Genomic DNA, 72,089 nt, shown 5'->3' with positions numbered 1-72,089 from the left:
ACCTCTCTACTGATCTTCACATCTACTCCACCTACCTCACCACTACATCTATGAGCTCTCCCATGATCACTATCACTAGAGGGATCACACTCCTCAAGCCGAGGACACCATTTGAGGTCTTCATACTCAGATGTTCACTCTGGAGAAGTGCCTGCGCAGGAAGCGGAATCAGAGCTCACTCACCTCCACACCTCATCTTCCCATAGCACAGAGGAGGTGATATGACCAGGTGGCACAATAGACCAAGGAGCTTGTACCAAGTAGCGAATCTGGATACCCTTCGACTGTCCCTCCATCCTCTCCAATCACTTCTCACCGGCTCCCAGACTGCTTCATCCGTTGGGGTACCCAATACTACATCGGCCAGCACTCAAAGCACTTTCCCCTATATTGAGGAGAATTTTTAGTTTTTATTATATCATTGTATGTACCATCTTTTCATGATGTCAGTATTATAATTTTTGTACCACTTCCATGATGTATTAACAACATCATCTTTTCATTATGTAACAATCTCACTTCACATTGATTTTTTATCATCCCATGGATGGGAGCACTCTAGTTGTAGGTGACCTCAAGCCACCAAGGGTGCCCACATTGTATTGTTTTGACTAGACTTTCTTAGGGTGTCACACCACCACAATGGATCAACCCTAGAGAAACCATTCCACAGCATTTAGTGGACTATCCAGAAATGGAGGCACACCACCAATGGATACATGAGAGGTGCACGCACCGACATTAAAGGCACCACACTAACACTCGAATGGGCTTCTACCAGAGATAGGAGATTCCATCGAAGGCACGTCGCTCCGATGTCATTTACCAGATATAGGAGATGCCACCGAGTCCACTGACTCTACCATGTCTTGTAAGAATCGTTCAAATGGTCCCTCAACTCATCCTCAAGGACATCCTTGATACTACATCCTATCCTTAACCTCATATGTTGTAATCACTTGTCACTTTGATGGCATTTACCAGAGATAAGAGATGCCACGGACTCCAGCAAGACTCTTACCATGTCTTGCAGGAATTTAAACTCATCCTTGAGGACATCCTTCATGCTTCATCCTTCATACTACATTCTATCCTTAACCTCAAGTATTGTAACCACTTATCTATTTTAGCCAGTGCACTATCCTACTCACTACACATGGTATGGTGAAGGGCATGTAACAATGTCTTGGAGTAATACAAGTGTTGTTCCAATATTCTTGTCACTCTTGCCAATCTTGTCATTTGTGTTATGCTCCATTGAGGACTTCAAACATTTTGTCCAGATGAGAACTACCACTTTAGTGTGCCAAGCAACCAACCTTGCTACACGCATGCTTTTTTGGTATGTATACATTGAGCCACAAAGTATACAAGTGGAGGGTAGATGGCTACATGATAAGAATGCACATACAATCAGCTTGTTTCTGAAGTTGAGAAGTGTTTGGAAACTTTTGAGGACGAAAGATAAGGACCTATAAAGAACTAGCACTATCGACCAAATGGTCTTTGATCCCTCGAAATGAGGGGGGAACACTAGGTCTTGGCATGACCAATAGTACAAGTGGCTTTAGATAAGGGTGAAGGGTGGCCTTGGGATCATGCCAAGAACCTTTTATTTTCTTCACATGAAAAACACATGAATCCTTTAAATGTCGATGTTGATTGCCAAGTCACAACAACTAGTTTTTAGAAAATGTTATCAAGGGTTCCCAAGGCCTTTCTTTCTTGCTTTGACAAAAGTTTCACACTTAACATGTGCGTGAATTGCATAAAATGGTGTTTGCTTTAGCCTAATGTATTGGAGAGGTTGGCTTGGCCAACATCCTCATTTGAAGCCATATTAAATTTCAAGTACAAAGTTAATCATCATATGGCATGGGCTTCGTTAGATTACATGTCGCTTGTAGTCTGAGAGAGAGAGAGAGAGAGAGAGAGAGAGAGAGAGAGAGAGATGCTTGGTCCTAGGGGTTGTGGAGTAGTTCATATATCCTAGAAAATGTAAGAGAGGGAGGGAAGGAGAGAAAGAGCCTCTTTTGGAAGTTGAAGCATCCACAACAATTCTACAAACTTACAACAATCATATACAAAAAGCTTTCAACCACTTTGTATATCCCATCTAGTCCCAATTCCTATTAAGGAGATCACATATTAGCTCCCACTTCTCATCTTCCCACACAAAAGAGGACATTTCCCAAGAAATATGAAACCCCAACTGCATACATGCAATCAACAAAACCTTAGAAGTGAACCCCTTAGGAGTCTGCTCTTCAAAAAAATCCCCTTTTCTCTAGATCTTCACCACATGTCTTTTACCTAGAAGATTTTCAATCAAGGCCATAAAGATGTCCACTGGTTGCTTTTCCTTTAGGTACCACCTTTTAGATTTGGGCCCAAATTTGGGATATTTAGTTTTGACATCTTTCCAAGTGTATGCCTGCCCCATCAACCAATCAACATTAGGGTACCTGCAATGCCTGAACTACCTCAACCCCAATCAACATTAGGGTACCTGCAATGCCTGAACTACCTCAACCAATCAGTATTAGGGTACCTGTAATGCCTGAACTACCTCAACAAATAGATTATTAATCATCTTATTAACATAGTATATAGACCAACAAAAGTGCACACATTTGAACATCATCTCTGTCACATCTACTCCTTGAGTTGTAATAAAGTAGGAACTTTATTCAATAGGGTTAATAATGGGACAAGTCCATGTATAAAAGAGGGGACTTGGACCATGGTTGTAACTTTTGATGATCATTTTTAGAAATAGAAATTTATGTTTCTTGGAGCTCATGGCTTCTCTCTTGGCTTGTGGAAGGCTATTTCCATTCTCTTGGTGAGAGACTAAACACACTTAGGCATCATGTTTACATGGTGATTACTCATATTTTTCATGCATTACATCCCTTCATTCCAATTGGTATCAGAGCTCTTGATTTTGATCATGGGCATGCATGGGTTGTTGGGAAAATTTGCTTGAAAATTTGAGTTTCTTTCATTTTTTTTCTCATTTTCTTGTAATCCTTGAGTGATTCTTGACAAATCTTCTCTAATCTTGCTTAATCTCATGGAGATGGTGAGCATTTCATAGAAATTGCTTGAATTTTGAGTGATTTTGGCCAATTTTGCCATTTTTGGACCAAATTTTGGGCCTCTGGACCAAAAATTTGGGGCAGTCGGGCCAAAACTTAGGGCAAGTGACTAATTGCAATTAACTTTTTTGCTAATCACGTTTAGTAATCATCTTCTTCTTCCTCAAGCTTTCCATAGCCATGGGATGCTCTTCCTTTACCCGTTTTGATGCCAAACCTTAGGGTTTTTGTAGAGCTCCTTGAGATCTTTCATTTGAGCCTCTTTCTTGCAAATTTTTCTCAAGATTGGAGAGCTTTTGTTCATTCTTCCATGGCTGTGAGAAATCTTGCATTGCTAAGCTCTTAGACACTTGATAAGCATCATATTATGGTGATTTCTTCTCTCAATGAGCATGGAGACTAGCAATGGGACTGATTTTCACTTCCACGCTGAATTTTGGGCTAATTTTCGCTGATTTTCGTCGCCTCTTCCATGCCTCCTCCAAGCTATGAAGCTTAGCCACAAGCTTCATGAAGGATTGCTAAGTGTTTTAGCCCTTTTTGGTGAGATTTTGGGGAGCATTTCATGGCCAATGGAGAGGGAGAAATGGTGTTCTTTGGCTGCAAATTTGAGAGCAAAGAGAGGCCACGTTTTTCTCCTACAAGAGGCTTCTTCAACAATTTTTTTCCATTGAAGCTTTCCGGATGACATTGGTGAGTGATTTGATCAATTTCTTGCAAATTTGAACCATTTGGTGGAGCTTGGGAATGGATTAGGGTTGGACACATTCAAACTCCCCTAATTTTCAGAAATTAACCATTAAAGCTTGACCATTCACATGCCAATATTGCTTCTCCATGCATTATTGATGGCAATGGTGAAAGGAATTGATTCCACATGAGCTTGGCCAATTCATAGATCACATTTTGGGGGATTTTCTTCATTATGTCTCATTTGGCATGCCATTGATGGAATAGCAAGCTTATGCAATGTTTTTGGAGTCCCTCATGCTCATCTTGATGCCATATGGACACTATGGATGCTATACATAGCCATGCCAATGCTATGTTTTACACATGGGCATAAGAGAGCATAAGTTTTGGAAGCATGCATTTGTCAATATGATGTGAAAGGGATTGTTGGAATGCAATTGCAAATGCCCTGATTGTGGTTAACAAATGCTTATGCAAATGCCATGGTGAGGGCATTGTGAATTGTTGGTTTGTGTTGGAGCTTTTGGATGATGGATTGAGGCATGAGTCCATGCTTTATTGATGAGTTCTAAATTGTAAAAGGGCATGAGTCATGCTCAATACTTGTAAGCCAACAAACTTGTTCTATCATTTGATATTATCCACATCATTTTGTACCTACACTCACCATTGCTACCACTTCAAGTTTCTATAGAATCTAGCAATGTGTGAGGGTACCTTGGCATTGGTTGGAGAGGCCAAGGGGAGAATGGCTTGAACTCTTTGTGCCGTGATTGCTTGGTAAAGCGGTACAAAGGGGGATTAGGTACACCGGTGTGAAGAAATGGCCTCAACCTTCACCTTGGAGGAAAACTCGGTGAAGGGGTGAGAAGAGCTTGGCCGGGAGATCGGCAAGCTTCAACGTGCGTCCTCAACAATCCTCACCATCGACTTTGTGGATGCATTTGGGCAATGGGGCCCCTTTTTCCGTCATATTGTGTGGATATTGCAAATGCTTTGATGGACAAAGAGTGCATATGATCTTTCATGACATTGTGGGATACAAAGAGTATTGCATTGTGATTTGAGAAGTTGCATTTTCATTTGAGATTTGGTTCTAATTACAAAGGAGACTCTGGCGGAATTTTTCCAACAAGGGAGCCAAACAAGCTTATTGATTGGAGATTTACCCCATGGATACACTTGAAGAGTTATTCACAACTACCAAGGGGAGAAACACCAATCATTTGTAGCCGGATTGAGCTTTGGGACCGAATTTTGGGAATTTTTGGGATTTTACAAAACCCTAATTCAGTCCTAGGGTTTTTGGGATTAGGTCCGAGTGATTACACGACTCTATTCTACTCCTTGAGAGTTTTCAAATGAGCCATAGAACCCCTTAATCGGATATCACAATCTCGGTCAAAGTAGTCATGTTGACTTTCTAGTCAAAGTCAAACAGAATATACTTCCACTTTGACTGAATCAAAATGCTTTTAGGGGTAGGTTCTATCTTCCGTTAGCTTTCTATAGAGCTGTCAAAATCCTAATTCCGACATATATTTTGCGTTTTAGAGCCAAATTACTCCTTTCAGCTGTCCCGCACAAACCCTAAAACAGAGAGTACTTGCCCACACCTAATTCTTACTGTGTTCATTTGGGAGGATAGTAGACACCATTACCTACCCATAGAACCTTCTTTTGTCCAATTCCGACATCATTTGGGCATTCTACCAACATCTTGTATTTCTTCACTATGCCGAAGGGAAGACCACGCAAGGGTGGGGATGTTGTGCAAGAAATGATCATTGGTGATGAGGACATGGAAGGTAATATGGATGAAAGGGATGCATTCATCAATGAAGACAATGGGGGCAATGTACATAATCAAATTTCTCAAGGGACACAAGCGGCGGTTAACCATGACACCCTCATGCAAATGCTTGTACAACGGTTGGAGACCTTAGACTCCAAGCTTGATTCTCATTTTGAAACATTATCCTCACGGATTGGTGTGATGGAGGACAAGTTTGGGAAGTCTCAAGCACAAGAAAAGCATGGGAATTATGGTGACTATGAGCAAAGAAAAGGCAAGGGCATCTTGAATGAGGATTCCATGAAGGCCGTACAAGAGGATCCATTGGGAGCATCCACTCGGGGATTCATGGCGGATGCACGGAGACCTCTTGTCAAGGACATGTTTCCTCCTTCTTTTCATTCGGGTTTGTCTCACCTCAATGCATCAAAGGGTCCTACCTTTTCTAGGGCAATGCATTCAAGGGAAGAGGATGAGGTGTTTGTGAATGATGAGGAGATTGCACTCGATTGGAATCAAATGTCCTTTGCCCAAAGACAAAGGGATGCTCATGAGAAGTGAATGGAATTGTCGAATATCATCAAGAGGGATTACAAAGACTTTGCACAATTTATGGAGTCATACTCGAAGATGCAAAGATTCAAGCCCTCTACCCAACATGATAACCCATCCCACATATCTTCCAAGGATGTCAAAGACAAAATCTCACTATCAAAGTTCAAAGGTGACGGGTCATCTCCGCAAGAGTTGGAGGAGTGGGCTACCAAGCTTGACACCTATTTCCAACTTTACCCAAAAAGTGAGCGTGATATGGTACAATTTTCCTCCTTACATCTTGAAGATTATGCTCATCAATGGTGGAGGCACTTGGTCAAACAAGGGAACACGCCATCAACTTGGGAAGGATTGAAGCGGGAGATGAACTTGGCCTTCATTAGTGCTCGATCGATACCATGAAGAATGGTATGAGCTTTCTCAAAAGGGGATGATGGTGAGAGGTTACATCAAGAGATTTTTGAAGCTTTCAATGTACGTGGAAGGCTTGAGTGAAGACATGAAGATGAAAAAGTTTGTGCATGGGCTTGAACACTTCATCAAGGCGGATGTGTCGGCTCAAAGGCCTAGCTCTCTCAAAGAAGCTATGAGGTTAGCCGAACTCTATGAGCCAAAGTACAAGAGGTCTCAGCCCATGACCTTCACCAAAGACACACTCAAACCAACCACTACTTCTTACAATTTTGGGAAAGGTCCTACCTCTACATTACCATCCTCTAATCCAAGAACTCCTACATCATTTGGGGGTGGACAGCCAAAGAATGGGATACATCAATTTGATGCCAAAAAGAGTAGTGACTTCATGAAGAAGAAGCCCTTTCAACCCTTCAAGAAGACTCAAAGAATGGATGATCCAAAGATTGAGGAGTTGAGAAGCAAAGGGCTATGTTTCAAGTGCAAAGAGAGGTGGTCACCCGGGCATGTGTGCAAATCAAAGAAGATTGTGGCCACTATGATCCTCATGGATGAGGATCATAGTGGACGAGGAAGAGAACAAGGATGACTCTCATGACATTGAGGAATGGGAGGATTACAATGAAGAAGCACATGAGGAGTCACTTGAAGACCATTCTTTCATCACGGAGGATGGTGAGTTTCCGTTTGATCCGGGAGGTGGAGTTAAGCAAAGCCTTGTGGACGGAGACATGCCTACAAATGCAGAAATTTCAGCTTGCATATGCTCTATCTCACAAGAGTTGTTGGCGGGTTGCAAGAACCCAAGCACACTAAGGTTGGTGGGGACCATCAATGGGAGGGTTGCACATATTCTTGTGGATTCCGGGAGCACTCATAGCTTCATCAACTCTAAATCCATCAACTCTCTCAAACTCAACACAAAGAAGACACCTACAACGTTCCAAGTGCAAGTGGCAAATGGGGAAAGTGAGAAGACTAGCTTGGTTTGCCCTTCTACAAAAGTGGTTTTATCCTCTTCATACACTTGGGAAGGTGATTTGGTGGTTTTGGATATGGGTCCCATCGACATTATCATGGGGTGTGATTGGTTGACTTCACTTGGTGACATTCACATGAACCTTCAACAAGGTTTCATGAGCTTTCTACATCATGGGCAACAAGTGGTACTTGCTGCAAATGCACCTAAGAAGCTCTCTTTGATCACTCCAAGGCGACTCAAGAAAGAGATTAAGGCTTTTGGCACTATCTATGTGCTACATGTTACCCAAGAGGGGATGGAAGGCAGTGGACAGCACATAGATGAGGAAATGGCAACTCTTCTTAAGGAGTATGAAGATATTTTGCAAGTGCCAAAGAGTCTACCACCTAAGAGGGAGATTGACCATGCCATAGTACTTGAACCGAATGCAAAGGTTGTCAACAAGCCTCCTTACCGTTTGTCTAAGGTAGAAAGAGAGGAAGTGGCTAAGCAAGTGCAAGATTTGCTTGCTATGGGTCTTATTCAACCTTCACAATCTCCATTTGCATCTCCCGTTCTCTTGGTGAAGAAGAAGGATGGATCCTTTCGCATGTGCATTGATTATCGTGACTTGAACAAGGTCACAATCAAGAATAGGTATCTCATACCTCGCATTGATGATCTTCTTGATGAGCTCAAAGGGGCAAAGTTCTTCACCAAGATTGATTTGAGATCGGGATATCATCAAATAAGGATGAAGGAAGGTGATGAAGAGAAGACAGCATTTAGGACGGAAAGGGGATTGTTTCACTTCATGGTGATGCCCTTTGGTCTTACAAATGCTCCGGCCACTTTTCAAGCATTGATGAATCGGATATTGGCTCCCCTTCTTTTCAAGTTTGTGCTAGTGTTCTTCGATGACATCTTGATCTATAGCAAGAGCAAAGGGGAACATCTATGTCATGTGAAGCAAGCATTTGAGTATTGGCATGTCACCATTTGAGGCTCTCTATGGATATCAAGTACATGTGCCATCGATAGCCTTCCATGAAGACAAAGTGGTCAATCCATTGGCAAAAGAAGAGTTGGAAAGAATGAGACAACTTCTTCAACTTTGCAAGGACAATATGAAGAAGGCTCAAGATGTCATGAAGGCTAATGCGGATGTTCATAGAAGGAATGTGGAGTTTCAAGAGGATGATTATGTGCTATTGAAGCTTCCCAAGAGTCGGCATAACACTCTCAAAGGTGTAACCAACTCAAAATTGGCTCATAGGTATTATGGACCATACTTGATTATCAAGAGGGTTGGTGATTTGGCCTACAAGTTGGATTTGCCTTCTTCGATAAGGATCCATAATGTGTTTCATGTATCTAACCTTAAGAGGTTTATGGGATCTTTGCCTCAAGAGATGGAAGAGCTTCCACCCATGAATGAAGAAGGTGAGATCATTTATGAGCCGGAGAGGGTTATTGGCAAGAGGACAAGAGAGTTGAGGAATCGGAATATTGATGAATACCTTGTCAAATGGAAGCAATTACCCATGGATGAGGCTACTTGGCAATCATTGGAGTATGTCCAACAACATGGCTTACTTGTGGATGACTTTCCGTGACCAAGTGGTATGGTTTACTTGAGCAAATTGGGTAATATGAGGAGAAGTATACATGCTGTAATTTCTGGACAGCTTTGGGAAGGTCTACTATTGGGCCTATTTTTCTACTCCAACAAGCTTCATGGCGTATCCTAATGAAAGATTATGATGTGGGCTACATATGGCTGAGTGTACATATCATTTTCAGCCCAATATATGGAGTCTAAATGAAGGATTTTCAAGGGGGGTCTTCATCGACTAGAAGGGCTGTCATAACAGTCCCACTCATACACTTTGGGCTTGAAGCTTTGTGGACTTGTATACATCCGGATTTTCATTGTATATGTGCTTTGGATGTACTTGAGAACTCTTAACCACTTCCCATTGATTACATTAGAGTCTCATACTTTGAGATTGTACATGTTATTGATTTTGAGGACAAAATCTTTGGGAAGGGATGGTTTGTAATAAAGTAGGAACTTTATTCAATAGGGTTAATAATGGGACAAGTCCATGTATAAAAGAGGGGACTTGGACCATGGTTGTAACTTTTGATGATCATTTTTAGAAATGGAAATTTATGTTTCTTGGAGCTCATGGCTTCTCTCTTGGCTTCTGGAAGGCTATTTCCATTCTCTTGGTGAGAGACTAAACACACTTAGGCATCATGTTTACATGGTGATTACTCATATTTTTCATGCATTACATCCCTTCATTCCATGAGTAGATCCTTTATTAAATACTAACAAATTCTTAGAAGCCCAAATCTCCCACAGGTAGCAATATCTTATAATACAAAATATTAAATCTATCTCATCTGCCTCCTTTATTATTCTCCCCAGAAGCGAGTCCCCCAAATACCCCTTCAACCCCGAGTTTTCTTCCACCCATTTACCTATTCTCCCCCCTAGTCCCCTTGTTACAGGACAGTCCCAAAAAGCATGTTTTGCCTCTTGAAATGCTGAATTGCATCTAGGGCATGTCCCAACAATGAAGTTCCTTTGAAGAGGTCCCGAAGAGGTCCCACCTCTTCTTCTAAATTCTCAAGTACCAACTGACTTTCCAAATTTTGCTACAGTATTTCACATTAGCTTCACTTTTACTTATCTCTTCATATAGTGCCTTGGTAGTGATTCTATCCAGTTTGACCCCGTTGAACTAGGTCCAATCCTGTAACCAAGAGGCTTCATTGAAAGCTATGGAAGTCTAACTTTTCTCTGCCTCTTGTAACACAAAGCTCAACATTTGTATGTCAATCTGTTGCATTCTAAACTCTCTATCAACCTGCCGCCCGTAGCTCTTTCTAGCTAGTCTGAGTGTAGTCCCAAAGGCCACCTAATTTCCTTAAACCTATGTTATTCAATCTTCTAAAAAGCCTTGTATTAAGGTGAGCCAAAGAGGGTTTAAACTTATGGGTCCACCAAATGTTATGGCTGAAATAGGAGTTCTTAGAAGCTCTAGTACACCCATTCCAACTAATCAATCCCATCACCTCTTTCTAATTCAAGCATAGAAATTTACAAAAGAGAGAATTCACTATTTTCAAAGGGGAGAATGATAACAGCTTCTCCTTCCAATCTAGCCCAGTCCACTTGCCTTTAAGTTGCACTTCTGATTCTTCCACCGCCTCTTTGAGCATCTTGGTCCAGATTCCTTCCAATCTAGCCCAGTCCACTTGCCTTTAAGTTGCACTTCTGATTCTTCCACCGCCTCTTTGAGCATCTTGGTCCAGATTCCTTCTCGATGAAGAAATTCGGGGTGGCTAACTACCACTCTAGCCTTGGCATGAGTAGGCAAATGTAATATCCCCAATCCTCCTAGATTTTTGGGTAGGGCAACTTTGTCTCAGGCCAGCCAAGCAAAAGCCTTTTTGCCATTATTGCCATTCCTCCATAGAAAGTCTTTGATTGGAGCTATAATTCTTTTCCAATGACGTTTCTTAAATTCCATCTCACAGGATAGAGGAACATGATATAAGCATTATGAACTGTATTTACAATAGCTATCCTATCATGAAATGACACTTCAATCCCTTCCCATTTTCTAAGTTTGCCACAAAATCTTTCAATAGCCCAATTGATCAGGTCCTTTACTCACTCCCATCCCAAAAGGCACCCCCATATATCTAATGATCCTTCCCTTTTTAATGACTTCATAACCCCATCTTTCCATATCAAAATTGTCCTCCTCAGTCAAGCTTATAATTTTAGATTTTTGGATGTTGCACTTAGATCAAGAGGCTTTAGCAAACACCTACAATATTTGGATGTTGCACTTGGATCGAGAGGCTTTAGCAAACAGCTACAATATTTGGAGAGGCTTCCTCACATTCTCATTGTCAGCTTTTCAAAAATAACAAAGAGTCATCGACAAAGCATTGGATAACCAGTTGTTCCCAATTTTTGAGTTTCAGCCCAAAAATTAACCCTCTTCCACCAGCATCTTCTAGGGCCACTAACAAAGGATGAGAAGCCACAACAAACAGCAAAGGGGCCATAGGATAGCCTTGTTGCATAGACCTTCGGATCTCAAATCCCCTAAGTAGTCTCCCATTTAATATCAGCTTAGAATGTGCTCCAACTGTAAGAGTGTAGATGCAAGTCGCAGCCTTGATACCAAAGCCCAGTTTCTCCAACACTCTTGCCATAAAGGACCAATGTATTCTATCACATAGGCTTTCTTTAGATCTAGTTGGAAAATAACACATTCTTGGCATGTCCTTTGGGCTATATCTTTACCTATCATTGTTGCAAAGATGTTGTCATAGATAGATCTTCCCTTGATGAACCCATGGTGTTTATTAGAGATCACCTCTTGTAGAGATGGGATGATTCTCAATGCTATCACCTTGGCTAATATCTTGTAAATTACTGTGAGTAAAGTAATAGGCTTCCAATGGTTAAAGTGACTACAAGCAGGTTGTTTAGGGGTTAACTTTATCATCCCTTTCCTCAAATCATTATCCATATTCCCAGTGGAAATGGCCTTCTTGCATGTAACCAATTTCTTGCATGTAACCAATACCTTGTCCTTCAAAGAGTCTCTGAAGGCTATAAAAATTCTACTAAAAGCCCATCCCATCCCGAGGATTTCTCTTTACCCAGCTTTTTAAGAGCCCCCCTAGCATTCCTCAATCTCAATATCCCTATCCAGCCATCTAGCTCTATTAGCTTGAATTCTTTTATTAACCAAATCTAGTAATTTGGTTTCTATCTGAAACCTTTCCTAAGAGGCATCTTCCTTAAGACTTAAGGTAGTAACCAAAAACTCTACCCACTTCAGAGCAATCTGTTGAATATCCCCCAATTCCTGTCCATTCTCATCTTTGATTTGTCCTTGCAATTCCCTATTCCCTCTCTCTTTGGCTAGCCCAAACGAATATTTGGCTGGTTTTCTCTTGCTATCGTAGAATATCCATTTATCCCCTTTTTCTCTCTCCCTCTCTAGCAATTTGATCATCTTCATCCTTTAAATGAACCTGACATTCCAAATATTGATCAATCTCCATCTTGGACAACCCTCTCAATTGCATGTTCTTTTGTAGTGTATCCAACAAGTTTTCCCATTATTGTTTTCCTATCTTTTTTGTAGAGCTCTTAATTTACCCACCCTTCTAATGATGCCTTGCATCTCATTGACAAACTTCCTCGAAGATCCCTCTCTCTCTCTCTCTCTCTCTCTCTCTCTCTCTCTCTCTCTCTCTCTCTCTCTCTCTCTGTCTCTCTCTCTGTCTCTCTGCCTTGCTCTTCAACTTACTAACAGCCTCTTCTGTAGTAGGAAGTATGAAGAAATCATCCTTGAGCAAACTCTTATTCACCCTCGACTTTCTCACTAGATAATTTTTGAGCTTATCCTCCCCCCCAATCAGCTACCTGCCCCAGCCAGCTACCTGTCGCCCCCACATCAAAGGCATATGGTCAGAGAGCATATAAGAGGTTTCCACTTTAGCAGATAATGTGTGGCACTTGAGAAGATTGGTGGCTAAAAAAGACTTTATTAAGTCTAGAAGATGATCCAAGATATTGAAGGCTGAATAGGTATCTCCCAAGTCAGAGTCCCAAGGTCCTGATTCATAGCCATCAGTCAACCCTAGCTTTCCTCTAAGATTCTCCCATTTCTTTTTTCTCCTGTCCCATCATGACTACACTTCCTCCACATCTATCTAGTTGCTTTAAAGTCCCCCATCAAAATACAAGGACATTGAATATCAAATTTATAGAGCCACTCCCACATTTCCCCTCTAACTTTGTGATTATGAGCCCCATATAGGTTGATTAGCCATAACTTCTCTTCATCTAACTGAAACTCAATAACTAATATCCTACCATTAGGATGGTTAGCAATAATGATAGGCTTTAAAGTTTATTTTTATGATACTAAAACCCCTACTAAAACCTGATTTTACCCCCCATATAGTGCTACCCCGATCTCTGAAGCTTTCTCTCCTCCCCCCTTTTGTATTAAAAAGATTATGTCCTTGAATGATAAAAGTTTTGAGAGAGAACCTTCTCATGAAACACTTCGTCTTGCAACCATCTACCCATCTATGCCTTGTTAGGCGATTTCTCTGGACAAAACAGGATTGCGCTACACATGGAAAATAGACCAACTTGCCTTCTGACCAGCTCTGATAAGATGTTAATACATACCTTGTCGGCTGTGTAGGTTTTCTTGGCATTGCTGGGCCAGCAATGCCAAGATATCCAATCTTGTTTTGTCGCCTCTTCGCGACCCCATCATCTCCTTGCTCTTCCCAAAACCTCTTCATCTTGTCTTGACTCCCATTCGCCCCATCCACCCTCTCCAGCTGGGCCCAAATCACTCGCCATCCTCTCGGTACATGCATGTGCTATGCACGCTTGTAGTTGTCCATAGTAAGGTGCATGCACCACCACTTGTGAGCAATAACTCCTTGCCTTCCTACTAAGGTCGTGCACCCCCGTTAGTTTTTAAATTCACATTTTTAACTCCGACTGCCTATCTATTATGTGAGTAAACGTTGCATGGTTGATGAACAAACATGGGTATCAAATGTGCCATCTTCCCCAAAAGCTTTTGTATAATAATACTCCTCCTCTTGGAAAGATGGCGTGGCTGACGTGTGGAACTCTGTCCGCCAATGTGAGGCCTTCTGCCGATTTGCATCCTCTTAGAGTTCGTTTTCCCCTCGCTGCTGCTGCCGCTTCTTCTTCTTCCTCTTCACTTGGTGTATGGCGCCGCCCTTCTCCAGTTGGTATATTCTGTTCGTCTAGCTCTTGTACTGATAACAATGGCCCGTTGTCGCCCTTGGCCTTGCCCGCGGCCGCTCTGGGCTTTCTCACTTGGGTGGCCGCCAACCCCGCTTCTGCAGCAGAGATGGACGCCAGCACAACCATGGTGGAGGGGCTACTCTCTCAAGAGCCCGCCAATGCCCTCTCGCTTCCAACTTGGATCATCCATGTGGCCAGCGTCATTGAATGGTTAGCATGCTTTTCTTTAATCTTATCTGGAGATTTAATCAATCTTAGCGTTAATTAAGGTGAAACTGTAGGGTAAGAATGGGACAGAAGGAATGAACCCTTCTTCCCTCGGGGACTTTTCGCCACTGGCAAGGGCTTTCTTGGGTCTCCCATGGGTGGTCGAAGGCTGCCTTAACTGGCTGTCTTGCCTTTCCTTGCTGTCCATGCTGATTTGTCCTGAAAATTGTTGTTCCATGCTTTCTCTTTCCTCCTGCTCTGCCACTCTTATAGTCTGGGTTTTGGAATACGCTCATGGCTGTTTTCCCTTTATAAAGAAGGCTCTCAAAGGTCAGCACTGTGTGCTAAACGCTAACCCCTCATGTGCACTGGCAGTCATGGGGCATGCATCCTCTTAGAGGCATGTGACATCAGTTGTATGCTAGCGACATATCATTGACACTTAGATATTAGAGTTCTATGGTACTTCATCCTTGGCATCAACAATGCAATGTCTATGTGCTTGTTTATTAAGATACGAGGAGGTTCTAATTTGTAAGCTTTATTGGGCTTCCGTAGAGTATTGCACCAAAAGTTGATAAAAGAAACACCTATATTAGGTACATCATTAGTTGAGAATGGTTCGCATACTTTTCTTTAATTTAATTTTTTTGCCCCTGGCAAGGGCTGTTTGTGCCTCCCATGGGTGGCCAGAAAACTGCCTAAACTGGCTGGCTTGCCCTTCCTTTGCTGTCCATGCTGATTTGTCCTATTGTTGATCCATGCTTTCTCGTCTCTCCTAGTCTGCCACTCTTATAGCCCAATGTTTTGAATCACTCTGCCTACACCATCCATTACATTCCTAACCTCACCAGCTGTTTTTTCTTTATAAATAGGGCTCTCAAAGGTCAGCACTGTGTGCCAAACGCTACCCTTCATGTGCCTTGTGGCTCATGCAATAAGAACCTCATATCTCAATAAACAATTGCATAGCAAAAGCACATAGACATTGCCTTTATTGTTGATGAAGCCCACCATAGAACTCTAATATCTAAGTGTCAATGATATGTGGCTAATGTCACATGCCTCATCCCTAGACAAGGATGCACCAACCCCCTCTCCCGCCCACAAGCCTCCTCTGGCGCTGGAAGCACCTGGGGGAAACTCAATGTATACTAGAGATACACCATCTTAGTCCTCCCGAGCCGGAAGCACCTTGGAAGCCCTAGATGTGTTATTGGAAGTATCCAAGTCACTCTCGTGTGTTGTGTCTTTGCCCTTCTTTTGAGATGAAGACTTGTCCTTGGTCTTGCGCTTTTTCTTGGAAAAACAATCCTTGGACAGATGTCCTCTCTTCCCACATGAGAAGCAATGCCTCCGACCTTTCTTCTAAACTAAAGTAAGTGCCTAATCAGACCTGTTAAGAGACACCTTGATCTTACCCTAAGAAACAAGGACGACGGACTCTTCTTCCAAGAGAAGGGAGCTAAGGTGATCAAAATCCAACTGAGTGGTCGTGACCTGGCACCTCAAAGCTCGATAAACCACATCATACTCCGGGGGAAGGATAAGTGTAGCCAACTGAGCAGAGGACAAAGCAGCACCCATTGCTAGTAACTGGTCATGGATAACTTTGGCTTTCATGAGAAATGATTGCATAGAATTGCCAGTAGGAAATAACAGACCGTAGAGTTGCCCTTGCAAAGTAACTGTCCTCATCGACAAATCTCGAGCAAAGAGATCCTCTAATTTGGACCATACCTGATGAGTACTGGTAAGAGTTTGCGTGGCCGGTGAGACCTCCTTTGTAATGGTCTGCACAAGCACTGAATGTGCCTTCGAATCACGATTCTCCCAGTCTTGTAATTTTGCAAGGAATTCATCCTCTTGATCCTAGGTCCACCTCCTCGAGTTCTAAGGATGCTCGGGCTTCTTCTCACTACCCTGAACAATCTCCCATAAACCCTTATGGATGAACCAGATCCGCATGTTCAGCTTCCAATGGGCATAGTCGGTTCCATCCAACTTGTCATCCTTGTTCGTACTGGGGGGGAGCCATATCCACAGCAACAAAGCACACAAATCTCAGCACTCCAAGGTTCGTCTCGAGCCTTCTCCAACGAACGGAGGCACCAGGACCAATCAGCCGCCTCTCAAATCTGAGAGAGAAAGAGGATGGACAACAGCAAAACAGTCCACCAAAACTCACCAGAAATTCCCAACCGGGGGAGGGGAAGCCTGGGAAGATGTAGAGATGTCAAGGCAGCTTGTCGGGATGCACCACATGCGAAGAGAACACCTTCCACTACAGTCCACGCTGTAAAAACAGAGAAAACAGCTCTTTCACCGCGATCAAATGCTGAAAAACAGCACCAAGAAGCTTGCTGATGATGCTTGGTATGAAGCAGCAGCATCAGGGCAGCCCGGGGAGTGAAACGCTGATGAGGAAGAGCACCGGGAGCAGAAAACGCAGCTATCTGGAGAAAAATGCAGCCACTGTTTGGATCTCTAGGAAACGCAGCAGATGGAAGGAGAAGATACAGTCGCCTTCAGGAGCCAGAAACACAGCTAGCAGATGAAGAAGACATAGTCGCAATGTAGAATGCAGCTAGGTACCTAAGCGATTGATACCATGTTGGAGTATGCACAGGTGGAAGCATATGCAAGAAAAGAGAGGGAGCAAAGGAGATAGAGAGCTTGTGGACAAGATCACCTTTTATAATAGCATGAAGCTTTACAATGGCAATAGCCAGCAAGAGGTGTTGCACTTGTGCTTGAATTGGTTGCATGAAGTGAATATGTGAGGATCCATTTATAGTGATGCAAGGAGGCTGGGCGATTGTAGGAAGAGCTGGTGACAACCTCTCACGACCAACTTAAAGGGATAAAAAGTATAAATACCCAACACATGGGCAAATCCCAAATACACAGAGATGCACAATTTCTAACAAGTCTGCATCTGCACCTTGGTTTCTTGTAAAAAAGCTTCTATATGAATAAAGAAGTTCCTATAGGGGGCCGGCCGTTCTGGCTCAGTGGAGTGTCTTTATATTATTTGTGCCATAGTCACAAGGGACGGGGGATGGCCATAAGTAGGGAACGGGGACGGGGAGGGAACGACACTTAAAAAATACTTAATTTTTTTTTTTCTGCTCTACACTTATTCTACTTTGAAAGTACATCAAAATGAGCACAAATTTACACTAAAATGGTAAGCTTTTGAGTCATATTTACAAAATATGCCGATCAAAGAGTGAAGCTTGAGCAATGAGCAATGAGACTTGAACTTCCTTGACTCTAGAGGCTTGAAGGCTTGAAGGTGTGTGTGTGAGGAAGTGTTGAAAGAGTGCACAGAGCAAAAGCAAAAGGGCACTAGAGTGTGCTGAATAGAGAGTGCAAGAGAGAGAGAGAGATATGGAGCAACTATGCTGAATATACTGAAGCAATATAGTCCCAAGCAAGAGACACAAGTAGTCTCATAAGTGAGGGAGCAAAAGATATACAAGGCAAGATGAAAAGGTGAGAGGCCAGCCCACCTATTTATAGGTGGGTAGTGCTGGCCGACTGGAGCTAATGAACCTGGTCGATTGGAGGACAGAATTGGCTGACAGGGAAAAATCCATACGGGCTAGGAAAAATCCCAGAAAAATATGTAAAATAGGGGTGGCCAGTCCACAATCAAGGGCCATGCAAAAGGGACCAAAAGGACTCCAGAAATGGGCAGAAACTGGGGATGAATGTGCTAACACCCCCTCTCAGCACCAGATGCTGAACAAACTCCGAGAATCCGAGGATGAGGAGCCAATGAAGCCTGAGAAACCGGCTTGGTGAACAAATCTGTAGCATTCTCCGCTGAAGGACAATACTCCAAATGCAAATCTCCAGCAAGAACCCGTTCATGAACATAGTGATACTGTATCTCAATGTGTTTCGTACGAGCATGAAACATAGGGTTCTTAGCGATGGCGATGTAACTCTGATTGTCACACCAAAGAAGAGTAGATCTGGTAGGAGGACAGCCAAGCTCCTCCAATCTCCGCGACCAAATCGCCTCACATGCAGCATAACAAACTGCACGATACTCCGCCTTTGTAGAGGAAAGCGCCACAGTAGGCTGCTTTTTACTGCACCATGAAATGGCTCCAGACCGGAGTGTAAAAACACAACTAGTGGCGAGTATTTGGATCTCCAGCCCAATCTGAATCAGACCATCCAACAAGAGTGCATCCTTGGCCATAGAAGATGCCAAAGTCCAGAGTGCCACGCAAGTATCGAAGAACTCTGAGAGCACACTGCCAATGCTGCTGACGGGGTTTGGATGAGAAAGAGCTCAATAAACTAACCGCGAAACATATGTCCAATGGGGAGTAGGTTAACCAAACCAAACAGCCGACGAGAACCCGATACTGTCCCTGATCAATCACTGGAGAAGCTTCAAGTAGAGAAAGCTTCTCACTAGTATCCATAGGAGAAGATATTGGTCTGCATCCAGTCATCTGAAATCTGTCAAGAATCTCCCGTGTGTACTTCTACTGAGAGATGCCCTTCGAGGTCTGCCAAATCTCAAAGCCGAGAAAATAATGCAGAAGGCCAAGATTCGTCATCTCAAAATGTGTCTCCAAAGCATCCATGACTGAATGGATCCTCACAGAATAAGAACGTGTAAAGCTGAGGTCATCAACATAGACCACAATGATAACAATCAACTCCCTCTCAAGGAGGATATAAAGGTTCGAATCTACATGAGAACGGTGCAGGTCGAGCTTTTGAAAGAACTCATCAATCCGTTGGTACCAAGCCCGCGGAGCCTGCCTCATACCATATAAAGCCTTCTTCAGCCGGTACACTTGATCCTGTTTGCCTGGAACAACAAATCCCGACGGCTGATCAACATAAACCTCCTGTGTAAGCTCTCCATTCAGGAAAGCATACTTGACGTCCATCTGGAAAACGGGCCATCTATGATGACCTGCAAGAGCAAGAACGGTGCGAATTGTAGTCATCCGGCCCATCCGAGCGAAGGTCTCATCGAAGTCGACTCCCGGGCGCTGAGTATAACCCTTGGCAACCAACCTCGCCTTGTGCTTGTCCAAGCTGCCATCAGCTCGGAACTTTGATTTGAAGATCCAACACACACCAATAACCTTATGCTGCAGAGGCCTAGGCACCAAAATCCAAGTGCCATTCCGTTTGATAGCATCTAGCTCTGCCTGCATCCATGCAAAAGGGACCAAAAGGACACCAGAAATGGGCAAAAACTGGGGATGAATGTGCTAACAAGTGTGCGCGCGCTTGTTCTTATATAGATAGGCAAGTGTCTTGAAGAGGCAAGGCAAGAGGGAGAGGCTAGAGGCAAGAGGGAGGTGGCATTGGGGACACATGTGGCATGGGCATTGGAGTTTGAGGCAAGAGGGAGGTGAGGATAGGTCCTAGGATAAGGGCCCCCAAGACTCAAGAGGGAGGTGAGGAGATAGGTTGAGGCCCGAGGGGCAAGAGACTAGAGTGGCAAGAGGGGCAAGCTGCAAAAGGCCCAAAAGGATTGCCAAGAGGGCCACTATGGCCCTTGTGACTATGGGCCAAAGGCCTTGAACTATGGCCCAAAAAGCCCCCCAAGAGGACGTCCCCCAACGGTCACTTTTGGGGTGCCCAACGGTCACTTGACCGTCCCCCCAGGATCCGTCCCCCACACCGTCCTTGCCCAGATCCGCCCCCGTCACCCCGTCCCTTGTGAGGGATGCCTCTAGGGGGGATGTCCCTGACTGTCCTTGCCACGACCCTATGAATTTGTACAGCGATTTGAACATTGGGCATGGTGGTCAGTTTGCAGAACACAAGTGTGCATGACATTTATTAAATGTGCACACTTGTGGTCTAGAGGACTCTAGGTATTATTATTATGTTTCCATTTTATAATCCCATGTGGGGGGGGGGGGGTGACAAATGTTTGAAGGGGACAAAGGTTTTAAAAACCTGAAAAAGAAAACAAAGGACCTTTTTGGATAGAATTGTGGCCCTTTTAGGGGAGTTTATGCTATTACTGGCAGGGACTCTCTTTTTGGAGGGGAGTCGACTGCAACTTGAGGGATGTGTGCTTTTTGATGGGCTGGGAAGCCTGGCGACTGGTGGGCTCAGAAAAGCGCAGGGCTGGACTGCACGTGGGTCTCTCTCTCTCTCTCAAGGCTGCGCAGGCCTATAGGGGCAAGTCGGTGGCTGCAGGACAGGAGATGGGCTAGACTGCAGCAACACGTGCTTCTCTCTCTCTCTGTGTCTGGCGACTATTGGGCTGCAGGACAGGAGGCGGGCTGGATAGCATGAGGGCTGGACTGTTTCTCTCTCTTTTGGAAGGGGGCAGGCAGGCGGGCAGATTGCAGGTGCACAGCTGAACAGGTTCTTCTCTCTCTCTCTCTCTCTCTCTCTCTCTCTCTCTCCTGTGGAAGGTGGTGTGAGACTGAAGCTGGTTGCTGGAGGTACAGAACTGCAGAAGTATACAGGACTGAACAGGGCATGAGAGTCTCTTTTCGCTGGCTCAGAGGTGCTCCTCTGGCCCTTTGTGAGAGGAAGGGTTTGGCAGTTCTGAGGGTGGAAACAGGGCAATTCTAGCATGTTTTTGGAAGGGTTCTTGGGATCTTTTATGGCAATGTGCATGGGTCAATTTGCTGGGTTATACACCATTTGTGGTGGGGGACCTACAGAGGGTATTTGGGACCCAATATTGTGTCCTCTTCTGCCTCTCTCTTTTCCTCTCTCTATTTTCTGCACGTCTACTTCAGTTTTGTGCGTTCTATTCGTCATGAAAGGTTGCTGAATTCTGAGCATTGAAGTTACCGATTCAATCACGAAGCTTCCGCATGTTACAACCGGGTACAATTCAACCCGACTCTTGGTCTTTCAAGGGCTTGTGTTTGGCTTATCCACAGTCCCAAGTCAGTCATACATTCATTCTCTTCAAAGTAATAAAATACTCCTAGCAATAGGAGGGGGCCCTTCAGTGGGTGGTTAATTTGGGACCCAATAAGGTGTACATATCTCTCTCTCTCTCTCTCTCTCTCTCTCTCTCAAACACCAACAACACAGACACACACACCTTCTGCGGCACAGGTGCTTACCAAGTTTGAGCTGCAGGCAAATAGGACTGCAGGAGGCGCCTGGGTTTGCAGGTAGTTGCAGAAAGCGCAGAAGGGACGGCTGGAGGCCGATTGGCAGGCTGCGCAGGTGCAAACGGTAAGGTGCAGGAGGTACAGTCTGGTGCATCTGCCTCCCTTTTACCACCCACCCCTGCTCAGGCCCCCAAGGCAGCAACTAGTAGGGGAAAACATGTCTCAACCCCTAGAGGGGGAACAGGATGGTGAGACAACCTTTCACCCCCCCACGAAGGCACCAAATGCCTACCGCGCAGAAGACTGAGGGAAGGAATCATGTCCCCTGGCTCACGAAGGATTACGAAGATGGCCCGACGAGATGAGGCCCTTTATGAGGAGCTACAGCTTCACATAAGGACAGAGATGAACACCATGCGACAGGAGCTTGAAAAGGAATGGACTGAGCAGATGCATGCCCAAAGGAAAGTGATACGAAACGCTGAAGGAAGAGATATATGTCCAATTGACGGGAGAAATGCAAGCCCAAGTACGGGTTGAAATGAAATTAGCCCAAGCCTTGATGCACACCGAAATGAAAAAAGAGATGCAGAAATGGAAGGATGACATGCTCCGAGAGATTGGCACAACAATTGCATCGTACGAAGGCACTTTGAAGACATGTATGGCTGACCGCGAAAAAGACATCACAGAAATGCAAAACACTTTGGAATCATGTAAGGCAAAAGTGGCTGCAGGTGAGAAGGAAATGCATTCATGGGCTGAAATTGCTAGTGCCACAAAGAAACAAATTGAGGAAGTGAACCCATGGATGAAGTAGTAAAAAAACAGAAGGATACACCAGTCAATAAAGTAGAGGTGATGAATGCTACATTGGAAGAGGAAGCCAAGAGACGGGCACGTGCCTTACATGTACGTGTAGTTGGGTGGGAAGATAGGGAAATCCCCAAGAGGATGCAAAAGCTCTTGCAACAAAAATTGGAGCCATTGATGTACCCATTACCGGAGCATGGCGAGTAGGCAAAGATGAAACCAGGGTGAAGATATTGATCATCAGGTTTGGTGACTTGGAGAAGAAGAAGGCCTTCCTCTCCAAAAGGATGGCCCTTAAGGGGGAAAAGATTTATTTGGATGAGGACCTTACACTGGCACAGATAGCACACCGGAAGGAACACATGCCGCGTGTGCTTGAGGCAAGGAAAGAGGAAAAATGGGCGGTATACAGAGATGGTCGAGTCATCATTACGGAGAGGAGGCCCGCTTGACGGTGCGCGGCCTATGAGACCTTGCGATTCACGGTGTGGAATTGCAACGGAGCCCTTAGAACAGATGCAGGATACTTTGAGGATACTTTCAGACACAGTGATATTGCTATGTATACGGAGACCCATCAGTGCACAAACAAGAGGCTTCCTGACGTACGGGGCTATAGATGGGAATCAGTTTTCCGCCCTCAGCCACGCACAGTGGGAGGTACTAGAGGATCTGGAGGAGTGGCAATACTTTACAGGGAGGAGCTTCGTGACAAAATACATGTGGTACATAGAGATGCAGATGCAAGGTACATGTGGGTCCGAATATGCAGAGGGGGGCTCCGCGAGCTATATGTGGCGGTATGCTACTTTCCCCCAGCCCACTCCAGGTTTGCACCATCAGGAGAGTCGCCCTATATCCCACTATATGATGATATCATGAGGTTTGCCAGCATGGGAGACATATTACTATTGGGAGACTTTAATGCACGTACAGGCACAGAGCAGACAGTTTTTTTTTTTTCCTGAGAAAAGATCCTTTCATTAGTTATATAAACAACGCCCGTAGGGCTACAAAAGATCGCTCTTGCTCATAAGAGAGATAGAGCAGTGAGTACAGCATGGCAGCCTGGGAGACTCTCCCTAGGTGCTGCAGAATACAAGCATCAGTACAAAGGACTGAGAGGCTAAATCATACAATAGGGGGGGGGGAAAAGCCAAACCGGTGGCCTGTAGTGCCAACGGGGGGATCCCGTGTGTAAGGTGTAGAAGGGGCCACAACGCCAAGTGGTGTGAAAGGCCTGGCGCCGTAAGATCGCCTCGTCCGAGTCACCCCGGATGCGGTCGTACTGTCCTCGCAGGGTGTGGATCAACTCTTGCCAAATCCCCTGTACTGTCTCTGCTGGTGGCTCCAATCTCCCCTCAAAGGCCGTAAAGCAACGGGCCCTCCAGGTGAACCAGATGGTGAGGCTACTGAGGAGCTCCCATCGTAAATCCCTCTCCTGTGTCCAGCTGGCGGACGAGAAATCCGGTGCCGGAACCAGGCGAGGCTGGCCCCTAATAAATCTGATGGCCTGACTGCCCTGCTCCAGTCCCGCCCAGACCACAAAAAGTTCCTGATCAGCCTCTGTACCTGGCTGATGCAAGAGCTCGAGAAGATCCAGCAAGACGTAATGTACCACATGGTCGCTAACAGCACCTGATTTGCCACCACCACCCTCCCGGCCAAGGATAGTCGAGCTGTACTCCAATACAAAAGCTTCTTCCGAATGCTCAGAAGAAGCGGGGCAATCTGCTGCTCAGGTGACAAATCCAGGCCAATCTGGCATCCCAAATACCGCACTGCTGTGCTTGGAGGGATCCATCTAAAACCGGGGTCCGGGCTCCATGCCGGAGTAGGAGCACTACTGATCCAAAAGGCCACTGTCTTGCGCCAATTGATCAATGCTCCTGAGGCTGCACTAAAAACCTGGAGCGACTGCTCTGCCCGAAGAAGATTGGCCTCTTGGCCATGCAAAAATAAGCCCGTGTCGTCTGCAAACTCAGCATCAAGCAGGTCCTCCCCCCGGACTGGGAGCTGGAGTCCTCTCAAACCAACCTCCTCTGTTGTCAAATACATGCTCATAGCCTCCGCAAAGAAGAGAAAAAGAAAAGGAGCAAGGGGACACCCCTGACGGACTGATCTGGTCAACTCAAAACTCGGCCCCCGTCCTCCTGCAATCAACACCTGGCTGCGAGCTGTGGAATACAGAGCCGCCACCCCTCTGATCCATCCTGGCTCAAAGCCCAAGCGAAGCATAGTGCCCTCTAAGAAACCCCAATCAACTCTATCGTATGCCTTCTCAAAATCGAGAAGCATCACGACCAAGTCCTCGCCAAGAAATCTAGCTCGGGCCGTCGCCTCCCAGAAAGTGAAGATGTTGTCAAGGATACTGCGCTCCTTGACAAATCCTGTCTGAGTAGCATGAATCAACTCCCCCAGGAAGGGCTGGATCCTCAAACTCAAGGCCTTTGCTAAGACCTTGTAGACAGTATTGAGGATCGCAATAGGCCTCCAATGCCGAATATCATCTGATACTCCCTCCCCCTTGGGGATAAGATAAATCAAGCCCTCTGAAAAGCTCTGCGGCATCACCCTAGTATCCAAAACATGCTGAAAGCCCTTGCGGAGGCCTGGCCCCAATAGGTCCCAATAGCGCATAAAAAAGGCCGGCGTCAGTCCGTCCTCCCCTGGGCAACTATGTCGCAGCAGGACCCTGAAGGCCTCGGCAAGCTCAATCTCTGAAAGAGGCGCACCAAGAACTGAACGCATACGATCTGTGACCCTCCTCTGCACATGGGCCCACACAGTCTGTCTGCAAGCATCTCTGTCCTCAGTGGCTGACTCCGCTGAAAGCAGGTCTCTATAAAATGCAGTGGCAATGGCTCTGATCTCCCCAGGCTCAGTAGCTACCGAACCATCCGGTCTACCAAGCTGACGGACTCCTGCCCGAGCATGGCGGGGTCCAGTGATCTCAAAGAACTCCCCAGTCACTCTATCACCAAGCTGCGTCCACTGAGAGGCCTGACGACGATAGTAAAACTCATGTCTCTGCTCCTCTGCCTCTCTAACCTCCTGGCGTGCCTGGCTCAGCTGTGACGCCAACCACTCACATGCAGGCTGCTGCTCCTGAAGGCGCTCAAGCGAGGCAAGGCTGCGTCTCAGCCGATGCTCCCGCTTGCGAATCTCTCCCAGCCGTGTCAAAGCTGCAGCGTGCAGAAAAGAGCTAAGCTCGATGAGCGAGACTGGGATCTGTAAGTACCCTCTCTGGGATCCTCAACTGCAAGCTGGGCTCCCGTGTCCTCTCCTCCAATGTCAGGATAACTGGCGCATGATCTGAAAATGAGGTGCCAGCGAGAATGCCGACGGAGCCCCCTCGCTCCCCTAACCAGTCGCCCACATAAAAGCGATCAATCCGAGATAAATTAGTCCCTCCCTGTCGACGATCCGACCGAGAGAAACTAAGACTGTCCTGAGAGCGAGAAAAGGCCCCATGTTGCCATGCATCAGTGATCCTCAGTGTCATGCAAAACCGGTCCCAAGCTGCAAGCTCCGTGCCGTGCACTGTAACATGACTGCCTCCCACCCTATCGGCCGGGTCCTCAAGCATGTTGAAGTCTCCCCCGACACACCAATGTGCGGCCTCTGGCAATGCATCCATATCCTGGGTCCAGAACTCTGCTCTGGCACTAGCATGATTAGGCGCATAGACGTTGAGCACGCCCACTAGCTCATCATGCATCCTCAGAATGACATACTGTGCTCTGCCAGGCACAATGATCCCTCGATCCACAATGGCCTGCCGCCATACATCTGCAATGACCATGCAAACTCCTCCCTGTCCACCCAAAGGACCAAACCCTGCAGACCAAAAGGTATCCCATCTACCAGGCATCACCGAACCATATCTCCGGATCCTGCTCTTACCCAAGTGGTGCTCCTGCATCATCAAAATATCAATGCTGCCACCAACCAGGCATCTCTGAAGCTCCTGCCTCAAGCAACCTCGATAGCGTATAAAATGTCCTCCGCCTAGGCCTTGTACATTCCATGAGATGATCCTCATGGGTGACCTGCTGAGGTGGATGCTGTCTCAGCCGTACGGCGGCCTTCGCAAGCGGCTTGGATGGAGAGTAGTCCCCATCCGAGCGGCTTCAAATCTGCCCACCCGGTGTACCACAAGAATCACGGAGCAGGCGCCAGTGGCTGTGGCCCATGGCGACTGCCTCCTGCTCTGACAGAGCAACCTCGTGTATACATACATATCCAGGGTCGCGTGCTAAGTCTGCCACTATACGCACGACCAAATGACGAATCCCCGAGGCATCCACACTCCCGGGATCCAAGAAAAAATGAGCCAGCTCCCAGAGCCGGCCTATCACATTTGTCACCTCCACGTCGCTCACATGGTGAGAAAACTCAACTGCCTGAGTCTTCAAAGTGCTAAGAGCGAGCTCTAGAGTCCACTCCCGGTCACAAGGGCCACAAAGAGGGAACGAGAAGGCCACCGCTGAATCAAGTGCCTCCTCCCCGCGGGCTGGAGGTATCACTACATGAACTCGGATGGGTGCTGGCTCATGGGGGCCCTCTGCTCCAAAAAGCCGAGTGAAGGTGTAATCGAAAGCCTCTGATCGCTGTGTAACACCGAGGCGACTCAGCCGACTGCGGATAGATGATATCCGTGAAGCTCAAATCGGCATGGTAGGTCTCCTCTGTGGTGCGCGAGCGAGGTCAGTGCTCAGCGCCCTCCGGACTGCGGGCGAACGCCATGGGACTGCCAGGGTCTCCCGGGAAGGCGAGGCGGGTGGGGGGGGAGGAGGGGGGGGCGAGGGGGGTGGAGAGGGAGCCGCTGCCGCAAGCGGAGCGGGGACGAGAGGAGGCGAAGGTGGAAGCGAGGCGGTGGGAGGGGATGGGGGTGGGGGGGGAGAAGGAGGGGGTGCTGGCATCTCCTGGTCCTCAGTGGTCTCTGCAGGTGTCTCCTCCTGGAGGGGAGCGAAGCTGTTCCTCACGGGAACCCAGTGAGGCTGAGACTGTGGCTGTTGCTGCAGCGGTCTCTGAGCGTGCTGCTGTGGCTGTCTCCCTCGGCGGCGTCCCTGTCCAGGTTGCCACTCCGAAGTCTCTGTGGCCTGAGCAGGTGTCCCGGAGGCAGCCTGCCGTGCCGCATCTGTGGGTGGGCCACCAGGGGCCTGCTGCTGTGGTGAGGTCGAGGTCTCCTGCGAGGGCAGGCCTTGGCCAGATGGCCGACCTGCCTGCATATGAAGCACTGGTTCAGGAGCCCCGAAAACTCCACTCTCTGATCAATCCATCCCCCCCCTATCCTAGGTAGCTGAATGACCTTAGGAAGGGAGGAGATGTCAGACACCAAAACTCTGACGGAGGGTAGCCCAGCTGCTCTGGCCACCACTGAAGTTGCTGTGGGGCCAGTCTCGAGTACCGAGCCCACCAATGCTCCTAGCCGAGAGAGGAGCGGAAGATATTCCCGACGGAGTCCAGGGAAGCAAACTGTAACATGAAAAAAGCGCTCTCCCTGCTCAGCCGCTGCTGGTTGGGGGTGGGCGGCAGCTACGCGAAGAGGGGCGGGGAAGAGAGAAATAATTAAAAAAATAAAAAAAATAAAAAAAATAAAAAAAATAAAAAAAAATAAAAAAATAAAAAAATGACGGAGGGGGGGGGGGGTGCTTCAGAAGAGGGGCAGGCGCGAAGAGGGGGGGGGGGCGAATAGGCGAAGAGGCTGGGAGGGGGGCGCAGCAGCGAGGGAGGGGGGGGAAACTAAAATGGCGGCGGGCAGAGCAGCGAGGGAAGAGGGGCGCAGGACCTACAGCAGGCGGGGGGGGCAGGAGCAAAGCGAGGGGATCAGGCGGGGGGCGCAGCAGTGCAGAACGCGCAAGCAGGGGTGAGGCGGGGCTTCAGCGAGCGAAAAAATCAGAACTGTGAAGACAGAGCAGACAGAGTTGTATGATACTCAAGAGGCTATGTACCGGGAGATCACGGCAGAGGATGTAGGGTTGCAGAGATCAGCACAGGATGAGGGGGAGATTACAGATCATGGCAGGCATTTTCTCACACTCGGGAGTGCACATGGGTTGGTCATATACAATGGCTTATTGAGATGGCAAGGATCAGATGCTCTCACACACTGGAACTCTAAAGGGGGAGCAAGCACAGTGGACTACTTGATGGGATCTCCTTCATTGATACTTGATGTGCGGGGTTTCACGATTTCCAGTAGGCCCATTGGCATAGCAGCCGATCATGCATACCTGAGTTTCACACTAGTAGGTAGATCCCCGAGAGATGGGCCAGCCACTCATCTACCTAGGTACCCGAGATATCAGTTTACACGTGAGACAGTTGGGGTTTATCAGGATGCAGTATCTGATGGCTTGTGCGCTTTAGACCCGCATAGCTCTCTGGACGAGATCACGAGAGGATTGGCAGGTGTTCTACATGCATCCGCCTCATTTGCGTTTCTCTGCACTATGATCCCTTCCACCCACCCCCGCAGCACTGCCCCACAGAATAGTTGGTATGATGATGAGTGTCGTGAGACATGAGCACAGCTACAATGTGAGATTGCCATTGGGTCTCACACGCATAGACAGGCCAGGATGATCTTTCGGCGCCTTGTGCGGAGGAAGAAACGAGCCTATCTGGCTAAGCTAGAGGAGGAGATCTACCAACTCTTCCTGGGGAAGGACAGCAAGAGGGCATGGAAGATGTTTCAGGAGAGACAGCCTGGTACTCCGATTACTGCACCTGAGGCATGGCATACTTATGCTAGAGAGCTATATGATGCACCAGGACAGCCCGCCCCCTTTAATGGGAGCTAGACCGCCTAGCAGCACCTTTTTTACTATGCGGATGGTGCTAGATGCGATAGACAGGTTACAGAATGGAAAGGCACAGGATCATGATGGGCTAGTTGGAGAGCACTTCTCATATGCACGAGACACTTTGGCTCCGCTCATCGTACATGTGTTTAATCGTGCCATTCGTGAGGGTTTCCCGACAAGCTGGACAGAGCATATCATTGTACCACTCTTTAAGAGTGGGGACCCATGGTACCAGGCAACTACAGGACGATCATGATTGGTCATTACCTGGCCAAATTATATGGCTCTATATTGGAGTCGGAGCTGAGCCGATGGGCAGAGGCATGGTCATCGAGCACATGGACAGGCTGGCTTCAGGAGAGGATTTACTACCTTGGATCACATACTGACACTTCGGGCACTTGTTGAAGAGGGCAGGGCACAGAAGAGAAGGATATACTGCTGCTTTGTGGACTTCCGCAAAGCCTTCGATACTGTACCACGTGCCAGGCTTATGCACAGATTGCATGACATTGAGGTACCCGAGGATATGCAATGGGGGATATATGCTTTGTATGAGTCTGTGATAGGCAGAGTCCGATCTCCAGGCGGACTATCTGGTAGGGTGACCAGCACGATAGGGGTGAAGCAGGGATGCCCGCTATCGCCCACCCTCTTTGGACTGTACATTGATGTGGTCTCTGATTATGTAGACAGATTGGGAGGCCCAGGGGCATGCCTGGCAGGGGTGTTGATACCCATCTTGTTATATGCTGATGATATTGTTCTAATCTCAGACTCTCCAGAAGGACTACAGAGACACCTCGATGCATTACAGGCTTTCTGTGCGGATAGAGATCTGACAGTGAACCTTGGGAAAACCAAGGTTATGGTGTTTAACACCACACAGGCATGGGTGACGAGATCAGAGCCTCAGTTCACTTTCCGAGGGGAGCCGGTAGAGTACGTTAGGTCATATGTCTACTTGGGAGTTACTTTCACAGGACTGCGTTTCTCCCTGAAGGAGGCAGCAGCTAGATTAGCTGGAGGGCATGCAGCCTTGGGGGCACTTGAGAGGCAGTGTGCACACCTACAGTTTCAGGAGCCACGCACCAAATTGTGGCTATTTGTGTCACTGTGTCACGTGCATCCCGCACTTGGATGCCACGTAGACATTTCTGTACAGAAGGTGCAGGACCTGGGATGGTGAACTGGTCCCATGTGAGCCCAGTCCGGGACGAGTCAGCCAGGGATCCATCTCAGTCGTCCGAGGTCAGGTGTGCATTGTCCTGCACATGAGTCCAAGGTCAGGTGTGCACTGTCCTGCACATGAAACAGTGCCAGTCCGCGCTGTGAGTCTCCCTCTGGAATGATGTCAGATGTTCTGTGTATCTAGTTTGCAACTGGATGCGAGACCTTTGTGGGTATGTAGGTTTGCATGTAGAGATAGGGCCAGCCCATAGGGCTACCCCAGTGCGAAGAGTTGCACCCTTAGTGTGGGCATGGGGGAGGTGTAGAACCACCCCCAAGGGGCCAGGAGGGCCCAAGCTGTGTGTCATGTGCACAGTGGGTATCTACTGTGTGCTATACGCATGCAAGACTAGTTTCGAGGCTTGGGGAAGCTTGGAACTAGGCAGGCTGATTGACAAGCTGAGTTAGGGATATACTAACGGGCGGGCACCCAAGTATGGATGGGCGGGCGGCCAAGTGTGGACGCCCGATGACCGGCCAAGAGCCTATAAAAGGGTGGCCAAGGTTAGTTATTGTGCATAGAGAGTCTCGTGAGTTTGTGAGAGCTCTATGGTCTTGGAGCCTGGATCTAGTGCAGACGTGCACTTGTGTCACGTAGGCTGTAATGCCTGTGACCGACGGCAGACCGGATGGCTATATCCGGGGTTCAGTGGGAGAGGACGCCCATGCGGAGTCATGGGCGGCCAGGCTAGTGTGGACGGCAGGCCACACACTATATAGCCTGGGGGATGAGGGGCAATCCTCATTCTTCCTCTATGGTTGGGTGGTGAGCCAGAGGCCGTCCCCTCTTGTGGTAATGCCCGTAGCGGCGTTACGGGAATGTAACACTGGTATCAGAGCGTGGTTCGATGGGATTGTCAGAGCCCGCGCGTGACCGGGGGACCGGAGCCCACTCGATGGTTTTCGACCATTCGTCTCCTTATCCTTATCTCGAATGGAGGGTGTGGAGGGAGGCAGCCATGGAAGAATGGAGGGGAAGAACTCTTTCTCTCTCTCTCTCCCCGACACACACAGTGCAAGCGAATTGGAGGTAAGCAATTTGAAATTTTCTTTTTGCTGCGTTGAATGGCTACGAATGCTGCGAAAACCTCTCCGTTGAATGCTTGCGAATGGAAACCTGTGTAGAGATGGGGGGGGCGCAGACCAACCCCACGATATAAAGAAACACGAGTGTGTGGGGGGGGGGGCGAAGAAATAGCCCCACTGCGAAATCAGCCCCAACACGTTGAAGCGTTTGCTGGAGATGCCCTTCTGAGGCCCAGCCCGGCGGCCAGCGTTGTGTGGAGCTGCTGCTGAAGGCGGCGAAGACGGCTGCAGCGGGCGTGTGAAGGCAGCGCTGCTGCTGCGTTACCTGAACCACGGGCAGCCCCGGTGGCCAGCCCAGGCGGCGGCGGCGGCGCCGGCCAGCCAGCCAGCCAAGCAGGCGGCGGCGGCGGCGGCCAGCCCACGCCGGCCAGCCAGGGGCGGCGGCGGCCAGCCACCAGCCCAAACGCCACAAGAGAAAAAAAAAGCAAAAAAAGGATGTAAAAAAAAAGGGTTTTTTAAAAAAAACCAATTATTTTTTTAATATATTTTTAATTATTCATTTTTATGAATAATGAAAATATAGGCGGCCAACCCTTGATACCACATATGGGCATGCCCAGCGAGCTGGCAACGGACGACCGGCCAGCAGCCTGTTTGTGAACACTCCCCACGGGCGGGCGGCCACGCACAAAGCGGCGAGAACGGCCCGGCCCGTTACTTTATTTTATTTTTTATTAAAAAAAAAAAAAAACAGAACAACGGCACACCCCACGAAACCAACCCAACACGGCCGTCGCGCCGTGTGGCCGTAGTGCCTGTTTTCCACGAGAGAGACCCACTGCACACGGCTGTAGCGTCGCGTGCTAAGAGAGAGACAAATCCCACGGCCGTAGTGCCGAGTCCTTCGAGACAAAGCCGTTCTATGGCCGTTGTGCCTAGTGAACACGTCTATCACCGTAGCCCGCGAGAATATGCGCAATGCCTGCATCCTCCAATGTTTGGTACCAGTTGTGGACGCATTGGTAGAGTCCAACCCAGTCGTGCCGTAGTGCACCCTGGCTATTTGTGGCGTAACGCACTTGCTCGTGCGGTGCACGTACGTCTAAGGGTGCCGTAGCGTGCCCATGTCTGCTGAACCATTGACAGTCTTGCACACACGTCATGTCATGGCGTGCACATGTTGGTGTCACGTCGTAAGTCAACTCATACCCACATTGTGCCGTAAAGCACTAGAATTTTTTTTTAAGGTGGCAAGAGGGAAATCGATGGTAATGTTCTCGCGTAGTTCGAGAAGTATTCGTTGACAATACATAAATACATGATATATTCTCTCTCTTAGTGGTTTAACCATGTGGTTTACCACAAAGTAATATGAGAGCAGATCAGACAATTGTTCTTGTTGAAAGTCCACAAAAAGAAGTTCGTGGCTCCAATGTGCTTAGACCCAATGAAAAATGTTTACTTGGATGTGGTCCATTGTGACGAACAAATGTAGTCCGTAGAGACACTTTTGCAAGCGCAGTCTAGCCATGGTCATGACTTCTAAAATTGGTCAATGGCATTTAAGATAGCTGGGATTGAGGTCGCGTTTATCGATTACCTGCTAGTAGCCTTGATCACATGACCCCATTAGCAACGTACTCTCTCGACATGACTAGTGTTAGACTCTGGGAGCGTAGCCTCGCCAGATTTCAATTTCCACTTTTGCGACCGTTGTCTTGCTAGAGTTAAAGTTTTGTTCGGACAAATTTGTGTTTGTTTTGTAGTGACAAACAAATCTGAAGGGGTATAATCTTGAGATGTAATGCTCAATGCCCTTATAGAAGTTGATCGAAGAGAACTGTTTTTAAACTTACTAAGCATGGTTTTCTCTTCTTTTTATTGCCATGCGTCGACATCCCACTGCTCGAGAGTTTGTGGTGATCTTTCGAGGGGGGAAAGAGCCTTTTTATATGTCACATCAATTGGTTTGGTGGTAATTTGATGTTATGGGACATTAATTCTCACGGAATCGATTGTAGTCTTGGTGGAATGGGACGCCAAGGCTTGTGCATGTAACTTGACTCTTTGGCAGGTTGTATGTACACTTGTCTGTAGTGATAAAGTGTGCAAGATAAAATTTGAACTTTGAAAATTACCAAATATAGCCATAAGTTGGGATGAAACCCAGTTACAGAGTTCGGAGAAGCTCTAGGTAGCAAGACCATGATGGTGTGCTAGTGCTAACAGAGTGATTTAGTTCCGGAGTGATCTAAATCTAGAGGTTAGCAGTAAGACTAGTTGGTTGGACAATTTCATGCATGGGGGACGCCCTATAGCATTTTGCAAGTGTAGTCTTGCCTATGTTCAACATAAGTGTGCGATTGTGAGCACATTTTAGTTGCTACCATATGAATTTGGAAAATATATTACTTTCCTACATAAGCAATTGTAATATTGCATGACAGGCTATTTTGCTTACAAAGTTCATGTGCGTGTAAACCCTATGAGTCGTATGACCCCTAAGGAATGAGTGGAGCATTTCTAGGATTTAATAAGGTTTTACATGGCAATAGTGAGTAGTATCTCACTCCAGATGAGCTTGGTTGTTGTTAATCGGATCCGACATATGTAGTGTACATAAACTCGGGCTGAGTTAGGATAGAAGGCTAAGCCGGAGAGCTTAGTGGTAAATCCTACTGTATCTGGTGAGTTTTGACTTAACCGAAGTGTTAAGAAGTAAACTCAAAGTCTGGGGCTGAACCAGAGTGTTCGGAGGCAGACATATCTTTTGTTAAATCGGAGAATTTAGCAAAAGATGAGCTTGGGGTGAACCATGGTACCCAAGAAAAAAGCTCTTCACACTAAAATAGTGCACAATAATTTTAGGGTGATAAAAATCCATCACAGGAATGTTTTACAACTTTCCATAGATGATAGATAAGACCATGTACTTTACGGAGTTAAAGTACATAGGTGGTGACTTCGGCGCCACATTTTTTGTAGGAAGTCACTAGTGGTGTGGTTAGGTCAGCCGAGACTCCACAAGACCTATGCATAGTTTTCAAGTTGACCTCTATGATAAGGACGTCCAAAAATTCGTGTTGTAATACCAGTAATTGTACTGCAATGTGCAATGGAAAGGTCAATTTGTGTAGTCACTTTTTAGCAGCAAGTGACTTAATCATCTTGTTATAGATGGTTGTATATGGTACTCCCACTCGGGGGAGGTACGCCATTGGGTACGGAGTTACTCACAAACTAGTATGGAGCTACTAGTGTGATGATAGTGGGGACGTAGTTACTCACTACTAATACATAGCTGCTAATAACATTAAGATCCTTGAGTGAGAAATACTCTAGATCAATATTTTAAATTACCGAACCACAATCCATGAGTATCGAGGTACTCATAAATATGTTGACGTTGCTCAAATCGAGGGACCGATTTGTTTGATGGTATGGAATAAGCAAGAGAGTGGAGTAACTTAAAAGTTACACATCACTAGTCCTAGTGAGTTGTCGAGGTCATCCGTAGTTTGATGATCCCCTCTACCTATCAGAAAACATTCAATTTTGCAAGCCCTGGCATTTAATCCGTAGTGATTATGAGTTGGGTGTGAGATATGGTTATGAAGTTCTTACAAGAGTACTCGTTTATTTGCTAGTCATTGGTTATAGCTTGGTAGAGATTGCCACCTGTGATGGGTAGGTAGCTTTGCCGCTATAATGAGGAGGCAGCAAATAATGTTCTCATAGTTATACTTCATACCAACACCAAACAGGGATAGGATGAAATTCCTAAGTTCATCATCACGAAGTACTGTGATGTTTACATTTATATTGAATGTATGATGTAATGAGACATTGAATTGTGTAATTACCATCAATTATCTAGCAACCTATGGCTTCGCAGCATGCTCAGTCATTATCTGTGGATTGATAATGTGGTTATTAGTAGTTTGGAATTTTTCTTGATAGATGGTACAACCCACCCAAATGATTCATAAGTGTGTAACCGCTTATGAAGGGTAATAATATGCAACAATGAAGCACTTTGTTACAAGTGTGAAACCACTGATCGGTTGCAAAGCAGTTTATCAATAGTACCACCATATGTGCGTAGACACTATACCACATCTTCGTTGCAAGATGTTTAAAAGTTTCTTGGAAGGACTCAAGAATAAAATATAACGGTCTAGATTTATTCTTGGACCTATGACACTAGCGCGTAGTCCGCTTGAGAGTAGAGTTTTTGAGGACAAAAACCTTTCTTGAGGGAAAGGAGGGATATCCTCAAATATCACATAAACTGGAATAGTTGTGTGAGTCCAGACAATACTGGAAGGGATATGTCTGGTAATAGCAACAAAGAGTTGTAAATGAATGGATGTAATTCCAGACACCCGTAGTGGTGCAAGAATCTTTATCAAACATCTCCACATACTATATGGTCTACCCGCATATATAGTATGGCATAAGAGATAGGAAATTTGATTGTTATATTTGAATGGAAATTTTCAAAACTTACATTTACTCTGAGTTAGAGTGGAGTTTAACCATCCGTAGATTGATGGTAGTTAGAAACTCAACAAGATTCTAGAGCATATGCTTGTGCAAAGAGGTTACTCTAAGAGAGAAAGTATCTCTCAGATTTGGAACTGATCCTTGTGATGCATGATTAGATTGGCTCTAATTTATTTCTCTTATGGCCGTAGAGCTTTCCAAGGAGAAGTTTTAACAAGTTGGTGAAGCAACATTTAAAATAGTCTACAAATATCTAGTAGCATAGTCTAAGAACTTGCGCTACTAGAATGCTCTCCAGTACATCAGCTTCTGTGCTAATGACATGATGCAAAATCAAGGCATGAAATTTGCCTTAAGGTTTTGGTTGAAATACCAAATCATGGCTTGTGTGAGCATGATCCTGTCTTTACAGAGGTCTGGCGCGCTGTACGCTTACGCACTTTGTCACAGCCGCGCCCACCTTCCTCGCCGGCACGTAATGCTAGTCCGGAGAGACTGGCCGTAGGTGCGGCGGGTAGCGAGGATTAGTCCAGAGAGGCTAGCCGAGCCTTCCGGGTATAGTTTTGATAGTCCTAGTGCGGGTCATCCTGGGATTCAGAAGACCTATGCACTAGTAAAAATTGAGTTTTATTGGCCTAGTTTGTTTAAGAACGTCCAGACTTATGTGCTGAAATGCAGTAAGTGCCAGGTCAATAAACAGAACGTCTTAAAGTTGGAGGACTACTCCATCCGCTGGAGATTCCTCAAGGGAAATGGGAAAGCATTTCCATGGATTTCATTACCGGTTTACCCAAGACGAGTCGAGGGAATGACTCGGTGTGGGTAGTAGTGGACAACTAAACTGGCAAAGTTTATTACCACGAAGAAAACGGTAAAAACGCCAGAGTTGGCAAAACTCTTTATTGAACATCTCTACAAGCTATATGGCCTGCCCGCAGATATAGTGTCAGATAGAGATAGAAAGTTCAACAGTCATTTTTGGAGGGAAGTCTTCAAAAAGCTGGATACTACTCTGAGTATGAGTACGGTAGATCATCCGAAGTCTGATGGTCAAACAGAAAGGTTAACCAAATACTCGAGGATATGTTGCGTTCTTATGTAAGTAAGAAGCAATCAAATTGAAAGAATATTTGCCCATATTGGAGTTTGCTTATAACAGCTCCAAACACTCAGCGACTGGATTTACACCATTCATGTTAATGTATGGATTCCAGCCGAGATCTCCAATGGCTGTAGGCCTGAAAAAGGAGAAGATTCAATCTGTCAAGGATTTCCTTGAAGATATGAATCTTATGCTCAAAGCTGCACGCGAGAGCATCCGTAGCGCACAGGATCGCGCTAATACATTTGCTGATAAAGGACGCAGACAAGTGACCTTTGCAGAAGGTGACTTTGTATTTTTAAAGGTTCCTGCGCAGTCAGCAACCATGCAAACGGGAAAGTGTGATAAACTTTCTCCTAGATATTGCGGTCCTTTCAAGGTCCTTAAGAAGATTGGGGACGTAGCCTATAAACTTGAGTTACCGGAGAGTTCTCAAGTTCATCCTGTCTTTCATGTTAGTAAACTGAAGAAATCAGTTCACGGGTTAGAGAACGTAGTTTCTTTAGATATTTTGGTGGAATTGATCACTCCACCAAAGATACCACATGAACCGGAAAGGATTCTATAATATCATAACAGACAAACCCGACATAAAGTATACCAGGAGGTACTTGTTAAATGGATAGATAGGGATGAGGAGTAGCAACCTGGGAACGCTGTAGTGCAATTTCCAAAAGGTTTCCCCAGTTTGTTTTCGAGGACGAAAACTCTTCTTAAGGGGGGGGTAATGTCACGTAGGCTGTAATGCCTGTGACCGACGGCAGACCGGATGGCTATATCCGGGGTTCAGTGGGAGAGGACGCCCATGCGGAGTCATGGGCGGCCAGGCTAGTGTGGACGGCAGGCCACACACTATATAGCCTGGGGGATGAGGGGCAATCCTCATTCTTCCTCTATGGCTGGGTGGTGAGCCAGAGGCCGTCCCCTCTTGTGGTAATGCCCGTAGCGGCGTTACGGGAATGTAACAACTTGCTTTATGCAGCCGAGGCCGGCAGCAGTCTCAAGGCCCGCGAGGGCAGCTTCGTGGCGGTATGGGACGTCACGAGGAGGAGATTGGTCGGTACGTCAACCTAGTTAGCTCAGCTCGTGGCTCGGTGGGGACAGCCAAGACTGTGGGCTTGCCCACGGCTGTCATGGTTGGGAGGTGAGTCAGGCCTGCACCCCCTTGCTTGTTTGTTTGTTCGTTTGTTTGCAGGATTCGAGTTTCAAACCAAGATCGATCACGAGGGGATCCGTGGGGGTTTGACAGTGGTATCAGAGCATACCTCGTGAACGAGCAAGTCGGTAGGTAGAGAAGAAGAGGTCGAAGAACGGTATGTGTTAAAAAGCTTGCTGTTTTTTCTATGCATACTGCAGTTTTCAGTTTTGGTATGTGTTTTTTCTTCATCAAAGAACCCCATGTTGATGATGGGAGATGGTAGTTTTAATAGGGTTGATTGCTTTTGCAAGGAAGAGAAAGTTTGTTGTGCAGTCGCATGACCTGCAGGGAGAGAAACTGAAAAAAAAAGAGAGAGAAAAAGCACGTTGCTTTCGTTGCTTTCGTTGAGCGCATGAGAAAGAGAGCGAGAGAAGAGCTGGCGGGGTTCTGTAGACGTGGCAGGCACGCAGGCAAATTGCAGGCGTTCGGGTGCGTCACCTGGCGGACTGGGCCTGTAGGGCAGTCGGGCGGCCAAGCCTGCCAAGCCAGGTGCTGCCAACTCCAAGAATTGTTGCAAGCTAGCTTCATCCGCCCCAGCGTGTCGCCTTTTGTAGCACCAATCTTGTTTGTCAAGAAGAAAGATGGGTCTTCTCGGTTGTGTGTCGATTATCGTGCACTCAACAAGCTGACTATCAAGAGCAGATTTCCGATGCCTCGAATTGACTATATTCTCGAGAGGTTGAATGGAGCTAAGGTGTTCTCTAAATTGGATTTAAAGAGTGGGTACCACCAGGTACGGATTGTAGAGGGGGACATCCCCAAGACAGCCTTCCGTACAGAACGGGCCCACTATGAATTTGTGGTCATGCCATTTGGTTTGACGAACGCCCCAGCTACATTTAACCGCATGATGATGCGTATTTTCCGGGAGTTGATTGGAGAGAGTGTGTTCATATTTTTGGACGACATACTCATATTTTCAGCTACAGTTGAGCAGCATGACATTGATGTGGAGAAAGTCCTTAGGTTGCTGGAAAGCAACGAGCTCTATGTCAATGAAAAGAAGTCAGAATTTTATCTGTTCCAGGTACATTACTTGGGATATATAATTAGTGCTGAAGGCATTCGACTTGATCCGGCTAAAGTGGCCGAGATTGTTAACTGGGAAGTACCTCAGACCGCTTACGACATTAGATCATTTGTGGGTATATGCCAGGCATATTCCACCCACATTGACAAGTTTTCTGATCTCTTGGCAGATCTCACCGATCTCCTAAAGGGAGTGAAAACAAGAAGGCAAAAGATTCGAATGACTCCACGAGCGTTGGAGGCATTCCAAAACCTCAAGGTGGCTTTGTCAGAAGCGCCTTGTTTAGCCCTTGCCTCGTGGGACGAACCATTTCAAGTGATCACCGATGCGAGTAACATCGCAATTGGAGGTGTATTGCAACAGAATGGTCATCCAGTAGCTTACATGTCTCGTAAGTTACTGCCCGCCGAAAAGAACTACTCAGTCTATGATCGTGAACTCCTAGCAGTTATTCAGGCCTTGAAACATTGGAAACATTTCCTGTATGGCCGTGACTTCGAGGTTCGCACTGACCATCAGGCATTGCGCTGGATTCAGACGATGCCAAGTGCACAGTGGAGTGATCGACAACACCGCTGGAGTCAGATATTCTAGCAGTTCGGTGGCATGATTGAGTACCTTCCAGGAAAGGCCAATCCAGTGGCCGATGCTTTGAGCAGGAAGGGACAAGTATCTGCGATTCAAACCACTAGACTTGACCTTGTTGGTACAAGACTAGAAGACATGAAGCACACGTACGCGGATTCCGAGGAATTCGGTACACAGTGGGAACAGGCATTGGATGCCACAGGACCATGCTATTTTCTAAACCGCGATGGTTGGCTTTTCTACAAAGGCCGACTATGTGTCATGAAGCCATTCCGGGCAGCTCTTCTCCATGATGCCCATGACGCCATTACAGGTGGTCATAGGGGCATGAATTCGACTCTGGAGAAATTAGAACGGCAATACTATTGGCCAAAGATGAGGCGTGATGTGTTTACATATGTACAACGCTGTGACATTTGTCAAAAGGTGAAAGCTCCTCGTGGAAAGAAGATAGGGTTGTTACAGTCTTTGCCAATTCCTGAGGGTCCTTTCCAGGACATTTCGATGGACTTTGTCACAAATCTGCCTCCCAGTCCGAGTAAGCGTAATACGCAGTGTTTAACTATTGTTGATAGGTTCAGCAAATTTGTTATGCTTATTCCTTGCAGGGCCAATGTGACCGCCGAGGATGTTGCCCAGCTATTCATTCGGCATTGGTACCCGATTGGCGGGATTCTTAGGACCATAGTGTTAGACCGAGATGCCAAGTTTACCAGTCATTTTTGGAGGGCATTGTTTGATAATTTTGGTACTAAGTTGAATTTTTCCAGTGCATTCCATCCCCAGACAGAGATATACAACTAGTTGGCCTTTGATGTGCTGAAGTGTTATGTCCACGATCAGCAAAGTAAGTGGGATCGTTTTTGCCTTTAGTTCAAGCTGTTTTGAATGACTCTTTTTCTTCAGCTATTGGCAGGACTCTATATGAGGCAGCGTTTGGAAGGCCTTTCCAGTCGTTGTTAACCAGGACTTTCTCTTCAGTACTGGAGGCGAACAGAGTGACGGAGTCTTACCAGGAGATCCTAGAGTCCGTTAAAGACAGATTGGCTAAAGCGCAAGAGGCCTACACTCGACAGGCCAATAAAGACCGAAGGGACATGAAGTTTTCGGAAGGGGATTGGGTGTATCTTCGGATTATGAAGCAAAGATTGAAGCAGGTGGGCAAGCGATGCCCAAAGTTGTCTTTCAGGAGCTTCGGACCATTTCCCATCCGGAAAAAGATTAATGAGGTGTCTATGCAGTTAAAGCTAGCTCCGAGTTGGACTATGCACGATGTATTTCATGTCAGTTGGTTAAAGCCATATGCAGGTCCACCCCCTTCAGAGGTCAAAGACGAAGCGGAACCAGACATTATTGATGAAGCAGAAGTAATGGTTCCAGAACAGATCCTTCTGCACCGTTTCAAGCATGGCTCAGGCCGAAGACTACGACAGTTCCTCACGAAGTTTCAGGACCGGGGAACTCATGAAGCGGTATGGCTCGACAAAGAATTTTTCGAAGACTATCCGGCATTATTGACGGATTATTTAGAGGCTATGCAGCTTCCGTCAAGTTAAGCAGAAGGGGATGTCACGTGCATCCCGCACTTGGATGCCACGTAGACATTTCTGTACAGAAGGTGCAGGACCTGGGATGGTGAACTGGTCCCATGTGAGCCCAGTCCGGGACGAGTCAGCCAGGGATCCATCTCAGTCGTCCGAGGTCAGGTGTGCATTGTCCTGCACATGAGTCCAAGGTCAGGTGTGCATTGTCCTGCACATGAAACAGTGCCAGTCCGCGCTGTGAGTCTCCCTCTGGAATGATGTCAGATGTTCTGTGTATCTAGTTTGCAACTGGATGCCAGACCTCTGTGGGCATGTAGGTTTGCATGTAGAGATGGGGCCAGCCCATAGGGCTACCCCAGTGCGAAGAGTTGCACCCTTAGTGTGGGCATGGGGGAGGTGTAGAACCACCCCCAAGGGGCCAGGAGGGCCCAAGCTGTGCCCACCAGCCATGGCATGGGTTGGAAGGGCTGTCGGCCAGCTTTAATGCTGCTGGACAGGCAGCCGACAGGGTTAGAAACCCTACCCAGCAGGTCGGCCAGGTGTAGGGGCAGTCCCACACCCATGCGCAGAGTACCCAGCAGCCTGGTACTGTCCCACACAGGCAAGCGCAGAGTGGCCAGCATATTATATAGTGTGAAAGCATTTTATTGAAAAAGACCTAGTCGTGGGGCTTTATGAAGCTGGCCGACTGGATGCTAAGGGGAGTATAAATACTCCAGCCAAGATTCAATGAAAGCATCTCATAATTCACCAAGTGTTCCAAGCAAACAAGGGCCAGGACAGCCAAGAAGTTGCTAACGCAAAGGGGTGAAGGACTGAAGGTCAAGGGCAGGATTTTCCAGCCAAGAAAAGGTCAAGTTTCTGTATTTGTTTTCAGATTTACATCATTCTAATAAAGCAAATACACCATCCGTGGTGGGGGCCCTACAGAGGGTAATTGGGACCCAATATTGTGTCCTCTCCATCTCCCCCTTCTCTCTCTATTTTCTGCACATCTCCTTTCAGTTTGTGCGTCAATTCCGTCGCGAAAAGAGTGCCGATTTCTGAGTTTTGAAGTACCGATCCCTTCTCCGAAGCTTCCGCATATTACAATTTGATACGCTTGTCACACCGACCCTCCTGTACGGAGCTCCAATTTGGGGGCCCAGTATACATCACAGATCTCAGAGAGGGACATATGAGGGATGGAGGCAAATGGAGAGACCACTGATTATGATGATTGCCCGCATGATTCGGAGCAAATCATCAGTACCACATGAGATTGTTCGGGCTGAGCTGGGTGCCCCGCCAGTAGTAACCGAGGCCCTATTCCAAGGAGTTACCTTTTTACAGCGGCTATGGGAGCTCCCTCCGCAGAGGTACTCCCGTTTGGCATTGACCTCATCCATACAGTTGGCAGAGGATGGAGATACTCATTGTTGGTGTGCTCAGATGAGATCATGGTTTGACCTACATGGTTTGCGGATAGAGGCACTACCACCCTTTCAGTATAGTCTGGATTGTCCATTTTTGGATCTCACCCGCTCAGAGCAAAGCCGCGTGATCAGGATGGATATCATCAGAGTGGACACAGAGAGGACATGGACTAGCCCCCTTGAGCCCTTGGGCACGAAAATGACTCATTACAAGAGCCATTTTCTACACCCGGACCTCGTCACACCAGCTGCGGATTGAGACAGGGCGATATGTGCATCAGATCGTGGATGACCGCATTTGTCAGCTATGCTACCAGGAGGTAGAGACAGAGGAACACTACATTTGCCGATGTACAGTCTGTTATGAGATCCGAGGGAGATATCACTGCCTCTTCCGAGAGGGTTTTGGGCCGTTACGCAGGGTCATGGAGTTTGAGGATCAGAGATGCCTCGGATTGTTTCTACTTGAGCTCAGGAGACACAAAGAGACCCTCTTGGCAGACAGGAGGCTGAGCCATGATGTACCTAGACAGAGGACCCTGACAGATTTCTTCGGCACCAGCACTAGCAACCCAGCCCACACACCTCTTGATACCTCCTCCATTGGGCCATCAGGGCACCGACCACGCTCCCAGGGAGTCACCACTGATAGAGCAGTTATCTTATGTCGTGCTCGTCGGCCACGCCCACTAGGATCCCGACCACGGCATCCTCACCATCGCCAGATCAGAGCCATTATTACTCGGCATCGGAGGCGCCTACCTCGCTTCTACGACCTCTCCATTCCAGACAGCCCCATGGCGGAGATACTTGATCTAAGGAGAGGGCAACACTTCAACTGATCAGTATATATGGATCTACCTGATATACATTTTCCAGTATTTTCCAATCAGTATCATCTCGGAGTCTTGCAGTTCTGTTCTTATAACTGTAGGACAATCAGTTTATTGTACTTTTTAGTCTTGTTCTCTTCGATGAGACACCAACTTCAGATGTACTCTTAGTTTTGGTCTCATAGGCCACTATGGCCTCTTAGAGATGTTAATATATCATTTCATTTCATTTCTCTCTCATCTCTGAAATTGTGTAGTGATAAAGTGGGGATTTCTCCCTCCCTAGTATTTGACAAACCTGGCAGATGAGTTTTATGAACTTAAACAGAACGGGTCACCCGTGCTTTAGTTTTCTGGCAAGGTTATCACTTTAGCACAGTAGTTGCATAGTAGTTAGGGTTATCTAAGCAAGCCAAGATTGATCAATTCATTTGTGGATTAGATCCTAACATCCGGTTCACAGTTCGTAACTTTGGACCTAGCACATATGACCGGGCTTTGACTCTTGCTCAAAATGAAGAAATGAAGATGAACGGAGGCAACAAGCCTAAGCAACCGGAGTCTAGTACCAAACCCCATTAGTAGCAAAGTGCTTCGTGGTCGGGGAAAGGTAATTCGTCTTCTAAAGGACGGCAGTACTAGCTCCAGTTCAGGGGGTAAGAAGGATAACCAATCCAAACCTAAGAAAACCCGTGAGGAAAATGCTAAAGTAGGCATCACTGGAGCTGTCTTCCTCCAGAAGAGCAAAGGAAGTACCAGCCAGAAAACATATGTTTTTTCAGTCATACCATTGGGCATGGTAAGAAGGATTGTCAGAAATGGCAAATGGGGCAAGTCTCCAAGCCACTTTCTTCCCACAGTTGCCACACCATCTCCTGCTCCTCCAGTTTGGCTGCTTCTTCCACTTTTCCATCTTTTGCTGTCGCATAGTATCCCATCACTTCATCTACATGTAACCTGTACAAGGACACCAGGTTGGGATGTTCTGAGAGTATTCTGTCCTCTTTATCATTATCAAAGCCTTCTGACATATTGAATGTTTCTGCATGGACTAGCCTTTGAGTAGGTGTTATTGATCCCCTTACATCGGAAAGGTCAACATGGACTTTCTGCTTCCCCTTTCTGATGGAGATTCTGTTATTGTCCTAGTCCTGCTTCACTTTGCCATGTCTCAACCAGGGCCTTCCCAATAACACATGGTAAGACCCGATGTGTTTTTCTATGGTTATGACCACTAGGTTGAACTCGTTTGATTTTTATTTGGACATTTTTGATAATTTCCTTAGGAACCACCATTCTATTATTTGCCATTCTTATGTTGAATGGAATGGGTTCCCATTTGAGACCCAATCCCACTGCAGTTTCCTCCGTAATGACGTTTACTCCGGATCCACCATCCAATACTGCATCATTGATGAGCACATTGTTCAATTGGATTGTGACCTTGACCACTTCATCATCTCTGGATGTTGGGGATCCTTAGCTTGCATTTTGCTGTATTCCGGCTTCAATGTATGCCATCAAGATTTTAGCCTTAAATCTTGGGCATAAATCTAGCACTTATCTCAACAGAACCTGTTTGTCTAGTAGTATTAATACTACATTGGTTTGCAACCAACCAGCTTTCTTCCAACCCTATTTCATTGTTGTGCTCTACGCGCATCTTGTGCGGATTTCCGCTTGCTTCCGGAAGATCTGTGATGACTTCACATGAGCTATCCTCCTTCTGCTTGGCTTGTCTTCTTTCTATTTCCTTAGTGGTTTGAATCCTCACTTTCTCTTGTTGGTCCTAGTCCACAACTGTCTTCTTGTGGGCTTTGGGTGAGTCCAGATTATCTACCGGAGTTATTACTACACTAGATTCATTAGCTTTAGCCCTTGTGACTGCCAAGGTGTCTTGAATCTCCGTCTGTATGTCATGCCAAGTAACCTTTGTAACCTCACCACCTCACAAGCAGCACCACAAGCAGCCTGGTACTCTGCCTCTGTCGACGACAAGGCAAGAGATAGCTGCCTCTTATTGCTCCATAAAATTGCTCTTGAGCCGAGGGAAAAACTGTCACCTGAAGTAGATCTCCTTGTGTTTGGATCTCCTCCCCAATCTAAGTCACTCTAACCGTGGAGTCGTGAAGGCAATGAAGAGTTAGGGTTAGGGTTTACAGAAGCTCAAGCAGGCGTGGAAAACCAACAGAGAGAGAACACGACTTTTGTCTATTGCTTGATAATCAAAGTGAAGTACAATAGCCACATGATAGTGACCCCTAAAGATAAGTGTTCACTTGTCCGGCCATAAAATGTGCCGGGTGGACCAAAACACTTATAAACTGCATATAAGTGAAACTGAACTAAACTGGGGGAAAAAACCTCCACTAACTGAAGTAAAAAGTGCCCCAGTAATCTACTGATGATCACTAGCACTCCTCTGGGTGCATACACAGCATAAAACCCAACCAACAGAGAGAGAACACGACTTTTGTCTATTGCTTGATAATCAAAGTGAAGTACAATAGCCACATGATAGTGACCCCTAAAGATAAGTGTTCACATGTCCGGCCATAAAATGTGCCGGGTGGACCAAAACACTTATAAACTGCATATAAGTGAAACTGAACTAAACTGGGGGAAAAAACCTCCACTAACTGAAGTAAAAAATGTCCCAGTAATCTACTGATGATCACTAGCACTCCTCTGGGTGCATACACAGCATAAAACCCAACAAACCCCCCTGGAGTGATATGTGATCACTGTACATCATCCACCAAAAGGAAACAAATTCAAAGCATTGCGGAATGCTTCAAATTTCGGACGTGGTAATGCCTTGGTGAAGATGTCTGCCACATTCTGATCTGTAGGACAGTAGATCAGACTGATATCTCCTGCCTGGAGTCTCTCCCGAACAAAATGATAGTGAATCTCAATGTGTTTCGTGCGAGATGAAACACAGGATTCCTGGCCACAGCAATGGCACTTTGACTATCAGTATAGATAGGTGTAGGCTCCTCCACTGAAATATCCATATCAGTCATGAGACGACGCAGCCAAACACACTCAACAGTAGTAGTGTAGGCTGCTCGGTACTCTGCCTCACAAGACGAAGTGGCCACTGTGGTCTGTTTCTTGCTTAGCCAAGAAATGCATGAAGAGCCAAGAAAGAAACAATTTCCACTAGTGGAATGTCTGGTATCAAAATCACCAGCCCAATCTGAATCACTGTAAGCGTATAACTGCATGTCACCCCCCTCAGGATAAAGCAATCCAAGAGACAAGGTACCCTGCAAATAACGGAATACACGCTTCACAGCTTGCCAATGTGACAACCGTGGGCTGTGCATGAATCTGCTCAACTGAGAGACTGCATACTGAATATCTGGCCTTGTATTACACAAGTAAATAAGGCACCCAACAGCCTGAGCATATGTAGTGGCATCAAAGGAAACACTGTCATCTTGTAATGACAGTTTCATCCCAGCCTCCATAGGAGTACTAATAGGCTTGCAATCCTGAAATTTAAACTTCTCCAGAAGTTTAGCAACATAGCGTGATTGCAACAACCCAATGCCTCTGTTATCCTGCACAAACTGTATGCCCAAATAGTAATGTACAAGGCCCAAGTCAGACATGTCAAATGTCTGTTGCAGTATCTCCTTAAAAGCTGCAATTTTGTCATCATTTGATCCCATGAGCAAGAGATCATCCACATAAAGACTGATGACCAGCAGATCTGTCTCTTCTTTCTTTACATACAGAGTGGCCTCTGATGGACTGTTCACAAATCCCTGAGTGAGTAGAAAAGCATCTATTTTTGCATACCAAGCTCGTGGAGCTTGTTTCAAACCATACAAGGCCTTTTTCAGCCTGCAAACTTTCCCCTCATGACCATGTTCTGCAAATCCCATGGGCTGAAATACATAAACTTCCTCCTCGAGGTCCCCATGCAGAAATGCAGTCTTTATGTCCAACTGGTGAACAACCCAACCACGATGTGCAGCCAATGCAATGACACACCTAAGTGTCGACATACGGGATGTAGGAGCAAATGTCTCCTCATAATCAATGTCCTTCTTCTGTGCATAGCCCTTTGCAACTAGACGGGCTTTGTACCTGTCAATGGATCCATCTGCATGTCTTTTCAACTTATAGACCCATTTAGTACCAATTGCTTTCTTGCCTTTGGGCAGATCAACCAAATCCCATGTTTGATTCTTTTTAATAGAATCAAGCTCATCCTGCATGGCTTTGTTCCAATGCACATTATCTCGTGCATCCACAAATGAATCAGGCTCATCATCATCCTGTAAACTGGCTGCCATAACCAGATTCAAATCCATGATGTGTGCATGCTCATTGGTCCTTGTCTCCCTACGAGTACGACCAGCAAGAGGACCCTCTAAATGGCTGTCCTGTAATGTCCTCAAATACCATCTAGGTATATGTCTGACCTGTGGTGCCTACTGCCCCATATTTGGTTCAGCTTCTGGCTCATTTGGCTGCTGAATTTCTGCACCATCTACATCATTTGCTGGCTGTCCTGTACCCTCATGAGTTGGATCACCAACTGTGGAATGAAACTCCATGGGTAGTAGACCTTCAAACACATCATTTTCAGCCTGATTTGCCTCATAACCAGCCATGGATATTTCTGATTTTTCATCAAAAATCACATCCCGACTAGTGAATATCTTCCTGGATAGTGGGTCATATAACCTGTAGCCCTTGCTCTCACGGCTATACCCAACAAAAATGCATTTTGTGGCTTTATCATCCAGCTTCCTCCTCAACTCTTTGGGTATGTGTGCATATGCAAGACACCCAAAGATGCGAAAATGCGATACAGAAGGCTTGCGGCCATGCCAAGCCTCAAAAGGAGTAATAGAAACCAATGCCTTTGTGGGACATCGATTCAAAATATGACAAGCACACATGACTGCTTCCACCCAAAAGATATGTGGTAGCCTTTTTGCCTTTAGCATACATCTGGCCATCTCCATGAGCGACCGATTCTTCCTTTCTGCAACCCCATTCTGCTGTGGAGTGTAAGGAGTAGTATACCGATGTTTTATACCTCTACTCCCAAGAAAGGAATTCAGCATATGTGACATATATTCCCCCCCTCGGTCAGAACGGAGAGTCTTCACCTTGCATCCTGACTCTGTCTCAGCAAGTGCTACAAAGGCCAAAAATGCATCATATACCTGTGATTTCTGTGTCAAAGGATACACCCAGCATATACGAGAGAAGTCATCAATAAATGTTGCAAAATAGAAGCAACCACCTAATGACTTCGTCTGCATGGGACCACAAAGATCACTGTGTATAAGTTGCAACTTTGCAGTTGCTCTTAGAGCCTGATCACGTGGGAAGGAAAACCTGTGCATTTTTCCCAAAATACATCCTTCACAAATGTGATCTGGAGGCTTCTCCAGGAGAGGTAGATCTGTAAACATATTATGTCGCTGCATAAGCATAAGACTACCAAAATTTACATGCCCCATGCGAGCATGCCATAACTCCGCATCAACCATAGCTGGAGTAAGAGTGAATGCATGATAAGCAGACTGATCCACTGGCTGAAATGCATCCAATTGATAAAGTCCATGACATAATGTACCAGTAAGCATCAAGGTCAAGGCATTAGCTTTGTCTCTGACCATGCATTTATCATCATCAAAGTGGACTTGCATACCACAATGTGCTAAAGAAGAAATGGACAACAAATTCTTCTTTATCCCTGGTATATATAAGGCATCTGTAAGGCGGAGAATGGAGCCATCAATGGCTGTGAGCTGAATCTCCCCAATGCCACGAACTAGATATGAAGCATTGTTGGCACACTGAACAGTTTTGCCAACAGGGGCAGGGCCAACATGACTAAACAAATCCCTGCGAGATGTGATATGCTTTGAGGCACCACTATCAAAATACCAAGTACATGCATGCTCTGTCAAACTGAGTGCCTGTGAAGACCAAGAGGCATCATAGCTGCATGTATAAAAACAGTAATCCCTGTCCTCAACAAAAGAAGCAGTCTCTGGAGGAGCTTTAGAAGCATCATTAACAGACATCCCAGCTTCCTTTGCCTTCTCTTTGGCAATCCTCTTCCTACATTCCGTGATGTAGTGACCTGGCTTCTTACAGTAATGACATTTGCCCTTCTTCTTGGGCTGTCCATCACTTTTCTTGGTATCCTCTGAAGAACCACCATCACCTGAATTTTGATTTGCACTCTTTGGCTGAGTTTTTCCTTTCCCCTTTTGACCTGTAGTAAATGCTTGTTCAGCATTTGTGTTCATATTCATATTCTTCCTCATTTGCTCCTCTTGTAGTAAGAGAGCAACAAGTTCCTGATACTTGAGGGGTTCAACAGTATTCCTCATGCTGAGGTTCAAAGAGGTATGAAAAGCCAAGTAAGATCTTGGCAAAGAGTGCAAGATGGTGGACACAAGCTGTGTCTCAGGAATAATCTCATCCACATTGATGAGTTGTTCTCTTAAATCCTGCAGCTTGTTTAAGTGGCTAGACATATCATCTCCTTCATTCATTTTCTGATTTTCCAGCTCTCTTTTCAAAAATGAGATCCTAGCCTCATTACGAGCAGCATACATCTGCTCCAAAGTCACCCATGCATTCTGTGAAGAGCCAGTTGAACGAATATGAGGTATAATGGACCTCTGTACTGACAATGCAATGAGTGACAAAGCTTGTGCATCCCTGGCATCCCATGTCTTTTGAGCATTTGTTCTTTGAACAGGCAATGGCTGTCCTGGAGCCTGTACCTGTTGTCCTCGTCCACGAGCACCCCCTTGGGGAGGAGTCTCTGGAGCCAATGGACCTGGACGTGGTTCATCACCACTAACAAAATCCCAAAGACCTTTTGCCACAAGCACATTTTTCAGCATAAAACTCCACAAGGAGTAGTTCGTGCCATCCAATTTGTCTTCCTTAGACAAATATGTGAATACATCACTTTGGTGTTGATTTGCCATTATGCTTACGCACAATGTTGTACCTGTTTATCAAAAAACCCAATAGCAGAAACCCTGATAATAACTGTACTCCACTGAATACAGTTCACCCAAATATGCCTGCACTCTCAATCCTCTGAATGTGCAGCTCAATGCACCAATGACTGAGTAGAGCAGCAAATGGCGTACACAATGCCAAAATGCCCCAAAAATGCCCAAATTTGCTGCACCCAAACTGTGCAAAAAAACCTGTATTGTTCTTTGCTAGAATGTCTGCCTGTATTTGCCTGTAGATTTTCACAGAGAAAATAAAATGCCCAAAAACAGAATTTTTTAATGCTTACCACTGAATGACTGAGTAGCTTGTGGTATTCCTGCAGGTACAGTCCACCAAAGAGCAAGTACACTTGACCGTACTTCAAAGTACTGATGATGTGGAAGTACTGTGCAGGTACTGTGATCGACGCCTGAAGGTACGGAAGCTGCACAGTGTCGAGCTGCACAGTTTTGAGCAAGGCGAACAGGTACAGAAGGCAGCGCTTACTGTATACGGGCAGGTACAGTACTTTGAAGGCGGCGCTTACTGTACGGGCAGGTACAGTACTTGCAGGCGGCGCTTACTGTACGGAAGCAAACCCACGCCTGTTGCAGCACACGACTGAGTCAGCGTTGACAAGTACAGTCGACGCTGACTGTACGGAGCAGGTAGTATGGGTGCTGACTGCAACGAACAGGTACTGCAGCTGCTTCAGGCGAGCAGCTGTACGAATATTACAGGCGGCGCTCAGGTGTACGGGCAGTGATGTACGGGTGCTGTACGGGCAGCAGCAACAAAAGCTTGGCAGTGTATGGGCAGGGCAAGACAAGCTTCAATGCTCTGATACCAAATGAAGGCAATGAAGAGTTAGGGTTAGGGTTTACAGAAGCTCAAGCAGGCGTGGAAAACCAACAGAGAGAGAACACGACTTTTGTCTATTGCTTGATAATCAAAGTGAAGTACAATAGCCACATGATAGTGACCCCTAAAGATAAGTGTTCACATGTCCGGCCATAAAATGTGCCGGGTGGACCAAAACACTTATAAACTGCATATAAGTGAAACTGAACTAAACTGGGGGAAAAAACCTCCACTAACTGAAGTAAAAAGTGCCCCAGTAATCTACTGATGATCACTAGCACTCCTCTGGGTGCATACACAGCATAAAACCCAACAAGTCGGACTCCATCCATCAATCCCCCTCATGTGTAAAAAAGACCAAGATCCTTCGCATGCTGCAGAAACCACAAGATACGCTCTCCTGCCTCCCAAAGAGTCATCTGCAACCATGAGCTCAACAGCCTCATTAGGAAGCTCCCGTCCAATCTGGTATCCATCAACCAAATTAATGAACCATTCTGCTTCTGAGTCAAAGAGGCATCATATTGCTCATAAGGATCAACACCTGTTATGGTGGGATGCCAAGTCGTGGAAACTTGCTGAAGACCACGCAAGGCCTTCTGAAACCTGTAAACCACCCCCTCTGAATCCGGAACCACAAAGCTTGGAGAATGTGCAACATCCACCTCCTTCTGCAAGTAATCAACTGCCACCTGCGTGGCTTTCCAAGAGGTCCCTATGGAAAGAACTTCCTCATCTACAGGAGTTTCTTTGTCCCGAATACTACGAGACATCAGAGCATAAGTTACCTGTAAAGTTTCCTCTAACTGACGAACGCAAGAACTACCAACATCAGTACTGGAAAGTTCCTGCCAACTGCTGCCATCAACTGGCAAGCTATCCACCATTTGGTCCGGGAAAGCCTGCACCTGCAGCGTATTCACACTTAAGTGGCCATTACCAGACTACCACTCATCACAAAACTGAGGACCTGGGAGAGAGAGTGCTAAAAGTTTGTAAACTCCATTCTCCACTCTGCCTTCCCAAACTACTTGGCCTGTTGCCTTGCCCCGGAGAGCAACAAAATGGGGAACTATCTCCAACCTGCCCTCACTGTGAACTGGGATAGTGGATGTATCCCCAGTAAGAATGTGACCAGAATACCTGCAGAGATCTTGTAAATCTGAACGGGAAGGAGTCATGTGCCTGGAAGCACCAGTGTCTAGAATCCACTCTCGAGTATCCATAGCGGCGAGTTCCAGATGTCGTAGCTATTCCTGTCCAACTGACAGTCCACTGGGAACGTGGGGAGTGTCGGGATCTTCACATGTCTCTCAGCCATCTCAAGCAGATCTACCATTGCGGAGATGTAACTGAAAAAGGGTGGGTGGGCGGGAACAAAGAAGAACTTAACTTGCAAGTGGCTGTCCAGCAAATCAGCCCACCGTCCTCTTGCTTCTCCTCTTCCCAAACAGTCCACCAATCAGCAACACAACAGTCCCCCTCTTGCTCACACAACTCCCAAGAACTATCAAGAGCCTAGGGCTCTAATACCATGTCTAAATATGTAGCGGAGATGATGACAAAATCTGGAAACACCAGAGCAAGAACAGTGCAGAAAAGCAGCACAAGAGAAGGAAAGAGATAGAGGCATGTAACTCTGCTCTATATACACAAGATCCCGGAATATACAAGATGCAAGACAATGTGGCAAGGGGGCTGTGGGGCCATTTTATATGGCCCCAGCATTGCAGTCGGCCTGCTCTAGGACAGCCGACAGGTGCATGAACTCCACGACCAGCCCCTACACCGAGTCAGCCAAGTGTGAACAATTGGCCTGCATGGAAACAAGTCCACGACCTGTGCAAATTTAGTTGGCTACCTCCAGTAGGCATACAGCTGCAGTCGGCCAACAACTAAGACCTCCTGCCACCACGGGCTACCACCCAAGCCACAGAAAAATGGGAAAAAATGGAAAAAAATACGGAGAGTGGAGAAAAATGAGAAAACACCTAATAAGGGCGGACACACCCACAACAGAGGCCTTGGTGTATAGGTATAGACAGGAGATGACTTCTAACAGGGTTTGTTCCGCCACTCTCTGTCTCAAGCTTAGCAGTTTTGTTGCATAGGCTTCTACATCCATGTCTTCTTGTTGGAGTTCTCTCATTTGATCACAGAGTTGAGTTGCAGACTTTATCTTGCGGAATCTCCCCAAAAAAGCAGTCATGACCTCTTCATATGTCTGGAAACGGTTGTCTCGGTATCTTGATACCCACTCCGTGGCTCTGTCTTTGAAGGTGTTCATGAAAGCATCTCTACGGACTTCACTCAGCTCTGGCTCTTCCATATCTCGAGATCTGGCCACTTTCTAGTATTGCTCAAACCTCCTTACATGCAGATCTGCATCTTTCCCTTTCTCTCTTTAGAACACCGGAAAATTTTTGGCTAATGATGCCATGGCTCCCTTAAACCTTTTCTGGGGATTTTGTTGTTGTGGGGTTGTTCTTTCGGATTTTGTTGCTCCACCCTTCTTGGGCTTTTTGGACTTGGACTGTGCATAGCTTCTAGCTCTTGGTACTCCTTTTTTTGGTCCAAATTATGCTTGAAGCCTAACACCCCCCCTTGCTCGTGTGGTGTTGTAGAAGTTTTTGCACCATCTTCTTGGTTGGAATGATGCGAGATACTCCCAACTGTGAGCTTCCTAAAGGGTTTCTTGGAAGGCATTACTTTTCTCCATTTTTTGGTCCAAACTATGCTTGAAACCTAACACCCTCTCTTGCTCGTGTGGTGTTGTAGAAGTTTCCACACTATCTTCTTGGTTGGAACGATGCGAGATACTCTCAACTGCGAGCTTCCTAAAGGGTTTCTTGGAAGGCATTACTTTTCTCCATTCTTAGGTTCACAATCATGCGGAAGGCATGCCTGAATGCATTTTTGCTGGTTGGGTTGTGTGGTGAAAGGTTCTCCGCACACTGACTTTCCCAGAAAATCCTCTCCATGTTATGGTTTCCCGTAGACTTGTTTCAGGGATTTAAGCAAGATTAGTTTGTGTGGAACTAGAACTTTCTTTTTTAGGATTTCCTTTGCTTGAAGGTACAGAATGCTACTCAGCGGAGATTTTTTCCCTTCGCCACGATTTTCCAAAAAGGAGAGATTCCCGGCCTAGTTGTGGTAGAGGTTTCCCTTAGTAGGGAATTTTCCAGCGGAGCTGTAGTAGAGTTCCCCAGCAGGATTGATGGGGAGAAAACAAGAATTAGGGTTAGAGTTCATTCATGGGAGACATACACAGAGAAGCAAGGGAGAGAGAGAGAGAGAGAGTTGTGGGGATAAGTCAACTCATCAATAGCATGAGTGTGTGACTCCCCTATCACACATGTATATTGCACTAGTACACATAGTGCACTTAGTACATTAAAAGTACTAAGTGTACTATGTACTATAACTTATGGGCTTGTACACACTATAAGGGTGGGCATAACGCCTTTACCCCAACAACCTCCCACTTAAAGGCAAAGTGCCCTTAAGTAAAGGAAAAGAAAAATCAGCATGTACATGATAATATACAAGGCCATATCAAGGCTGAAATTAGCCTCATCCAATGCCCATCAAGTGTCTGCAATGAGCAAACCGCTCCGGAGGCAAACTCTTCGTCAACAGATCAGCCGGGTTGTCATCCGTGTGAATCTTAACAAGCTGAATTTGCTTGTTCTCTATCACCTCTCTGATGAAGTGATACTTCACATCCACATGCTTCGTCTTTGCATGAAAAACAGGGTTCTTTGCCAACTGAATGGCACTCTGACTGTCACAATGCAACAATGGAATATCCCCTGTATAGCCCAAATCAACCACTAACCGAGATAGCCATAATGCCTCCTTGCAAGCCTCTGTGGCTGCAATATACTCGGCCTCTGTAGTAGATAAGGCAGTGCACTTCTGCATCCTGGATATCCATGACACAGCACCTCCTGTGAATGTAAATACATAACCGGTAGTAGACTTCCGGTTATCTAGATGACCGGCATAATCCGAATCCGTGTAACCATGCACTAATGCATCCTGTTTGCCAAAGCAAATGCACAAATCCTGTGTGCCCTTCAGGTATCTCATGACACCTTTCACTGCTTCCCAATGCTTCTTGCCAGGGTTGGCCATGTATCTAGAAACCACTCCCACTGCAAATGCAATGTCCGGCCTAGTAGCAACCATGGCATACATGAGACTGCCACAAGCTGAAGCATACGGAATCTTGGCCATATCAGCCCTGTCTGTATCTGACTGTGGGCTGTCCATAGCACTGAGTTTCACATATGGAGGCAAAGGAGTACTAGCTTTCTTCCCCCCGTCCATATTGAACCTCTGCAAAACTTTGCCAATGTATTCCTTCTGAGACAAATACAACACATGCTGATTTCTGTCCCGAAGTATCCGCATACCCAAGATGTGATTTGCATCACCCAAATCCTTCATATCAAAGGTTTCATGCAGCCTCTTCTTCAAGGCATCCATCTCTTTACGAGATTTCCCGGCAATCAACATATCATCAACATACAAGATGAGGATCAATAGACTGCCATCCAAAGCTTTCTTGGTGTACAAGCAGTGATCTATGTCACTTCTCCTGAATTTCTGAGATTTCATGAATGTATCAAATTTATGATACCATTCCCTTGGTGCCTGTTTGAGCCCATAAAGACTCTTTTTCAACTTGCATACAAGCTTCTCCTTTCCACTCACTGCATAACCCTCTGGCTGCTGCATATATATCTCCTCATGGAGATCACCGTGAAGAAAAGCAGTCTTCACATCCATCTGAATCAAGTCCAGATCATCATGTGCAACCAAAGCTAATACAGCTCTAAGTGTGGTCATTTTGACCACTGGAGAGAAGATCTCATCAAAGTCCACACCATATTCCTGCTTGAAGCCCTTAGCCACTAACCTGGCTTTGTATCTTGGCTTTGCATCTGATGCAACTTTGAGCCTGTATACCCACTTGCATGGCAAAACCTTCTTGCCTGCAGGCAAAGGCACCAACATCCAAGTTCCATTTTTATGCAGAGAATCCATCTCTGACTTCATGGCACGCTCCCATAGAGCTTTGTCTGCCCTCTGTAAAGCCTCTTTATAACATGAGGGCTCCCCACAGTCAGTAAGCATCAAGTAGTCAACCCCTGGAACAAACCTGTCAGGGGCTCTGGAGGGTCTTGTGGACCTCCGTACCCAATGACCATCATTTGCAGGTTGCTGTCCAGCCTGCATATCACCCATTGGTGGCTCCTGTTCCATGCCATAAGGCTGAAATATCATGCCCGGTATCTCCTCTAACTGTGGTATATCCATAGGGATATCTTCTGCCATCTCTGGCTGTCCATTTGGACCATTTTCAGCACCATTTAAGGGCTGGTTTTCCTGCTGTAATGGCTGATTTACAGCCCTTGGTTGTTGTCCATGATGTCCATCATCATCAAAGATGACTCTGCCAGGCTCCTGTTGCCTTGCAGGCTCCTTATACATGCATGTTTCATCAAAAATGACATCATTGCTGCGTATGATCTTTCTATTCACGGGATCCCAAAGTCTATACCCCATTTCACCTCTGTCACCATATCCTAGGAATATGCATTTATGAGACTTAGGATCAAGTTTGGTGCGCATTTCCCTGCGTATGTGCACGTACGCAACGCAACCAAACACTCTCAAGTGCTTGTATGACGGAGGCTTCCCTGTCCATACTTGTTCTGGCACTTTCCCACCAAGCCTCGTGTTAGGTGACCTGTTTATAAGGTGAACGGCTGTCATAACAGCTTCAGCCCAAAAACCATGAGGTAATGCAGCATGTGACAACATAGAACGGACCTTCTCCTGTATGGTCCTGTTCATCCTCTCTGCTGTCCCGTTTTGTGGAGGATCATAAGGAGTAGAGAGCTCCCTCTTGATGCCTTTAGCATCACAAAAGTCCTGAAACTGTTTGGACGTATACTCTCCACCATTGTCGGAACGCAAAGCCTTCAGTGTTTTGCCAGTTTGATTCTCAACAAGAGCAACAAACTTCTGAAACACTGAGAATGTATCACTCTTCAAACGAAGAGGATAAACCCACACCTTGCGTGTGGCATCATCTATAAAAGACACAAAATATTTTGCCCCTCCCAAAGAAAGCTGAGGCATCTCACATACATCTGTATGCACAAGCTCTAACTGAGCATCTTTCTGTCCAAGAGCTTTCTTGTGGGGGCACTGGAGTTGCCTGCCATAAATACAATGCTCACAAAACTGAAAACTTGAAAACTTTAGAGAAGGCAAGTAACCCAAACGAGACAATTGCTCCATTCCCTTGACACTCATGTGTCCCAACCGGCTATGCCACATAGAAATTTCCGGCAGCTCGGTTGCATTTACATTAGCATGGTGACAAACACCTGCATGCATAAAGTAAAGAGTGTCCACCTTAGAGCCTCTGGCAACAACCAGTGAGCCCTTACTAATTTTCCACTTTCCACTACCAAATGTGGTAACATAATCAGCATCATCAAGCTGTCCAGTAGAAAGCAGATTCTTCTTGATCTCAGGCACATGCCTGACATCATGGAGCATAAGCTGTGAGCCATCTGAAAACACAAGCCTCACATCACCTCTACCAAGAATCTTGCATGCATGGTTATCACCCAAATAAACCACTCCTTCATTGCCAGCAGTATACCTGACAAACAAGTCTCTGCAACCTGTGACATGAAAGGAGGCACCTGAATCAATGATCCATGAGTGCATACCATGACCACCTGTAAGAAGTGAATGGGCATCAAGTGAAGAAGTAAATAGGACCTCATCCTCACTGCCACCTGCATGTGACACATTGATTTCTTCAATTTTGACTCCACTTTTGCCCTTTGGCTTTACATCTTTGGCTTCATCTTTCTCTTTGTCTTTGCCTTTTCCCTTTTCTTTTTGATCATTTTTCCATTTGTAGCATTGCTTTTTAATGTGTCCCTTTTTGCCACAATAATGGCATTCCAAATCCTTTTTGGAGCGAGACTTGCTCCTTCCCCTTTCTTGGCTTTTTCCCCTTTGCTGGGATCTCCCACGTGCATTCATTGCATTGGACTTTCCAACAGAGTTGTTTTTCCTGTTCATCTCTTCTTGAAGAAGAGCACCCTCAACATCTGCATATGACAGCATAGCATTCGAATTGCTAGTGGCTGTCCTGAATGTGTCCCAACTCTCTGGCAAAGTGCATAACAAAAAAGTGGCTTTGAACTCATCGTCCATCGCCAACTTTTGATTAATGACCTGGCTGACAATACCATTAAACTCATTTAGATGGGCTGTCATAGAAGCCCCTTCCTTCATCTGAAGACCTATGAGTTTCTTCAACCAATACACTTTGCTTGAGGCACTTTGTTGGGCATACAAGTCCTGCAATCTCTGCCACATTCCCCAAGCTGTCTTCTCTTCACGAATGCTGAAAAGTAATGAGTCTGACACAGACAACATGATAGTAGATCTTGCCAGCTCATCCATATCTTCCCACTCTTCAGCCGTAAGAGAAGCGGGCATCACATCCCTTTCTTTGATAGGCTTGTGCTGCTTTTTCTGAAGCAACACATTGTAGCACTGGGTTTGCCAAATGTCATAATTCTGCGAGCCTTCAAGCTTCTTGATGTGAAGCAATGAAGAGCTCTCACCTGTGGTTGCCATAGCAATATGCAACCTTTAATGCCTGACTCCCTGCAAAATGTGCAAACACTGCACCCAAGATGTGCAAACACTGCACCCAAAGCACACAAAGTGCTCACAGTTATTCTCCCAAGCTTTATCTCCCACTGCGGAAGCAAGAATGCAACTTTTCTCCCACTTTTTGTGATGAAAACAGCAAAATCTGGTTGCTGCAGATTTTGGACAGCACCGTAAATGTGCTCTGTTGCCCTTCCAAAGTACTGTACAGCAGTACCAAGTGCTCACCAATGATGTACCAAACCTGTACCGGCAAGTTCAGCAGCTGAAATTGAACCTTTTGGTCACTCAAAATAGTGTACAGCCATGCCAAAACATGCACAAAGCTGTGCCAAATCTGTACCAGCAGGTACAGTAGCAATAAATGCTCTCCTGGCTGTCCAAATGAGTGAAAATCAGACTTTTACAGTCCTGTACACTGCATACAACAGTTCCGAACAGAAATTGGACAAAAGCCCCTTGACTGCAAGCTGATTTTTGAGGATTCAAGGCATAAATGTCTTGCCTGCTGCTTTGCCAAGCTCAACAAGCATACAAACTTGAAAAGCCCCTTGATTTAAGATCAATTTCTGATCATACATGGTACATTGACGCACATGAAGGCATCCAGAGTGTTCACGATGCTTCCCCCTGGCCACATATACATCCAATACATGAAAGCCCCTTGATTTACAGGCACATTGAGTGCTTGTAAGGCATCAACACATTATCCACAGCATCAAATGCGATTGCCTGCATGCAAATCAACCAAATCGGCACAAAAGCCCCTTGATTTGCACTGCAATTTGCTGCAATTTTGCCCAAATGTGCGATTTTTCACATCATACAGCATGTATGAGTGCTTAATTGCACAATTACATCAAAAGCCCCAAATTTCGACATCCAATTTCCTGCAAATTGATCCTGATTGTGACCAATGTCACCCAATTTTGCCAATTTTGCTCAAAAATTGAGCAATTGGGCACCTGTACCTGCTCAATTGTTGATTGTACTTGCTCAATTGCAAATCCCAAAAAAAAATGAGGCAAATACCTTGTAATTTCTGATTTTTCTCAATTTGCAGGCTGTTGCAGGAAAAGAGGGGTTGATGCTGATGTTGCTGCAGAAAGAGTGCTCTGATTGAGGAGGTGGTACAGGCCAACGGAGCACTGCATCCTTCAAGACACTGCGCTTGGGCTCTTGTGAGCTGTGCCAGAGGTTCTCCAGCACGTTATGGCGTTTGTAGTACTCCCCGCGATTGAAAAAAAAAAAGCCCAACCCCACGTTCGAAGCTCACATCGCTGTCCTCGTCATCACTCCATTGCCAACCAGCGGTCGAGCAGTCGAGCAGGCCAGTTAATACGCCTTCGCCCCCTCCACTTGCTACGCGCTTGGGCTCCCTTCGCTTATGTCTCGCCTAGCGCCAGCCGACGCCCAGCGCTAGGCCTTCGCTTGAGTTTCGATTGCCACACTCGACCTCCGCCTAGTTCGCACAGCCGGCGCCTTGTTTGCCTGAGGTCGACGCTTAGCGCTGGCGCCTTCGCTCGTTGCCTCAGCCACGCTACACGCTGCCTTGTGGTTATGCGCACAGCTGCTGCTACTGGGCAGCGTGGATTCGCCTGCTGGGCAGCGTGGATGAGCCTGCCCACGCTGCTGCTTCTCTCCACCCACCTGCCTGCGACTGGTCACACAGTCGACCAGTAGCCAGTGCTGCACAAAGGCGACCAGCAAAAAAGGGCGACTCACAGAATGAGCAAAACGACTAGCAAAAGGGCAAACAATTCTTGATGAGAGGGAGGGGAACCTGGTGACCAAAGCTCTGATACCAGTTGATGGGGAGAAAACAAGAATTAGGGTTAGAGTTCATTCATGGGAGACATACACAGAGAAGCAAGGGAGAGAGAGAGAGAGAGAGTTGTGGGGATAAGTCAACTCATCAATAGCATGAGTGTGTGACTCCCCTATCACACATGTATATTGCACTAGTACACATAGTGCACTTAGTACATTAAAAGTACTAAGTGTACTATGTACTATAACTTATGGGCTTGTACACACTATAAGGGTGGGCATAACGCCTTTACCCCCACAAGGATCGCCAGGTGTTTCTCGCTGAGTTTCCTCTCAGCAGAATGGAAAGACAACAGTCTAGGATATCAGACCAGTCAAGCAATGCCGTGGGAGACATGAAGCCACCCGCCAGAGCTTCTGGATTCGAACACCAACTCTAGAGTGGTCATGGGGACATTCAGAACGCTACTTAGCTTTGAAACTTGACACACTCACACTCTGCTCTCACACTGCTAAGTCTCTCTCACTCACTCTCTCTCGGGCGCACAACATGTTTCTTAAAACAGAGAGACAACATTCCGATTCAACACATTGCGGAGCGTACACAGAGATAAAGTGAATAGCAACATTGCTCTTTGTCAAATGTATTACTTCCAGAATCAGTACAAGTTCACTACAGTGCAACTTCTCGACACAAGGCTAAGACCTTCGAAGAACTATGACCATGGTAAGTTTCACATCACTGACTATCCACTAGTTGTGACTAACAACAGCATGCACTTCTGCAACCTTTAGCTAGCGTGGCTGTTGCTCGTCTTGGACCATCCTTTTAAGCTCATTCTTCTTTGTCTTGGCGACGGCCACTCTGGTGGTTACAGCCCGCCATCTTCACACATGCAGTACCGAGGTGGTGCTTATGACGTGGAAGGTGGTTAGACTGAGCGCTCTGCCGCTACTGAGCTATTGGGCGCAACAATATACCACTCTCGAGTCTTTGTATAAGCTTATGCTTGTAAGGTGCCTTCTATGAGGCATATCCGTCATTGAGCAGCCCTAACATATTGGAGGTCTGTATTGCACACAAGTTGGTGGCTATTGGAGACTAGATGTTTTGTAGACGGCTTAGGTAGGTTTGGCACAGTACCAAATAGGCTACATGCAAGTGTGTACTGATTTTATATGGAGACAATTTTAAATGTTCATTTTTGCTCGGGTTCTTGTTCATGTTTTGATTCTGTACTTTTACGAAAGGTTAAAGAGTTATTGTCTTGTGTAAACAGGGTTGTAGCCATGGGCTTAGTGTGGGAATATGGTGATACTCCAGGAAATGCTGCTTGGAAAGGCCTTGCATGGGGAATGGTCTCTCTCTCTCTCTCTCTCTCTCTCTCTTTGTGTGTGGGGTGTGGCTTGCACACAGCATCTCCCTCTTGGCTACTTGTGCATGTGTTAGTGTTCTTGAGTTCAGATCCTAAACCTTGCCTTTTTTTTGTCATTGTATGTGGTAACTTCACCATGCTAGTGATGCTGCAGCCCCTCAAACATTTGGTTCTAGAGTCCACTTCTGATGCAGTCTATCTGTTGGGAATGCAGGTTCCATTACTGGGGGGTGCGATGTGTGCATGTACCTGGCATTTTTTTTATAATGCTGAATCACTTGAGGTGGCTCCCAATGTTTAATTTCATGCAGTATGCTATTATATATAATCACTTGAACAACACAATTTAAGGAGCTAATTGGAGGTTTCTAATTGACAAGAGTCTAATGGAAGTCTTTTCCTCTGGTTTTGGAAGATTCTGGTGGCTCTACAAGCTGCGTTGACAATGATAGGCAATTTCACAATGTGGCTAGCCGCATATCGGATCTATCAGTCAGCCCAGAATAGCTCAAAGGCTTCCTAAGTCTCGGTGCAGGGCAATGTATCATGGAGGTTACCATCTTGAAAGAGGCTGCATCGGAGATCTTGTATTCGCAATCATGGAGTCAAGATCGTACTTCTCTCTTCACTTTTAGTTTTGTTTGGGAAGTAACCTGAACTTTCCATTTAGCCTTTTGCCATATGTGCAGGTTTCTGAGGTCTTTGTCCAGTTTGTCGCCAGCTGGTTTGTATTATTTCTTTCTATCCAAAGTGGTGCAAGTGCCCCGCTAGCTATCATGTGTGTTTGTGTGTGTGTTTCCTGTTGTGCCAGCTTTCATCATGGCTGAGTCTGCCCTCCGCCTCCGGAAAAATGATAGAAACTTAGTTCGATAATTATCTATCAAGATTTTTCTATTACAATGACGAACCCCACCTACTCTTGGGCACTGATGTTATAGCAGTTATGATGAACAAGTGGCCTTGAATCTGGAAATTCAAACGTATTAAGGAAGCAAATGCGGATGTGTGTAGGCATAAGAGACCAAAATAGAAGTAGTCAAGGAACAAACTCCTCATCCAAATGCGTTCATTGCAGCCACGCCTGAGGAGGAGAAGCATAGCCACCATAGAGCCCTTCACGTGAGCTCTTTGGTCTCCTTGCAGGAGGCTCACCAAGGGAAGATGGAGAGAAACTATGGAGTCTCCTTGTGGTAGGCTTACCAAGGGAAGATGGAGAGAAACTATGTAGACAGATGGATCTTGAGGGGATCTTGTTCATTGAAGCCTGGCATGTAGGGAAAGACATGACTAGAGAGGCCTCTCCATCTCAAGTTCAAGGATTCTTATTCATGCATAGTTTTCTTGAAAAAGAGAGGTGCCTTACACACCACTAAGATCCACATCTCACGCCACTGCAGGTAGAGCAAAGAAAGACAAGGATGGTGTAAGTGCTCGAGGCAAGCAAGGCTGTGCATGGTCTATCTATCCGGATGGATGGGTGATTATTGTAGAGCAGCACCCTAAATAGGGCATGGGTCCACGGAAGTTTGCAGAGACTTTTATTGGGCAAGACGTCTTTTTACATCGAGATACCAGAGCCTTGAATGTCTTGTGTATCTCGCGCTTGGATGCGGTGGACATACCACAACTTGAGTCCAAGGCCCTAAGACCGGACATGAGGCATTTTCTGAGCCCTTGTCTAGGGACGAGTCACTAGTGTACCGGCAAGGGGTAGTTAGGGTTTTTTAGTGTTGTTCGCGTCTCATACACAACATTGTTGTGCCATTATCGCACACCATTGTATTCCTCTTGTATGATGTAATGCATCATGTCATCCTGTGCACTTATCTCGCCATTGGGTGAGTGTCTGGAGTGCCCGTCATCAAGTCGAGGTCAAATGTGCAGGTCCAAGTATGTATGAATGATTTAGATGGTCAAAGTTCACATAAGGCTTTTGGGATGCCTTTTTGGCCACCCATAGGAGGCCATGGAGGCTATGGGTGCTGCCCATGAGCCATGGGTAAGGGCCCATGTGTAGGGCATCCATGGAGCACACCTTTTAGAGGTGGAAAAGCAACCATGACTGGATGCAAGTTGGCCAGTCCAACTGGCTAGGAACATAACAGCTATATAAGGGTGTGCATCCAACCTGCTGTCCAACAGAGGTTACATTAGAGGACTAACATTTAGCCTGAGACGCTAGCACTTTGCACATCATATTATTCAATATTTCAAGGTTTCACTGCCGTACAGGCCAATCCATTTATTCATATAACAATACAATCGAATACACGTATGGGTAGGGGCGAGCTCGGCCTCTAGTAGACGTTAATACAGCTTTCTCTCTCTCTCTCTCTCTCTCTCTCTCTCTCTCTCATATTTAAGTTACTGACGATATTTGCCTATCAATTAAAAGGTTTCTTAAGCTTCCACATGTCGCATTGGAATCTGAGATACGAGCTTGATCACCTTTGGTAGAGCAGGTTTTGTGTGTGTAGATGGTTTATTGTTGCTCTAGGGAAACCTGGAAGTAGAAATCCTAGACACATAGTGGATGGTTTACTTGCGTTCTCGAATAATCTTAAACGCTCCTACTATGGACAAGCAAGATGAGGCACGAGAGATTGAGACTTCTTTCTACATCAATTGACAATACCACAACTCTAATGGTGGTTACTTCGTCATTGCCACAACATGTGATGTCACAAGAGGACTTCATCAGCGGAATAGTGGCCCGTGCCTTGGCTACCCATGTAACCAGACAAGTAGTTTCATAACCACCACCGCCACCACCTTCTCCACCTTCTTTATTCTTACAATCACAATCTTCCACCACTTAGTGCATAATCCCAACCGATTTGTTCTTCACCAGATAGTGCACAACCACAACCCATTTCTTTATAAACACTACCCCAATGCATCCCTAATCCAAGATGATGTTCAATCTCTTGAGCATCTTCTTGTTGTAGTGAGACAACCATGAGAGAAGTGCGGCCATGAGCTTCAAGTGAGGAAAACTTTAACTTCAATTGGACTAGACACACAAGACTAATCTAATCTTGAGAGAATCTAACTTGAAGAGGAGCGTTGTTGAAAGGTCTTGGAAGCTCAACCCCAATAGAATCGGCGAAGGGACCAATAGCAAGAACAACTTCTAAGCTTGTAGGTTCAGGATGACAAACTTTCTCATGAAAAAAGGATATTGGGAGTTTATTTTACATGTAACAAGCTTGAGATTTTGGATAAAAATCTCACTCCACAACAGGTATATGCCATCAAGGTTATGTATTAGCTCTCTATTAGTGTGTGCGATTCTATGATTGGTCATATACAAGATGCATACACGTAAAGATGCTCAGGATACCTTGGTTAAGCTGCATGGCACAAGTACCAAGGCCAAGAAGATGTAGTTAAAGCTAGAACTACATCATAAATGTGCAAAGAAATAAGCTATGTATCAATGATTATCCATTGAAGATTAAAGGGATTGCAGATGGCCTTGATGATGACTTGGTGTTGGTCTCTTTAAATGGGCTTTGAAAAAGACTATGATTAGTTTTAGACATCTTCCAAACTTGATAAAATTTCTCAGGACCTTATAGTCCTCTAATAAGTTTGAATGGTGAGACGACTTGGTGTTGGTCACTTTGAAAGGGATTTGAAAGAGCCTTGATGAGTTTCATACATCTATTCAAACTTGAAAAATTTCCCAAACTTTTAAGATTTTATAGCCCTTTTGATTTAACAAGAGGAGAAGAATGTTGGGATTAAATCTTCCTCTGGTCATATAAAGGTGCATGCCTTCTACATAAATACAGGTAGAGGTAGAGATGTAGGCCTATATGGAAACAAGAATTTTGGACAATAACAACAAGGTTCCAATTTAAAAAGAGGTAGAAGAGGCCACTCTAGAGTTGGAAGAGGCCACTCTAGAGTTAGGGGGAGACGTCTCTTCCACTCTAGAGCTGGAAGAGGCCACTCTAGAGTTAGGGGGAGCTAGAGAGGCCGAGGTGGATGGTAAAAAAATCAGAGTGAAAATAGAATAGAGTTCTATTATTGTCACAAAATGATGAGGACATATAGCAAAAATTAGAATGACATAAAAAGTGGAAAGTTGAAGCAAAGATAACTATGTATCATCAAGTAAACATGCTAAGAGTGTGAAACTTTTTGTGATGTAGCATATTCTTAGGTCCACGACTATAGATGCACCAAATTCAGGAGATGTATAGTAGGTTGATTTAGTGCCTCTAACCACATGATCAGCTATGGTGAGTGGTTAGGGATTTGAAAAAACTATGTTATGTTGATAGAGGTGATGATATAAGGCATCCTATTGCATATGTTGGGAAAGTCTCTTTGTCTACATTGGATAAAAAATAAAGTATCTTGTCGTGCATCATAGAACCTAGTTTCTATTGGGCAAATAATTAAGCTAGGTCTGTAAGTGAGGTTTAACCCCAATGGATACTATGTGGAAGATTTTAATAACTAGTACCGCTTGGTGTAAAGGGAAATATAGTTGGCAAAATGTTTGCATCGGATGTAAGCATGCTTGAAGGTGAAGGCTACACTGTTTGCACATGGTAAATGTGTGATTGTAGACATTGATATTTGGCATAAATGATGATGTTTGGGGACCAACAAAGATGGCATCAGTCAGAGGATGCCATTATTATGCATCTTTTATCGATAACTATACTAGAAAAGTGTGGATATATCTCATGGAAGAGAAAACTGAAGTGCTTAATCATTTTTTAGAGCTTTAAAGCTATGACAGAAAAGGACCGAGACATGGACATTCAATGCCTAAGGTCGGATGGTGGGAGAGAATATTCCTCTAATATTTTAGAGAGCATGGGATAAAGAGGATGTTGACATGCAGGTACACCTCACAGAGCGAAATGGGGTTGCATAAAAAAACATACATATTACAGAAGTTATCTGTGTATTGATGATGAACAAGAAAGGGATGCCAACTTATTTTTGGGTTAAAGCAATAGAAACTGCAGTTTATATCATGAACATGATGCCCACTATCAATGGAATGATGCTTGAACAAAAGTTTACTTGCATAAATCTAGATTTGACACACTTGAAAGTGTTTGGGTGCATTGCTTATGTAATTGTTAATGGAGATAGCGGATTAGAACAGAGCTTTGATGAGGAGTTTGGAATCCTAGCTATTGTTACACCTGGTGTACGAAGAGCCATAGCTGTGTTGAGAACTCGTCACACTGATCCATGTGTATGCATGTCTACAAAAGTCAAATATCCAAGATAGGTTGAGATATGAGGGTACACAACCTATCATTATGCATATATAGTCAAAGCTATACAAGAGGTAGAGCCTACATGTTTTGGACATAAGCATTGGGAAGATACCATTGATGAAGAGATGGTTACGTTAGATGCTAATGAGATATGGGATTTGGTGTCTTTGCTTAAGGAAAAGAAGGTGATTTGTTGGATGTAAGTGGGTCTACAAAGTGAAGTATAATTTAGATGGCTCAATTAGCCCGGTTGCTAGTTTTACATCTTACAAGAGAAACTTTACATGGTGCAGCCACCAGAATATGAGGAACATGCACACCTAAATTTTGTTTGCAGTAGGTTACGTAAAGCCTTGTATGGCTTGAAGCATGCACCTAGCGCATCAAGGTTAGGCAAGGTAGGGAAGTATCTTATCACTATTAGATTTTAGATATCCAATGCTGATTTCTCAGTTTATGTCAGAAAGACAGAAAGGGGATGGTGCTAGTGGTCTTCTATGGAGTATCTTATCAATATTGGATTTCAGATGTCCAATGCTAATTTCTCAGTTTATGTGAGAAAGAGTGATAGGGGATTATGCTAGTGGTCATCTATGTTGATGACTTAATTGTCACATGTGATAGTGATGATGGCATTCATGAGGTGAATATGCTTCTTGAGAAGAAGTTTGACATGAAAGATTTGGGTGTGAGCTACGATGCTTCTTGTGTATAGAGATGATTAGATTACGTGATGGGATTTGGCTTTTACAGAGACATTATGCCTTGAACATGTTGTCTATGTATGAGATAATACCTAGGTGTAAGCCAATCTCATTGTTGTTGGAGACGAACACGGAACATGTGATTTTTTTGCAGATATAGGTGATTCCTTGGAGGATCCTTACAGATATAGGCGTACAAAGAGCTATAGCTATGTTGAGAACTCGTCATCATCACTGATCCATGTGTATGCATGTCTACAAAAGTTAAATATTCATTGGATAGGTTGAGATATGATGGGTACACAACCTATCACTATGCATATATAGTCAGAGCTATACAAGAGGTAGAGCCTACATGTTTTAAGGAGAAACTTGGACATAAGCTTGGGAAGATACCATGGATGAAGAGATGGTTGCGATAGATGCTAATGAGATGTGGGATTTGGTGTCTTTGCCTATGAAAAAAGATTTGTTGGATGTAAGTGGGTCTACAAAATGAAGTATAGCCCGGTTTCTAGTATTACATCTTACAAGGGTACAACCACCAGAATATGAGGAACGTGCACACCTGGATTTTGTTTGCAGTAGGTTGCATAAAGCCTTGTATGGCTTGAAGACAAAAAGGGAATTTCTCAGTTTATGTCAGAAGAAAAAAAGGGGATGGTGCTAGTGTTCTTCTATGGAGTATCTTATCACTATTGGATTTCAGATGCCCGATGCTGATTTCTCAGTTTATGTGAGAAAGAGTGATAGGGGGATTATGCTAGTGGTCATCTATGTTGATGACTTAATTGTTATATACGATAGTGATGATGGCATGCATGAGGTGAATATGCTTCTTGAGAAGAAATTTGACATGAAAGATTTGGGTGCGAGCTACGATGCTTCCTGTGTATAGAGATGATTAGACCACGTGATGGGATTTGGCTTTTACAGAGACGTTATGCCTTGGACATGTTTTCCAAGTACCAGATGATACCTAGGTGTAAGCCAATCTCCTTGTTGTTGGAGAAGAACATAGAACATGCGATTTTTTTTGCAGATATAGGTGATCCCTTGGAGGACCCTTACAAGACCCTACCATGTACCTGCACATAGTAGGTAGTTTGACTTACATGACTACCACCATGACAAACTTCACTGTTCAATTAGATTGGTGAGTCAACTTATGTAGACCTCGAGGAAGCCACATTTATGTGCGGTTAGGAGATACTCGGGTACATAAAGTCTACATTACATTATGGACTTCTCTATGAGGCTAAGATACAAGTGCAGGTACATGGGTACACATGCGGATGTGTAGTGTCTCAGATAAGGGATCTGCTAGTGGATTTATGTTTTCTTTTGGGAGTGCTACTATTAGTTGCTTGAGTAGTAGAGAAGAGTTGCTTTGTCGAGAACAGAGTTTGAGCATAGGGATGCTACTATGGTGACATGTGAGGTAGCTTGGTTGCAAAAGCTGCTTGTAAATATGTGTAAGCCCATGGATATGGCACTTGTCATTTATTTTGACAACATGAGCAACATATAGCAAGTAACCTAGTTTATCATGTGTTCAAGTCAAGATCTTACCCTAGCCTTGCCAAAGCATGTGCTGTTGGGTCTTGCCTTAGAGCTGTAATTACAATTTTCCTATGTGGGTGCGCTAGCTCTTCCATCTCATGTCCTAACTCCATTATCACGCTTGAATGCTCCTTCTAATGGGGTAAGATAGAGCTCTACAAGCCTAGATGGAGGCAAAAAGAAATGGTCCTTCACGATGGTTCTCTCTCACAAAAAGCGGAGGAAGAAGAAGCAGCTAATGCAAGAGGGAAACCTATTTAAGCAAGCATCCATCTAACACGCATGAATCCAATAGCATACAAGCAAGCGAAGTAGCCATGGAGTGATTCGAGGTTGGGGACTCATGGTGGATGAAGTGGTTCAGTTTGAGAGAGAAGGTTGAGGCTTTGGGGTTAAATGGTGGATAAGGTAGGGGCTCCCATGGAGATGGTGCGAATAGGGATAAGGTAGGAGCTCCCATGGAGATGCGAATAGCTTAACGAGAGGGTTATGGGTGGGGATTAGAATTTGGTTGCTTGGAAAGGTAGGTTGGTTTGGCTTTTGTAGGAACTGTTTAAAGAGGGGGCTTGATTATCTTCTGGGGATTCTTCTCTAGAAGTGTGGTGCTTGCTTTTGTTTGCTTTCAAAAAATTTGTCAAGGCCGTCCTCATCTTCTTTAGGCTTATGGCTTTGGAAAAAGGCAAAGGCGTCGTGTGTCTCATGTCATGTGAGTCAGTTGACTCGTGACATGTGGGTAAGCTGCATGGTTGGTATGAATAAGGGCTTTGCTAATGGAGAGGGCCAGCTTGAGGTACGTGTAGACTATGTGATATAGCGAGAGATATGCGAGTAAGCCGCATGGATGGTATGAATGGTGGCTTCCCTAGTGGTGGTGAGGGCTTGCTTGAGGTAGCCAGAGGATGCCCAACAAGCATATTGATTATTGGCCATGTTACAAGGCTAGTAGGAAGTAGACTTCACTGCTAGATAAACAAGGGTCTTCATGGCTATGAAGTCTACATGGATGTAGAAGTTGAGGTTGGGGTGGTGTCGTGTGGTCATGGAAATGATCTTCCTCGATAAAGAATATAGAATCCATATACAAGTGGTACCAAGTGACGAGATCGTACAAATAAATTCGATTCAATGGAGTAAAAGAGTGTGGTGTCCATGAATAAGATGGCTTGGTCAAAGAAGAAAAGGGTGTGTGGGTGGGTTTGCCACATGGCGTTGATGTGGGTAAGATGGTGTGTAAGGTGGGGATTGAAATGGGGTCCAATAAAAAGATAGGTCCAAGGTTCAGTTAATGAGGGTAAGGGTATCGATGGGAGATCAACTCATGGTTGGCAAGGTGCTGAGGTCAGTGGCCCATGAGAGAGGCATGTCTAGCTTCCTTTGGTTTCACCCTTCGAATGGGGTATCGTTTTGAGGCAAGGGTTTCCATCTCATGAATTTTGTTGTGCCTGGGTGATGTGAGTACTTCTTTGTGGTGGAGGAGGTCTTGGTATGCTGCTTCTTGAGCGCTCGCTTTACTCACATTGCATGATTATACTCATGGAATTCAACGAGAGCTTTGGTTGCCTCATTGGTTGTTGCGTTTAGGGAAGCATCACACTTCTTTGCAAATTGATTAGTCATACGGATTGCTTGGGCCTCTTTAGCTGTAGCTTACTTGAGCTCATTGAGGAGTTGCTCTCTTTGGGCTTCATGTGCCTCGGCTGTTGTGTTTTTGGCTGTCTCCAGGGCTTGGTATTAAAGTTAGAGGGCATCCATGTCCTTCTTGTGAGTGGAGCTAGTTTCTCCTAGGTGGGATCGGTGAGGCTGCCCCACGAGATTATTTTAAAGTTGATGGATTTTATGTGTAGCTTTTTTGAACTCGTCTTTGAGCTTGGTATTTTTCTCATGGGCGGCTTGAAGTAGTTGTTGGGAATTGGTAGTGTGAAGCAGTTGTTGGGAATGGCTAAGTAGTGCTCTTCTTGGATGTATGCATCCTCACTCTTAAGCTCTTGTTGTTACCAGAGGATGTGACACTTGGCTACATGGTTGATAAGCTTGACCCAAACGGTGCATGTTGATGTTTGAAGTACTAGGGGGAGTTATGCCAAATCCTCGGTTAGTTTTGTAGG

At 45.7% G+C, this 72,089-nt stretch overlaps 2 protein-coding genes and 1 long non-coding RNA gene across 4 annotated transcripts in view; 1 reads left to right on the top strand and 2 right to left on the bottom strand.

The window, feature by feature from the left end:
- The window catches only part of LOC147634141 (uncharacterized), a 1,722-nt gene extending 1,360 nt beyond the window's left edge, over positions 1–362 (bottom strand). The window contains exon 1 of one of the 2 annotated variants that reach the window (XR_015266877.1): positions 1–362. This exon is cut by the window's left edge and continues 945 nt beyond it. This is a non-coding gene — a long non-coding RNA (uncharacterized LOC147634141). The other variant, XR_015266878.1, reaches the window with a different exon arrangement.
- A 13,801-nt stretch (positions 363–14,163) lies between these two features.
- LOC147634139 (YCF49-like protein) lies at positions 14,164–63,365 on the top strand. Its single transcript, XM_086804545.1, has 4 exons — positions 14,164–14,573; positions 62,370–62,448; positions 62,680–62,748; positions 62,881–63,365. The coding sequence occupies exons 1-4, from the start codon at positions 14,200–14,202 to the stop codon at positions 62,986–62,988; spliced, it is 630 nt and encodes a 209-aa protein (XP_086660671.1). The 5' UTR covers positions 14,164–14,199; the 3' UTR covers positions 62,989–63,365.
- Positions 44,556–51,536, bottom strand: LOC147634140 (uncharacterized). The gene is made up of 4 exons (XM_086804596.1): positions 51,525–51,536; positions 49,739–50,681; positions 44,909–45,146; positions 44,556–44,700 (listed from the first exon to the last, which is right to left on the bottom strand). The coding sequence occupies exons 2-4, from the start codon at positions 50,637–50,639 to the stop codon at positions 44,556–44,558; spliced, it is 1,284 nt and encodes a 427-aa protein (XP_086660722.1). The 5' UTR covers positions 50,640–50,681; positions 51,525–51,536.
- Positions 63,366–72,089: the final 8,724 nt, after the last annotated feature.

This window comes from Cibotium barometz, chromosome 11, assembly GCF_041138505.1.
Source record: "Cibotium barometz isolate CiBa-2024 chromosome 11, ASM4113850v1, whole genome shotgun sequence".
NCBI classification, from domain to species: Eukaryota; Viridiplantae; Streptophyta; class Polypodiopsida; order Cyatheales; family Cibotiaceae; genus Cibotium; species Cibotium barometz.
This window is presented reverse-complemented; position numbering and strand designations above follow the sequence as displayed.

What these genes read in the sequence shown, in the direction of transcription:
- LOC147634139 (XM_086804545.1), top strand. Translation starts at nt 14,200, where the DNA reads ATGGCGTGGCTGACGTGTGGAACTCTGTCCGCCAATGTGAGGCCTTCT. An exon ending in GTGGCCAGCGTCATTGAATG is followed by an intron (nt 14,574 to 62,369) that starts GTTAGCATGCTT and finishes TTGTGTAAACAG; the next exon opens with GGTTGTAGCCATGGGCTTAG. An exon ending in ATAATGCTGAATCACTTGAG is followed by an intron (nt 62,749 to 62,880) that starts GTGGCTCCCAAT and finishes TGGTTTTGGAAG; the next exon opens with ATTCTGGTGGCTCTACAAGC.
- LOC147634140 (XM_086804596.1), bottom strand. Translation starts at nt 50,639, where the DNA reads ATGCTGAAAAATGTGCTTGTGGCAAAAGGTCTTTGGGATTTTGTTAGT. An exon ending in TGTTGAGGACAGGGATTACT is followed by an intron (nt 45,147 to 49,738) that starts GTTTTTATACAT and finishes TCAATGATGCAG; the next exon opens with TATTGGATGGTGGATCCGGA. An exon ending in AAGGCCCTGGTTGAGACATG is followed by an intron (nt 44,701 to 44,908) that starts GCAAAGTGAAGC and finishes GTCCTTGTACAG; the next exon opens with GTTACATGTAGATGAAGTGA.